The 64,707-nt window shown below is 36.8% G+C and overlaps 1 protein-coding gene across 1 annotated transcript; it reads left to right on the top strand.

Annotated features, from left to right (window-relative positions):
- Nucleotides 1–8,250: 8,250 nt before the first annotated feature.
- LOC100658397 (ovostatin homolog 2-like) lies at nt 8,251–54,101 on the top strand. The gene is made up of 35 exons (XM_064285178.1): nt 8,251–8,293; nt 9,118–9,326; nt 9,851–10,023; nt 10,193–10,254; nt 11,449–11,501; nt 11,935–11,955; nt 12,815–12,983; nt 13,523–13,607; nt 15,969–16,086; nt 20,515–20,626; nt 22,184–22,293; nt 22,631–22,789; nt 23,451–23,692; nt 25,598–25,799; nt 26,165–26,314; nt 27,990–28,160; nt 28,948–29,089; nt 32,408–32,510; nt 32,970–33,198; nt 34,640–34,769; nt 36,319–36,437; nt 37,138–37,189; nt 38,543–38,626; nt 39,373–39,549; nt 40,614–40,695; nt 41,502–41,658; nt 43,846–43,920; nt 44,771–44,936; nt 46,386–46,597; nt 47,601–47,810; nt 48,406–48,530; nt 49,710–49,800; nt 50,178–50,246; nt 52,660–52,762; nt 53,707–54,101. The coding sequence occupies exons 1-35, from the start codon at nt 8,251–8,253 to the stop codon at nt 53,757–53,759; spliced, it is 4,458 nt and encodes a 1,485-aa protein (XP_064141248.1). The 3' UTR covers nt 53,760–54,101.
- Nucleotides 54,102–64,707: the final 10,606 nt, after the last annotated feature.

A 64,707-nucleotide genomic window follows, 5' to 3' on the forward strand; every position in this document is an offset into this window, starting at 1 on the left:
CTGTCTTTCCCTTCACCTAAAGTAGTTCTTATCTACCATCTAATTAGTGAATGCCGCCTCCCACCCTCCCTCCCTCCCCCCTCTCGTACCCACACAAGAATGTTTTCTTCTCAGTTTAAACTATTTCTCAAGTTCTTATAATAGTGGTCTTATACAGTATTTGTCCTTTTGCAACTGACTAATTTCACCCAGCATAATGCCTTCCAGGTTCCTCCATGTTATGAAATGTTTCACAGATTCGTCACTGTTCTTTATCGATGTGTAGTATTCCATTGTGTGAATGTACCACACTTTATTTACCCATTCATCCATTGATGGACACCTTGGTTGCTTCCAGCTTTTTGCTATTGTAAACAGTGCTGCAATAAACATGGGTGTGCATATATCTGTTCGTGTAAAGGCTCTTATTTCTCTAGGATATATTTCAAGGAGTGAGATTGCTGGATCATATGGTAGTTCTATTTCTAGCTTTTTAAGGAAGTGCCAAATCGATTTCCAAAGTGGTTGTACCATTTGACATTCCCACCAGCAGTGTAGAAGTGTTCCAATCTCTCCACAGCCTCTCCAACATTTATTATTTTGTGTTTTTTGGATTAATGGCTGCCTTGTTGGAGTGAGATGAAATCTCATTGTAGTTTTGATCTGCATTTCTCTAATGGCTATTGATTGTGAACATTTCCTCATATATCTGTTAGCTACCTGAATGTCTTCTTTAGTAAAGTGTCTGTTCATACTTTTTGCCCACTTTTCAATTGGGTTGTCTTTTTGCAGTTGAGTTTTTGCAGTATCATATAGATTTTAGAGATCAGGCACTGATCAGAAATGTCATAGCCAAAATTTTTTTCCCAGTGTGTAGGTAGTTTTTGTACTCTTTTGGTGAAGTCTTTGGATGAGCATAGGTGATATTTGTTTTCTTTATGTTGAAGTGTAACCCATAGTGAAGGCTGTAGTCTTTGATCTTCATCAGCAAGTGTTTGAGGTCCTCTTCACTTACAGCAAGCAGGATTGTGTCATCTGCGTAATGTAGGTTGCTAATGAGTCTTCCTCCAATCCTGATGTCTCTTTCTTCTTCGTCTAGTCCTGCTTCTCAGATTATTTGATCAGCATACAAATTGAATAAGTATGGTGAAAGGATACAATGCTGATGAACACCCTTCCTGACTTTAAACCACTCAGTATCCCCTTGTTCTGTTTGAATGACTACTTCTTGATCCATGTACAGGTTCCTAATGAACACAATTCAGTGTTCTAGAATTCCCGTTCTTCTCAACGTTACCCGTAATTTGTTATGATTCACACAGTTGAATGCCTTTGCATAGTCAATATGTGTTTTATTGACTTTCTGGCATTCTCTGCCTTCAGCCAGGATCCATATGACATCAGCAATGATATCCCTTGTTCCACGTAGTCTTCTGGATCTGGCTTGAATTTCTGGCAGTTCCCTGTCAATGTACTGTTTCAACCACTTTTGAATGATCTTCAGCAAAATTTTACTTGTGTGTGATATTAATTATATTGTTTGATAATTTCCACATTCGGTTGGATCACCTTTCTTTGGAATAGGCATAAATACAGGCCTCTTCCAATTTAGTTGGCCAGGTACCTGTCTTCCAAATTTCTTGGTGTAGACCAGTGAGCATCTCCAAAGCTGCATCCGTTTGTTGAAACATTTCAGTTGGTATTCTGTCAATTCCTGGAGCCTTGTTTTTCACCAATGCCTTCAGTGCAGCTTGGACCTCTTCCTTCAGTACCATCGGTTCCTGATCATATGCTACCTCCTGAAATGGATGAAGGTCAACCAATTCTTTTTGGCATAATGACTCTGTGTATTCCTTCCATCTTCTATTGATGCTTCCTGCATTGTTTAATATTTTTCCCGTAGAATCCTTCAATATTGCAACTCAAGGTTTGAATTTTTTCTTTAGTTCTTTAAGCTTGAGAAATGTCAAGGGTGTTCTTCACTTTTAGTTGTCTAACTCTAGGTTGTCACAAATGTCATTATAATACTTCTGTTTTCTCTAGCTGCCTTTTGAAATCTGTTCATCCCTTTTCCTTTGTCATTTCTTCCTTTGGTTTAGCTACTGTACATTCAAGAGCAAGTTTCAGAGTCTCTTCTGTTATCCATTTTGGTCTTTTCTTTCTTCCTTGTCTTTGTAATGACCTCTTGCATTCTTCATGTATGATGTCCTTGATGTCATTTTGCAACTCACCTGGTCTTTGGAGATCAGTGTTCAACATGTCAAATCTATTCTTGAGATGGTCTCTAAATTCAGGTGCCATATACTCAAGGTTATACTGTGACTCTAGTGGAGTTTTTCTAATTTTTTCCAGCTTCAACTTGAACTTGCATATGAGCATTTGATAGTCTGTTCTGCAGTCTTGTTCTGACTCATGTTATTGAGCTTTTTCACCATCTCTTTCCACAGATGTAGTCAATAGTCACTGTTTATGTTGTTGAAAATGTGTTTGCAATGAAGAAGTCATTGGTCTTGCAAATTCTGTGATTTGATCTCTGGCATCATTTCTATCACCAAGGCCGTATTTTTCAACTATCCATGCTTTTTCTTTGTTTCCAACTTTCGCATTCCAATCACCAGTGATTATCAATGCATCCTGATTGCAAGTTCAATCAATTTCATACTGCAGATGTTGGTAAAAATCTTCACTTTCTTCATCTTTGGCCTTAATGGTTGGTGCATAAATTTGAATAAAAGTCATATTAACTGGTCTTCCTTGCAGGCATATGGATATTATCCTATCACTGACAGTGTTGTACTTCAGGATAGATCTTGAAATGTTCTTTTTGACGATGAGTGCAATGCTATTCCTCCTCAAGTTGTCTTTCCAGGGATAGCAGACCATATGATTGTCCAATTCAAAATGGCCAGTACCAGTCCATTTCAGCTCACTAATGCCTAGAATATCGAAGCTTATATGTTCCACTTCATTTTTGATGATGTCCAATTTTCCTAAATTCATACTTTGTACATTTCACGTCCTGATTATCAATGGATGTTTGCAGCTGTTTCTTCTCATTTTGAGTAGTGCCACATCAGGAAATTAATGTAGAGTCAAGGTCCTGAAAGCCTGACTGCATCCACATCTTTAAGATCGACCCTACTTTGAGGAGGGAGCTCTTTTTCAGTCGTCTTTTGAATGCCTTCCAACCTGAGGGGCCCATCATCCAGCACTATATCAGACAATGTTCTGCTGTTATTTATAAAGTTTTCGTTGGCTAATTCTTTTCAGAAGCAGACTACCAGGTCGTTCTTCCTAGTCCATCTTAGTCTGGAAGCTCAGCTTAAACCTGTCAGCCATGGGAAACCCTGCAGCTTTCGAATACTGGTACCATAGCTTCCAGCACCACAGCAACGTGACAAACTGACAGATTCATGGGGGCCACAAAGATTACAGTCATGGACACCCTATGAATTGGTTCCACTCTGTCCTATAGAGTCACTATGAGTCAGAATCCACTCAACAGCAATTGGTTTGGTTTTAGTAAAGCTATTTAAATGAAATCCATATAAAACAAAGAATGCCAGTTTCCTATAACTACAAATGCAGATCTTTATTTAGAATCTTGATTATTATCTAGCCATTTGGCCTACTGCAAGGTCAGCTTCTCCTAGTCAGCCCCATAAGCCTCAGATTTAATGCTGATAATATTTGTTAAGTAAATTAAAGTCAATGTTCCTAGGTATTGTAATACAGAAGAAAGTGAATGTAATTTTATTGAAATATTGAACCAGGAAGCATTTTTTCTTCTATTTTTTGCTTTTTGTTGTTCAACTGTATGTTGCAAAGGCATTATCAACACTGGAGATTCTTATAGATCTGATGATACAAAAACTCCCTGTTTCAAAACAGCTTATTTCAGTCATGGGCTAATTGTTTAAGGAGCAAGATTCCAAAAATTTTGATGTAATAGGATAAAGTCTTGGAAAACTAAAACGATTTGCAGGTGATGCTGAGAGACTTGCTGAGAGACCAGAATCTTATTCTACATTAATCTATGCGGCCATTATTTCTTTACAACTAGGCCATGATTAAAAGTAGGAATATATATTGTGTTATATACATTTTCAAAACAACAACAAAAAACCAGAAGTACCTTATTTTTGGTAAGGTTATCTTGAATAATAAAGATTTCACAAAAATGCTTCATTTCTTTCTTTCCTTATTTTATGTGTAATGATAGCATTCATAACTCCTCTCTTTACTGCTTTATGATACTTTAAAGATATCACAGGTCATTAGACAATAGGAAATACATGGTTCAAAGCTTTAAAGTGGTTTCAACAAAAGCTTTAATGTACTGTTGACTCTAGAATATTTTATAATCCCAAGGAAATGCTTTCTTATTTATACAATCTTTAGTTCGTAAAGGTAAATGCCTGGATTTATAAGAGCTTAGTTACACTGGGATTTTTTTTTTTTTTAATTCCCAGAGTAAAGAGTAGGTAAGGAACTAGTTTCCTCATATTTGTATTGGACTAAATTAACCAAATATTATTGAACTGATTTGCACATGCCAGACCATTAGGCAGATTTCACATCATAGCACACATTTGATGTTCCTTCCTCCTTCCTGGAGAGATGTAAATTAGTGCCCTGGCACCAAACAAATGCCAACTTGCTTTCTTAAACAATTGATGCTGTCTCTGGCTTGGAATATCAGTTAATCTAACCACAGATATACGATTTATAAACATGGAAAGAATCCCAGAGGATGTGTATTGTACAATGGCCACATTCTACAAAGCAGAAATAAGGCGAGGTCAAAAACTTTTACATTGCTTAGGCCCAGTCTCCAATTTCACATTCTGTGGTCTAATATTTGTCGAGCTTTTACTTTCTCCAAGCATAATTCTAAGCATTTTAGCACTTTATCTTTAATAACACATATAATCCTCGTAAGAACCCTATGAGGTAGTGTGGGGTAAAGGACCTAGTTTCATCCTAAGTAAGGTGGACTTCATCCTTGGCTCCACAGAAATGACCCTTGGAATAATTGGGGTGCTTTGGTCTGGGACCTCCAGAGCACTCCTGAGGGTTTGTGCTTATGAGTCAGGGCTGGCCAGACCAGAAAATACTCACCGTTGAGGCCAGTATGAACCAGGCAGAGGCATCATTTAGCCTATCCTGCCGGACTGGCCAATAAAGCCTGGAACACTAAGGCTCAGAGGGCTTCCTTGCTGGTAAAGGGAGGATGACATGCCCTCTCAGAGACACAGAGTTTTGCACTGAGGAATTTCCCTGACCTTACCCATGCATCTCTTCCTTGTGATGATCCTGATTTATGTTCTTTTGCTATAAAGTCATAAGTTTAATATCTTCTGTGAGTTGTTTCAGCAAGTTAACAAACCCAAGGGCAGTGTCCTCTTACACGTGAGATCTGCCCTAGATCTGGGTGGCTAGGGTCAGCAAGAGAGCATGAAGAATGGGCAGCTGGTGTCAGAAATAATGGATATCCCAGGAAGTCTCTCAGCATCATCTGTAAATCCTTTTATTTTTCCAAGACTTTATCCTATTACATCAATATCTTGGCAACTCTAATGATCTAGCAGTGCTTCAGGAGATACACATCTGTGAACAAAAAGTGAATTTTGCACACCAAGCAGGTCGTTCCTTCATGAAGAAACTATGTCTTGCAGCGTCAGGAAATTTTTTTAACATTATTAATTGCCCATATATTACTGGTTCTTGGGAAATACTTTTGTTTGTAGTGTTGACTTGAACATTTCATAAAGGTGATGTAGAAGTTCAAGATGTTCTCAGGAACTCTGAAGTTAGATTTCACTCTTGAAAAGGACTATCATGTATCATACAGCTGGGAAATCAAATTTTCTTACTGTTTTAAAAAAATCTATAAACTAAACAATGATTTAAAAAGAAAAAAACACTTTAAGGCAGTGCCTTACATTCTACTCAATGTTATTAGGGAAATGAACCAATATAGCCCCACCCCAAAAAATACCACCCAGCCGGAGTAGAAAAGTAGCCAGATTTTCACCTTTCTCTTACAATTGGCCATCTTCTTTTGTTTTGTTAATGTTTCTCCTGGATTATTTTTATCAATATTCATGATACTAAACACCATTTATATGGGGTAATAATTCTCAAATCTACATTCACATCTCTAACTTTTCCCAAAATACTAGATTTATTATTTTATCTATCTACTGTCTATCACCTCTTTATTGTACTGCAGACACCTCAGACTTAATATATCCCAAACATTAATCATCACTCTGTCTATATATTTATTTCGTACTCATTCTCTTATGGAATTATAACAACATTCATCAAAATCAGTCTCATTTTCTTCTTCTTCTTCATTTCATATCCAAAACAGTCTCAAGTCCTAAAAATTGGAGTGAAAATATGTCTTGAAGAGATTTTGCTGTTGTTCAGCCTCTCATCCCACCTGCTACTTAGGATAATATTTGAACAAATTCTGATATGGTTTCCTTACCACTATTCTTTTTTCTTTTTAATCTCTATGGAATACAAGAGTTACTATACACATTACTTTTCAGGATAACATTTATACTCATAAACCAACCACAGTCTTTTCAACAGGCTTATTGAATTTAATTTCACCCTACACAGTTTTCTCCAACAAAACAGAAACTATTATCCCAATCTTATGTTGTTGTTGTTAGGTGTCATTGAGTCAGTTCTGACTCACACAGACCCTATGTACAACAGAACGAAACACTGTCTGGTCTTGCGCCATCCTCACCATTTTTGCTATGCTTGAGCCCATTGTTGCAGCCACTATGTCAACCCATCTTGTTGAGGTTCTTCTTCTTTTTCACTGATCCTCTACTTTACCAAGCATGATGTCCTTCTCTAGGGACTGGTCCCTCCTGATAACTTGTCCAAAGTATGTGAGATGAATGCTCACCATCCTTGCTTCTGAGAAGCATTCTGGTTGTATTTCTTCCAAGATAGATATGTTTGTTCTTTTGGCAGTCCGTGGTATATTCAATATTCTTCGCCAAAACAACAATTCAAAGTCGTCAATTCTTCTCCGGTCTTCCTTATTCATCCTATGTATATACCCAAAAGAATTGAAAGCAGGAATGCAAAGAGAAAACTTGTACATCAGTGTTCATTGCAACACTATTCCCCAAAGCCAAAAGACAAAAACAACCTAAATGTCCATCAACAGAGGAATGGATGAGCAATACGTGGTATATACATACATTGGAATATTACTCAGCCATAGAGAGAAATAAAGTCCTGATACATGCCACAACATGGATGAACATTGAAAGCATTTCCTTCTTTTTCTTTCCTTTCTTGCTTCCTCTCTCCCTTCCTTCATTTCTCTACTAGAAAGCCAAATCCTTTAGAGAACTGAGTCTTATTCACCTTGGTATCTCTAGAACCAGTTCTCTTGCTGATACATAATAAGCACTCAATAAATATTTTTGGAACTAAACTATTTCTGAATTTCCTGGGATAAAGGCCCATTACCCTGCAGACCATGTTAATCAGATAAAATTACTTCAGGATATTCTATATTTGGAAAGAGAGAAATTATGAAAACACACTAGATCCCAAGATGACATAATCAGTTTTCATGAACACAGTTCTGCACTGGAATTCAAAATGTGGTCAACAAGAGAACCCTGTTCCCACATTTCTTAGACCTCATGGTAGCCTGTCTCTAACTACTTCCATTATACTTTCCCATCTATAATTAATGGTTTTGTTCTTTTCTTTGTATTTACTGTTACAAGACCACTTCTAAAAGACTGAAGCCAGTTCCTGCCTTTCCTTAACAAACATATCATTCTTCAGGCTGCATGCATTAGCTCCGTCAATACTTGAAATACAAGTGACAAGACAAATTGGGGAAGTAACACAGTGAGAATTCTGACGAGTTTGCTGGTTTCTTTGGGTTAGTTCATTTTCCTTGTAGAAATGTTTTGCAGTCAAAATGATGGTAAAGTCTTTTTTTTAACCAATAAGTATCTAGCTTATACATATTTTAACCTTTTCTTTTTTCTCACTATATTTATGTAGAAAAGAATATTGAACATCATAAAGCAAACCTCACTAATGGTAGTAAATGTTGAAGGCACATCAACATTTTTAATGTTGCATTCTGTATTATAATATTATAAGAGAATAACAATGGTTTCGATGATTTCTGAAGTGATCTCATATTGAGATATCTGTTCGCATTATCTTTTGGCAACACCTGAAATGCTACTATGCTCAGAAGCCTGAAAAATGTACTTACGGGAAATTGGAATGATAACAGCTCTTCACAGAGGTATTTTTCTTTCAACTGCTGATTGCCAGGTATTAATGCTTTTGATACGACCTTCAGCCCTGTGAGTGAGGTGATAAATTAAACAGAATAGATTGGTTAAATGAAATCTGAAGTGTCACACAACTACTTTTTGTTTTTCTCTTTTGCCTGTCCAATTTGTGCAGCTGATTCCAAAACACAGCGGTGCCCAGTGAACTTAAGTAGGAAGTTCTGTATAAAGTGACATCCCCTGCAGAGGTAATGGGGGTGGTGATGTAAATGTGATTGGCAGTTTCCGTAAGACTTGTTCCAAAAAGTAATTGATCCTCCACTGTGTATAACTATAAAAACAACAATATACAGAGAAAGGCAGAGCAAAATCAAGGAAAGAAAGCAGGGAGTTGAGACAGCTGACTTCTAAGAAGAGAAAGAGAAAGCATATTTGTCTTGAAGTTTTCATTGTTCAGGCATTGGGGTAAAATGGCGTTCACCGTTTTTCTGAGTACCTTTTTGCTTTTTTTCACTGCAGCTGTGGCTTCAGAACCGTAAGAGAATATTATTCTCTTTATTTATATTAAAGTATTAGCAAAATGACCTTATTTAATATGTTCTTTGTTACGGCTTGATTTTGTTTTACCATTTTATCTTCTGAGACTGAGTACTGATTTGCCTTACAACTTTTAAATAAGTGTATGAAGCGAATTGATATCTTTTTCTTAAGATGCCTCTGCATACCTAAGTTTCTTGTAAACTTGTCTATGAAAGAATGTGTATGTTTCAGAATATTTCAACAAAATAAAATATATTTTTCATAGATGTTCTCCATTTCTCCTGCACTTGTTTAGGGTGTTGGTTATTTTCTTTGTATAGGCAATATATCCTATGGATATCTTCTGTGATACAGAGTCATTCTACAGAAAAAGCTTGTGTCCACCTTTTAAACCTTAATGAATCTGTATCCTTGAGCGTTGTCTTAGAACATGATGGAGTCAATACCACTATTTTTGACCAGTCTGTGGAGGAAAATAATTTCCATGCTTGTGCAGATTTCAAGGTGAGATGCTGAATTTGTCATTTCAGAACTTCAGATGGGAAGATAAAATTACTATCTAAAATTTATTTTTAGAGAGATAATGAATCTCGACTTTTGATGATTTGTGGAAGCTGAGGAGGAAAATTGGAGAATCCCTGACAGTCAAGAAATAAATGGAAAATTTACACATGCAACAAAAATTATAAAATATTGCCATTCTTCCAGAATAGGGAGTGACAAAAGACATAATTACCACTTTTTAGGTAGTAGAAATGTTTCACAATGTGAGGAAAGAGAAACTGGTAAGGGGGTCAAGGATTGAGACACAGAGCAACAAAGAAAAAATAGAAAGCAAGAGGACATAAAAATAAATTTATTAGGAACTGCTCTCATGCTAAATAAAGGAATTGTAGCAAGTGATCACGTCTCTTAAGAAATAATGGGTTTACAAGGCTCTCTTCAGCTTGAGAAGATGAATTAAGATATTTTTCATCATGTTAACATCTAAAAATGATTTTTTCATTCTCTGTCTCCTACATTAATAGGTCTTTCAGAAATCCTCTGAAAAATTGGCTTTTGTGACATTGCTGGCTAAGGGAGATACACTTAAAATCTTTGAGAGGAGATCTGTAGCCATCGCTTCAGAAGAGACCGTAACCTTTGTGCAGACAGATAAACCCATCTATAAATACGGAGAGAAGGGTGAGTCAATATTGATGTTACCTTTATAAAGTTGACTATAGGAGCACATTCTCTGAATTGAGAGCAATCCAAACAGATCGATTGTAGCCTTAAATCTACCCTTAATCTTGTGGGATCATGGGTTCCCAGAATTGTTAACTGAATGCTTCTTAAAGTTTTGCATGCCGCTTTCACTGTTTCCAAAGTCTAGCAACAGGTTTACATAATACAATGGTTGCAAGCATAGGATGTGGAGTAAAACTGTGTGGTTTGCATCTGGATTAAGGCTGTTTGGCTTCATCATTTACCAGTTCAGCAAGTTAATTAAACCTCTTGCTTAGGTTCCATTTCCTCATCTGTAGAACGTGCATAATAAAAGTGTCTCATTTATAAGGATATTGTTAGAATAAAATAAGATAGTCAATGTAAAATAGTGCCCGGCACACAGTGAGGATCCCATAATGCTAACAATTATTACTATTATCGATATTCGTAATAGTAGACATAATCATAATTCTGACAACCTAGGCAGAGACCTTCTGTTTTGTTTATTATTGTTATAAATAGAAGAAGCCCTGTGGCACAGGGGTTAAAAGATCGGCTGCTAACCAAGTGTCGGCAGTTCCAATCCACCAGCCTCTCCTTGGAAACCCTAGGGGGCAGTTCTACTCTGTCCTAAAGGGTTGCTATGAGTCAGAATTGGCCCAACGGCAATGGTAAGTAGAAGGTAGCAGAAAGAATGCTGAGCTAGGATTCAGAAGTGTTTGGTGTTGGTCTTGGCTCTATTAATAAATAATAGACCTTCATCAAGTAAATTCTGATCTTTGGGATTTAGTTTCCTCATTTGTAAAATTAGAGGGTTAGATCAGAGCACCTCGACATTTTATTCTGACTTATATTTTGTTATTTTATAATTTATTGGAAGAAATATGACAACAAGAGTAGAATTCTTATACTAAGATCTTTACTACATTATATTCTCTCTCCTGGATGTATTAAAATGCTATGATGACAATTATGGACACAAAAGTATCTACAATGGTTTTATGAAATTCTGCTCAAATTAGATTACTGTTTGCTAACACCGAAATATTTGTCTAGGAATATTACGTTTATCTCCTACCATACATATTTCAATTTGTCCTTCTATGACTAACTCTGCCACCATTTCTTAAGATATTCCCCTGGGATATTAGAGTAAAAGTTTCGAGCACTGGGCACAGCCAGTGTCAGCTCTGGTAAAGACAGAGCATCATCAACAAAGAAATAATAACTGTTCAATAAGAAATCTCTCCAAATGGAATCCAAATCTCAAAGGGTCAAAATCAGAGCTAGAGGAAAAGGGAAGGCAGTATTCTCTGAGAGCAAGGCACTTAATTTCTATATCTGTTTACAAATAATCATATCTGAGGGACAGAAATAACAGTGAGAAATATTCCCCCTCCTCTTCTTTATTTTTTAGTTCAATTTCGTCTGGTGACATTGGATACTAAGTTCAAACCTGTTGCGGATTTGGTGAGCTCAATGGTTTCTACTAGTACAAGGAAATTTAAACAAATTAAGTAAACAAATCTATTGCTACACAAAGTACCTTCAGGAAGTTTCCACAAGTATGGAAATAGGTTCTACCAAGGAACACTCTATGGGTATAGCTCAGTGCTAAACCTCAAATTTAAATGCAAAATTTTCACTGACAGTGATAGGTCTTTTCATCATATGTGGAGAAAATGGGTTTCAAGGAACCTGCTTTCCACTTTCCAGAAGAGATTCTAGATGTCTGTCACATTTTGGGTTTTCTTGGTGTCTTTAGACATAGATACCTTGTCCTCTGAGAAAGTGAGAGCTAAGTTCCTGCGCTAAAGAAGCCATATAATCTTTGAATGTAATATTTGGAAAAAAGAATGTGCTATTACAGTATTAACCTGTGTTTTCTTTCACCCTTTTTCAGTATCCTTTAATCACACTTCAGGTAAGAGTTCTGCTTTTTCAAATCCATTATTTTAGTTTTTCAGATAAATGATGATGTGTGTCTAATTTTCATTATGCATAATTAGAATTTAAGATAATTGAAATAAGGGGACAGCTGGATGATAGCAATACTTTTTTCGAACCAGGGTCATTTAAGCTGCAATCCAATCCATTATGCTGAAATCAAAGAAGAAAACAAACCCACTGCTGTTGAGTCAATTACGATCCATAGCAACCCTAGAGCACAGAGGAGAACTGCCTCATAGGGTTTTCAGGGAGTGGCTGGTGGATTTGAACTGCCAAACTTTTGGTTAGCACCATATCACTCAACAACTGCACCACCAGGTCTCCCAAATAAAGGAGAGGGGATGCAATTGTCAACCCTTTCTTATCGTGGAATTTCCATTCAGCAGCTTTTGCATGCAGTATGTGACTCATGACCAACTTATACACTGGCCAAGTGAAAACCAGTGTCGATCTGTATAAGCGTTTGTTAGAATAAGTATCTCCAGTTCACCATTTAGCGTGTGTCCACCCCACTTTGGAGAGCACTATTCTAGAGCACATACACTGAGTTTTTGATTCTCTTATTATGCAACTCTGGTTCAAAGAGATGAAAATCAAAATATTAGTTACAAATTATTTTTTCTTATCCTTTAGGCTTAAGGAAGATATGCTATAAAATTGAATTTGCATACCTTGAGGAAGTTATGCTGTTTTTCCAATTTGAGACAATTGGTTCAATAAAACGCTAAGACCTTTTTTAATTCCATTAATTACAGGAAGGACCTACAATAAGAAGGAAAGGATACTATTCTTCATGCAACCTCTGATTGTTTTTTTATATCTTTATTTTCTAGGATCCTCAAAACAATAGGATTTTTCAATGGCAAAATGTGACTTCTTTCCAAAATATTACCCAGCTTTCATTCCAGTTGGCTTCAGAACCAATGTTGGGAGAATACTCGATTGTTGTGCAAAGAAAATCAGGAAAGACAATGAGACACCAATTTAATGTTAATAGATGGGGTAACCAACTGCTTTTTATGCTATTTATGGCTGTCCTATCAAAAAAATTTTTTTTTTTTTTATATAAATAAAGAGTTCAAAGGACTGAACAAACAGCTAAACTTAGGCAAAAGTAGGTGAGGATGGATTTGGTTCTCCATCATCTTCCTTTCTTGGCCTCTTATGCTTTACCATCTCTGCTTTTCTGCTCCTGATTCCTTGCAGGTACCTTTATTCTGGTCCCTGCCTTTTCTCCTTAAGAAATATTCCATTTTCTAGAGTCTAGACAATCTTCTAGGACGGATCTGAGGGATTACAACAAATAAAATGTGAAGTTTTGAGAATAGGAAAGAGAAAGGAAAGGGGGAAAATTTAATCTTTAATGAAAAACCATTAGGTGCTGTGGTGGATTGGTGTGGCAGAGAATTTTAGGTAATTGAAACTCGGACTATACAGGTATATATATAGGAAAACATTGTACCTACCTACATGAGTGTAACTAAACTTTGTTCACCAGTAACTGTGGGGGCCAAAGTGAGCATATTTTTCTTTGTTTCCAGTGTTGCCCAAGTTTGAAGTTAAGGTCGATGTACCAAAAACAATAACTATTTCAGATGATGAATTCCAAGTGGCTACATGTGCTAAGTAAGTATTTCTTAGGGAGCTTTGTCCCACAGGTCAATACAAAGGTCAGATAAAATGAGAAACGAGATTAATCATGTAACTTTATTTATATACTTACACACACTATGTAGGTACATGTTACTACAGTGAGAAGTAATGAGTTCTCATTGTAGAATATTTGAAAAACATAAAGAAAAACATAAAAAATATGATTTTATCAACTGCCATTAACATTGTGATTAATTTTCCTCTTATCTTTTGATAGCACATGACAACAACAACAACAATCTTTTATGACTATTTTCCAATCATAGAATATCTATGTTAAAAATGATGGGATGATCACTGTAGGCTTGAAGAAATCCAGTATCCTAAAGTGGCTTCACTGGAAAAACCCTACACGAAGCCAGGAACTTTCACTGCAATTAACTTCTCTAATTAATGTACCTGCCCAAGGGCACTTTAGAAAGTACAACACATGGATCAGGAAAGTCAAAGTGTTTATATATAAGGCTTTTATAAAAGCCTTGCTATGCTAAATGCTAACATGGAATTGATTGTGCCTTAACATCACTTGGAATTATAATCCATTATTTTGACTTCTTGAAAGTTTTTTACCATTACATTCAGATTTTGACATTAAGTCAGTATCAGCAATAATAAAGTCTTGCATCATGACCAGACAACTAAAACAGGAGCAATCTTTGCTACAAGATAATTTCTAAGCATGAAAACCAGTACGTCTAGATGTTAACATCAATGAATGAGTTGCTTACTTCAAGTTGTATAGTACTGTCTCCCTGCTTTATATATTTTGTATTCTTTGGGATTTAGCATGGAACACCTTAAGAAAACAATAGAAAACTAGATCATTTTAGCAAACAACTTCAGAAATGAATTAGGCTATTAAGAAGGAAGAAAAGTTGTCTATAAGCAAAGAGATTTTAATAAACTATGTTAGTCGCCACCAATAGTTTTTGAAATCAAAAACAAAGGAAGAATGTTTACTCTGCCTTGTATGAACATTTGAGCCACATGTTTCATGGGCATGTATTAACCTGTGTAGATAACATTATGGATAAGTGTTTTAAATTACAAATAAATGACAGAGAAAATAATAAGAAGAGTCTGATCATAATATACGTAACCTAATTGAAGTCTTGCCTCTCTTTTACTTGTAATTGACGTTCTGAGCTGACAGACTATTTTAGTGGTTTGGCTTGAGTCAAAATCTCAAAACCACAAAGAATTTTTAAATAGAGAAATTATTTAGTAGAATGGAAAAAAGCATGACTGTGGAATCAGATACGAATTTGAATTTTAGTTCTACACCAATTACAATGGAGAGAAGTGAGTGACTTGATCACAGTTGACTAATCTGTAAAATGATGTAACATACTGAAATTTCAGGGTCACTGAGAAAAACAAGTGAGATAATGTAGGTAAACACCTAACATATATCAATGTTCAATAAATAGAAAAATATATCACAATTAGTAAAGTTAATGATATTCAATTTTACTATATTCTAGTTTTACATTTCTTGTCTGTTTCTTCAAAATCTTAGTAGAAAGAACCCTCAATAATTAAAACTAATAGTAAATAAATCATCTGGATTTGCCTTTGGTAGCATTTTTTTCTTAAAGTTATGTGTTTAGGAAAAAATTAGATATTTATTTAAACTCCTCCCCCTGCCCCGATGTATCATACCTTTGGTTGATGCATATTCAGTTTACACCAATCCCTACCTTTTATATTTTTTGAGTGGTAAAATAAGAATTTTTATAAATATGTTAACCCAGAGGAGACTCTGGTGGTATAGTGGTTAAGTGCTGTGGTTGCTAGCCAAAAGGTCGGCAGCTCGAATCCGCCAGATGCTCCTTGGAAACCTCATGGGGCAGGTCTACTCTGTCCCATAGGGTCGCTATGAGTCACAATTGATTTGACAGCAACAGCTTTGGGTTTTTTTGGGTATATTAACCCAGAAGTACTTCAAGATTCTGAATTATCCAATTTTTATTTATATATGTATGTATTTCTGTTAAGAAAGTGCAGCAACCAATTTTTGAAATACTTCTATAAGAAGGTTTAAGTATAATCTCAAAAGCCCAATTTAACTATTTTTTATCTTATTCACTGAGGTCCTAGGCTATTTTAGATTCCACATCACTTTGAATTTCATTTAAAAAAAAAAAAAAAACAGATCAAATACCCAATTTAACCTAAATTCTGTGGGGTGATAGTACCAATAGATGAGGGTTTTTAATTAAATTTGGTTGCAGTACTTACGGCCTAGGGATTTCAAACACATTTTCTGAAGAAGACTGAAATATTACTATTTTATTGACCATCTGTAATCACAAATACGCTCTCTCCTACTAGGTACACCTATGGCCAACCTGTGCAAGGGAAAGCCCAAATCCAGGTGTGCAGAAAATTTTATGCCTCTCAGAACTGTGAGGAAGACAACAATGAAATCTGTGAACAGTTTCTTGCACAGGTACAGACCTTCACCCTGAATAAAAAACAAAAAACCCAAACCCGTTGCCGTCCAGTCAATTCCAGCTCTTAGCGACCTTATAGAAGATCTCTCTGTATTTTTCGTTATTATTCTTTCTTTGATTCCATTTTTCAAAGAGACTTAACAATACTGTTGTTTTCACTTGGTGAATAATGGAGGTTGCAGTCTGATAAGGTGAAGAATGAGGAGAAAGTACTGTGTTTACCATCAATTTCTTTTTCCTCATAGGCCATGTAAATTGTTATGTACGTATAGAGTCACATGTAAATTGTTATGTACCTATAGAAAAAGTCACATGTAAATTGTTATGTAGGTATAGAGTCACATGTAAATTGTTAGGTACCTATAGAGTCACAGGATTTTTAAAATTTGAAAGATTTTTTTGGCCTTCGAGTTTTATGCACTGATTAAGTGGCTTTTCTGCTGTTGGAACCTGGTGGCACAGTGGTTAAGAGCTCAGCTGCTAACCAAAAAACTGGCACTTAGAATCCACCAGCCGCTCCTTGGAAAAGATATGGGGCAGTTCTACTATCTATAGGGTTTCTCTGAGTCGGAATAGACTCCACGGCCAATTTTTTTTTTTTTTTTAAGGTGGCTTTTTTGCTGTTGCTTTGAGGAGCATTAGTCATCCTGAAAATAAATGACTTCCTGATACTACTAATCATGCACCTAGAATTGCCCTTGTGAAACCAGCGTATTTGCAAACATTTGCAATTCGCGGCACCTACTTTTATTTCTTTAAATTTGCATTGCTCTTTGAAGCCACTATTGGTTTTCTCCATCTGCAGCATCATTGTTATTATTAGTTGCCATGAGCTGATTTTTTTTGCTCCATAGTGTTTTCAGGGCTGTGACTTTTCAGAAGCAGATCCCCAGGCCTGTCTTGTAACCTGCCTCTGGGTGGGTTTGATCTGCCAACCTGTAGTGGAGTGCTTAACCGTTACACTACCTAGGGACTCCTGCAATACCTTAATATTATACTTTAGCTCTCAATCAATGAACAACTATACCTTTCTCTTGGAGGATAGCCTTTGACATTCGAACATGGAATTTAGGTACACCGCGTGGTTTATAGTTTAAGTCTGATAGTACTGAAGTTACCAATTTTGTGCACATCCTTTAAATCAATAGCACAGTATTTGGTAAAGATAGCCATAAACTTATTTTTAGATAAAAAATACAAGCTCAGAAATGTTGAGTGGAAATCTTCCACAGCAGTAGTGTATTATTCCATTGAGTGGTTATGATATAATCTAGTCAACCATATTACCCAATGATGGGTGTAAATCTACACACAGCTAATGTTTTATTTTTTCCCCTGGGGGTAAACAATGCAGTAATAATCAAACTGATAAAACTATCTTCATATATGAGAATTTTATTTATTTGAAATAGAGTTCTTAGAGTGGGTTTCTTGAGCCAAAGGAAAGATAGATGATAGATAGATTGATAGATACAATCATTTATAACTTTAACAACTACTAGCATATCACCATCCAAAAAGTTTATAAAGATTCAAATTTCTCTTAGAAATATATAAGAATACTCTATTTCCCAAGTTACTGCCAGCAATATATTAAAATATATTAGGAGTCTAAAATTTTTGCCATTTGGTTTGGAAACAAATTTATTTGCTTTATTAGTAATTACCTAATTACTAGTGAGTTTGAGCATATTTTCATATTTTTATTACCAAATTGGATTTGTTCTCTCGAAAACTCTTAATTACTCCTTGCCTATTTTTCATTTCCTTTAAAAACAAAGTCCAGTTTGATTAATATGACTTCCCAACCTTTGCATATGTTTTTCTAAATTTTTATCTCGCTGTAAAATAGACTCTCTCTCCAATTCCTCAAATCCTTCTCTTCTGATTAGTATACCTCATCAAAAGGAAAGTGTTGAGTTTTTCGAGGAGTTTTTGGTTTTGTTTTTTTCGTGATGAAATCGTTTGACTGTCCTGAGCAAATTATGTAATCATCCTTCTCTTGTGAACACCTGAGCTAGTCCTGTTTTCTTTATTATGACCCTGAGCCTTTAAGCTAACTCATCCATGTTTGATGATTTGCATGGCCCATCAATGTGAGGCTCACGTGTGAGGCCTTAGATATACCCCTTTGATCTCTGCCAATTTTCTGGTATATAGTTTTTCTGTTCCAATTGAAACTTTCGTATATAATCAACATTACTCTCTATCAGAATCTGTGAGTGGTACAAATGGTTGACATCCTCAGCTGCTAACCAAAAGAATTCTTGGCAGTTCAAGCCTAACCAGAAGCACCTTGGAAGAAAGGCCTGGTGAAATACTTCCCAAAAATCTGGCTTTGAAAACCCTGTGGAGCACAGTTCTGCTCTGACGCACACAGAGTCATTATGAATCAGAATCAGCTCCATGGCAACTGGTTTTTTTTTTTTTTTTTAAATCTTTTTGGCAAATATTTAATATCTCGTACTTTTGATGTACGAAAATCCCTAATGTCTATGGATTTCCAGCCTTAGAAAAAGGTTTTACCTGCCCCTGTGGTGTACATATAGCCGTCTACATATACGTTGATTATTTATTTTGTTTTTGGTATTTCTCTGAACCATGAACAACTTATTTTTTATTGTGGTCTAAAACAAGGAATCATCTTCCCGACAGATACTTAGTTGTATCAGCACCTAATTGTGTACAAGTTCACTCTCCCTATTTGTTCTAAATCATGCTCATGAAAGATTTATCTATTTTATGGGCCTTTATTCTGATTTTTGGTTTATATTTTATTTCTAGTATTTTTTCGTTACTAAATAATTTATTTTAACTTTATCTTATTAATCCCTTTTCCCAATATTTTTTGTTTATTTTATTGGTGTTTTTAATGTGTTCGCTACTCTTTGGTAACAAACACATTTTGAGTTTTATGTCTTCCTTTAAGCACAGCTTAACATCATCGGTTTTGATGCAAGGCATTTTTTCCTTTATGCTAATATTGTAATCGTTATTAATTTTTCTTGTATTTTCTCTTTGATTTAAGGATTGTTGAAAAATGTTTTCTTTAATTAATTCCAAAGTAATTAAGCCCTGGTGGCACAGTGGTTAAGAGCTCAGGATGCTAACCAAGAGGTCACCAATTTGAATCTACCAGCTGCTCCTTGGAAACCGTATGGGGCAGTTATACTCTGTCCTATAGGGTGGCTATGAATCGGAATCAACTGGACAGCAATGGGTTTTGTTTGTTTTTGTCTTGTCACTTTTTATACTTGTTTTTAATTCGACTGCATTATAATTAGTATATATACCCTGCAGTCAGAATGCCTGCTTAATTCCAGCACCTTTTAATTGTGTGACCTTGGGCAGGTTATATAAACTGTCTGCACTTCAGTTTATTCATCCATATAATGGGGATAATAATAGTGCCTAGCTCATATAGTAGTCTTGAGGATAAGATGAATGAATATATCCTTCTAACATTTTAAGTTTGGAATTAATAATCGCTTTTTATTTTAAAATATAACTGAATTCATATTTCTCTAATTATTGATGTTACTGATGAAAGATTATCTATAGATTTTTTTCCCATATTTAGAATGAACAACTTACCTGAAAAATTCAGTGATACATATTCGAAGAGTGCTTCTGTTCCATTTGTTCTTCTGTCTTTCACGGGAATTAAAAATATACATAGACATAACAGGAGCCCTGGTGGTGCAGTGGTTAAGAGCTCAGCTGCTAACCAAAAGGTCAGCAGTTCGGAATCCACCAGCCACGCCTTGGAAACCCTATGGGATAGTTCTACTCTGTCCTATACACTATGAGTTGGAATCGACTCAATGGCAATGGGTTTTATAGACACAACTCTCATTTGTCTTCCGTAATCATTCTCTTGTCTTCCATATTTTTAAGTCTTGATACTTTTCCCCTCATTTTTAGTAAGGGATGAAATTCTTGAACTTGGATTCCATAGGACAGATCTAATTTTTCACATGGTTGATGTGCCTTGTTAGTGCCTTTCAAGATGATTTTAATCTTTTACTCCTTTAAAATATCATTCAGCTCCATTGACATCCTTTGATCTAGTCCCATATACATTGTTTCCAGAGAATTTCCTTGAAATCTTGAAATCTGTGACATATAGATTACTTCCTTACCTTATTTTAAATAGTGATGTAAATAATAATAATTTCGCCTCTTCCCCCTCCTCCCTCTTCCTGTTTCCTCCTCCTTCTTCTCTTAAGTCCTCCTCTGTCCTCCTCCTTCTCCTGCTTCTTCTTCAATTCTTTAGTCATTTTAACAAGTTTGTGAGGTGGAGTCGTGGGGCAGGGGATGGGGAGGAGTTGGAGTTGGGGGTTATAAATCTGTGAGAAAGCTCCTATCATTTCTAAAGATTCTTAGAATGATAATTTTTTCATTATACCTTCTCTATTTTTCAGTTGAGAAATGGTTGTGTTTCTCAAACTGTAAATACAAAAGTCTTCCAACTCTACCGTTCTGGATTTTTTATGTCCTTTGATATCACGGCAGTTGTTACAGAAATCGGAACAGGTAAGGATCTTATTTTATGGGAAATTTGAGAATATATAGCAGTTTACTGGGAAGAAGTTTGTTAAGTCAGTAATATGCACCAAGTACAGATCAATTTATTGCTCAAAATAGCAAAATTAAGTACATGTGCCAATAAGTCAACTCGAGGATTGTTCTTGAATAAAATTATCGTTATATTTAAAATCATTTTATCATATTCACATTACGCATTTATATGTGCTTCTGTGCCTGTATCAATCAGACAAATTGAGAAACTTCCCTCTGAAGTAGTCGAGCTGAGCTGCTAAATTAGCTGCACATGGAATGTCTCTTTTTAACTCAGTGTTAATCAGTTGATAAGCAATTACCCTGCAATTGATAAGAAAATACCCTATCAGTTGCTGTCGAGTTGACTCTAACTCATGACAACCCCAAGTCTGTCAGACTACTGTGCCCCATAGATTTTTTAATAGCTGATTTTTCAGAAGTACGTCTCCAGGCATTTTTTCTGAAGAGCTTCTGGATAGGCTCTAGCCCCCAACCTTTCTGTTAGTAGCTGGACACGTTAAACGTTTATACCACACAGGGATTTCAGTGTCCATAAACTACAACTCGAGAGCCAGATATGACCCCCTGCCTGTACACGTAAATAGGCTTTATTGGAACACAACCACAATCTTTTGTCTAACTGGCTTTATGGATAAAACAGCAGAGTTGTGTAGTCGCAACAGAAATCATATGACCCACAAGCTTAGAATATTAGCTTTAGACACTTTACAGAAAAAGTTTGCCAACCTCTGCTTTAATTTGACTGGGGGCCCTTGCAAGTGAAAATGTTACTAGTGAGAAATTTGCAAGATAGCACATAATAGGTGTTTAATAAATATTTGTTAAAAGAATGAAAAACCAAAAAAAGAAAGAAAGGAGTGATTTACTTGGGGTGAGGACACCAGGTTCAATTATTAATTATTTCTAGTTACCTAAAAAAGGATTTGGGATTATATTTACAAAATGCTTTATGCAAATATTCTTGATCAATATTGTAATGGCATTCCTAATGGATAAGACTGTGGCATTTATATTGTTATTGATAGCAATTTAGCTGATATGTTTGAATCTGCTTATTTACTTGCTTTGTTGGTACCAGAAAATATTTCTGTTTACCCCGTGGTCAGATATTTTTGAAATCTAGTTATCTTGCAGCCTTGAGAAAGATTCAGAAAGGGAAAGACTTATATTTGAGATGCCTTTTACACTTTTTTTTTTACACACACAAAAAAATGGCGTTCTCCATCATAAAGAGTCTCACAAGCTAGGCCTGAGTAGACTGGCAGGAGCAAGGAAATTAAGAACTTTTCTTCTGCTTCTAATCCAAATATTTTCGTTTTGCTTGCATTGTTCAGTTTGATGTAAATGACTATAACCAGATGTTTCAAAGCATCCAGGCCTTCCTTTCAGTGTAGAACAAGAATATGATTGTGTAGAAGTTTGTGCACGTATCCTAAGCTATCTGTTCTTTTGAAATCTTTGATCGAACAATTGCATCCCTCCCTGACAGTTTTTCATCATTTCTTACAGGCGTGCAGATCAGTGAAAAGACCTCTATTTCCATCACTCACTTGCTCGGAAGTGTGAGATTTGAGAACACGGACCCTTTCTATAGAAGAGGAATTACTTACTTTGGAACTGTAGGTTTGGTTAAAGAAATACATGTTCCCATTTCATTGTTTTTGATCATAGATTGCCCTTTGAGAATTTCTAGACACTTTTTTTTTCATGTGTAAAAATAATACGTATTTAGCATTATTGTGTCTGATCTTTTGGGCAAAGACCTAGGATGAAAGGAGGTGATAGATAAACTTGTAGCTGTTTTCATATTACGTATTTATTTAATACAGCATCTTTCTCCCTACTGGAATTTCAGGAAACTACAAACAAGGGATCAGGTTTATGAACAGAAAATTCTCGGCAGGGAAGTGAAAAGTTCTGTATTTTAGGAATATTAACGCTTCCTTTTTCATACAGCTTAAATTTTCTGGCCCCAATGATGTACCTATGGTGAGCAAGTTACTGCAATTGGAGCTCAATGACAAATTTATAGGAAATTACACCACAGATGAGAATGGTGAAGCCCAGTTTTCCGTTGATACCTCAGACATTTTTGATCCTGAATTCAGCCTGAAAGTAAGTCGTCAAAGATGAAGACAGTAAGAAATCCCACAGAGAATCCGAACATTAGGCGTTTGTATCACTAGGAATCTCTTAAGAAATAACTTCCACGGAGGATGCATTTTAACAAAGTTTTTTTTTTTTTTTTAATTTAGGGCATTTTATATGAATTGCTATTCATTAAATACTTTATGAGAATACTTACTCAAGAGGGTGAGAAGCTAATATTGTATTATAATTATTATGAATTCTCTAACAACTAATAGTCCCCTCGGAGAAAACAGAAGTGCCTCATGGAGATGTTTTGGCTGTTTTCCTTAGATCATTTTATGCACAGTTTAGGAAAGATACTGTGCTTTGTTTTTCTACCCCTTAGACAGAATTTTGCAGTTAAACAATTTGTCAATGTTCAAATGTAGCTAAGAGAAGTGATGCTTAAGTTCAATTAGAAAATAAGAATAAACAATTCATTGTAAGTCTAGTGAAATCTTTATATAATTATGGTCATGTTTTATATATATTTTAAAAAATGAACGTGCTATCACTTCATGAAACAGCAAACCCAAGCTAAGACTCCTCTCGCTTTGAGGAGATAAGAATTCTTCTGTTCTGTAATAATTACTGTCTTCAGGTCTTTATGAATCTGAAGATTCTTGGTTTTCCTTTATTACATCAGGCCACATACGTTCAGCCGAAGAGCTGCTATGGTTCCAGCTGGTTGACGCCTAACTATGCAGACGCTCATTTGTCAGTCTCCCGCTTTTACTCCCGAACTAGCAGCTTTCTGAAGATCATGCCAGAACCAAAGCAGCTTGAGTGCAATCAGGAGCAGATTGTTACCGTGCATTATTCCCTAAACGGTGAAGCATATACAGAGAATTCGAACATAAACTTCTTCTATTTGGTGAGTCTCAACAAGTCCCTTCTTGGAATCTGTCCATTTCAATGCACACTTAGCACACAGTTCAGTCTACAAACTGGTACATCCCTCATGCCGTGGTAATCTGAGTGAGCCCAACCTTCTTACCTTGCTGATGAATACCATTGGGCCCATTAAAAGCAAACACACACCAAAAAAATCTAAGGGAACTTCAGTTTTCCTAAGGTTGAAAAAAATTGCTAGTCAAAGTCTGCTCTTTTTGGCATCCAATTTTAACTCATATCAAATATTTATGTCCCTTCGTGACAGTAAAATATCAAACAGATGTCAGAGAATGCAGTGAAAGGCTAACTTTGATGACAAAAAAAAAAAGTATTAGCCTTTTAATTTTTTCCCCATATTTATCATTCTGTGTATAGACACAGACTTGGAAATTACAATCCTTCCCTATCCTATTTATCTGGCAAGCTAGTTGATCTTGGGCTAATTGTTTAAACTCTCTAAACTTTAGCTTCCTTGGCTCTATATTTGTATTTGGAAATTATAAGGTTTATCTCCTACGGTAGGTATTATGAGTCAACTACTGTTATAAGGGCTTTGTATGTATTTAATTCATTTAATCCTCACAACCAAAACCAAAAAACCTGTTCCTGCGGAGTCGATTCTGACTGTAATGACCCTGTAGGACAGAGTACGAGGCTGTAATCTTTACAAGAAGCAGACCACCACGTCTTTCTGCCACAGAACAGCTAGTGGGTTCGGACCACTAAGGTAAGAAGCCAAGTACTTAATTACTGCACCACCAGGGCTCCTAACAACAGTCCCCATTTTACAAATAATAGAAGAGATGCAAAGTGAAACAAAGTGTCTGAGGTCACAAAGATAACGAGTAGGCGAAGGCAGGTTTGAAACCAGGCAGTCTTACGCACCTACACAGTACATTGCACATTGTTCACAAAGCTTCTAGCACCTAATGTTGTTGTTGTTGTTAGCGGCTTTTGAGTCAGCCCAATTCATGGCAACCCCATGCGTAATGGTGGGAAATACTGCCCAGTCCTGCATCATCCCCAGGACGGGTTGTGGGTCAGACAATGTTTCTTTGTGATCTATAGGGTTTTCATTGGCTGATTTTTGGAAGTAGGTTGCCAGGCCTTTCTTCCTAGTCTGTCTTAGTCTAGAAGCCCCACTGAAACCTGTTCAGTATCATAACAACACGCAACCTGCCACTGACAGATGGGTGGTGGCTGCACATGAGGTGCGTTGGCTGAGAATCAAACCCAATTCTCCCTCAGGGAAGGCGAGAATTCTACCACTGACCCACCAATGCCTCATTCTAGCAGATAACAGGCTCCCAGTAAACTGTAGTCACTTTTTCTGCCCTCTTCTAAGTTTTGCAAAGTTTATTTTTAATATTTACTTATGCAAATTCCCTTATCTTATAGAGTAGAATTATCATTAGAAATATCACATATTGTGTTTTCTTTGTTCTGCACAGATGATGGTAAAAGGAACTATCCTCCTCAGTGGACACAAGGAAGTCAGAAACAATGGTGAGTACAATACATTCATTTTGTACTCTATCTTCACGTTTTTTCGTTTTGTTTTGTTTTTCTTTTTAGGGAAATATTATAGAGATAGAGTCAAGAGGTTAAAAAGAGTATTTAACATTTTGATTTGTAGATGGAGGGCAATAGTTAACATGGCCAAGGTAAGTTACTAAGTATTTTGATGAAGGAGATTTCCAACTGCTTCTATTATTTCCAGGTCATCAAGTACATTATAGGAAAGTGGTGGCCAAAACCCAAATATTGTTATTGCTTAAATTTTATGCCAGCTTCCTTATTTGTACATATAGTTCCCATTATTTGCTTCATTTGACTTTAAAACAGTGGCCCTTCTTCTTTTTATTCATAAGTCATTTCCCCTTATCTAAGTTTGCCCAGTGATCCAGGACATTTTTGGCATTGTTATCAGTTGATGACTTTTCTTATTTACACAGCCTGGAATGGAAACTTCTCATTCACCATCAACATCAGTGCTGAGCTGGCTCCTGTGGCCATCATGTTCGTGTACACCCTTCACCCCAGTGGGGAAATTGTGGCTGACAGTGTTAGATTCCAGGTTGACAAGTGCTTTAAAAATAAGGTGATTCTTCTTCTATTTGTGACCTGTTCCCAATGAGAGGGGTAAGCCTTTTGCTCCCTATTGTCTCTGTCTTAGACGACTAGTATATCAACTTTTACTCTCTCAGTCAACGTTCGCATAGTTAGATAATAAGGGGACGAGAGAATCGCCAAACAGAACGAATAACCTTTGGTGGCAATGCCAATCTTGGGATGATGAGACCGTTGTGAAGGAGTTGTCTCTGCAAGGAGAGTAAAGCTGAGAGCGGGCAGGAGAAATATAGGCACAAACATTTAGACAGATTTACTTGGAAATGATTAAATATGTTCCAATTATCTTCATATAAAATAATCTCTGCTTCCATTCCTTTTCTTTCTTCATGTCAGGTTAACATAAAGTTCTCTAAGGAGCAGGGGCTACCTGGCTCCAATGTTAATCTCTACCTTCAAGCAGCCACTGATTCGTTCTGTGCCCTGCGGGCTGTGGATAAAAGTGTTCTTCTACTGAAATTGGAGCAACAGCTGTCGGCTGAAAGTGTAAGCTCTCTGATTACTTCATTTTCCTCATTTTTGTCTGGATCCTTGTTAAGTCTCACTCTTCAAATGATGTTTTTATTTGAAATGGAACATGCTGAAATTATCAAATGTTTTCTTCCTTTGTTCCTTCATGAGTTTTATACTTAATTATTTTTCTTGGCTGACCCAGTGCTTAAAACAACGTAGAATTCTATGAGTAATTACAATGGGTTAGGAATTAGACAACAATGTGATTTTTTAATCATAGGTGTGACCATAGATATGGAAACCTAGAGTAGTGTCTATAGTTATTATCTACTAATACCCATTGCCAATGAGTGGATTCTGACTCCTAACAACAATAGGACAGAGTAGGAATTCATAGGATATTCAAGGCTGTAGTCTTTAGGGGAAACACTAGTGGTGTAGTGGTTAAAAGTTTCACTGCTAATCAAAAGGCCGGCAGTTCAAATCCAACAGAAGCTCCTTGGAAACCCTACAGGGCAGTTCTACTCTGTCCTACAGGATCACTATGAGGCGGAATCAATTGATGTCAGTGGGTTTGGTTAATCTCTACAGAAGTGGCTCCTTGGAAACCCTACGGGGTAGTTCTACTCTGTGCTATAGGGTCCCTATGAGTTGGAATTGACTTGATGGCAACCAGTAATCTTTACAGAAACAGACTGCCATGTCCTCTCCCATGGAGCAGCTAGTGGGTTCCAACTGCCAGCCTTTCAGTTAACAGCTAGTGGCTTTAACCACTGTGCCACCTGGGTGACTGATTGTCTATTAATAGATCTTGTGTTTTCATAAGCATTACTAGACCATCAGTTCTAGAATTTCACATCAAAATTATTTCAGTAAATAACTCTGATATTTTTTCTTTGTTATTGATGCAAATACATAGAAAAACCTCTTGTAGTAGAGTCAGTTCTGACTCACAGTGGCCCCATAGGACACAATAGAACTGCCCCATAGGTTTCCAAGGAGCAGCTGGTGGATTCAAGCTGCCAGCCTTTTGGTTAGCAGCCATAGCTCTTAACCACTACGCCACCAGGGCTCCAAATACGTGGAAATAACTATTGAAATGTATGACTGTATTTAAATCTAGGGTTAATAATTAGAACATTTTTCTTTTTATTAAAATGATAGCTGTGTGTTGTAGAAAATGTTCCAAATACACAGAGGCATAAACAAAAATTTTTTTTTTAATCACCTAATCTAAGCACTTAGATATCTTTACATTTTTAAGTGTAATTCTTTTAAGTCTATATTCAGAAGAGAGATAGAGGTTATAAAGTTGAGATCTTAGAAACAAATTTGGTTTTCTATTCTGCTTTTAAAAAGTAACACTCAGTAGTAAGCCTAGTTTTAAATACACAGCTGGAAAATTAATTAACTTGATGGCCAGGAAACATAATCCTCAGACTTTTTAAAATTTTGCTTGCATGCTCTCCTAAACCCTGCACCAAAGCTGAAAAATTTTGTGAACATGACATTGGCTGCATAGAACAAAATGGAAGTCTTCCTCTTTTGGAAGTATAAAATGACTCGAAAGTTTTGGATCAAATATTGTGGCCATACTTGTAAAGAAAAGAATAAGAACAGATGGTTATAGTACAACATTTGCCAAATTTTTCTTATTATAAAAAGAGTGCTTAGAATAATTAGGAATTATGTGTTTTTTTTTCCATAGGTGTACAATCTGCTTCCATATGTAGAATCATATGGTTATTTCTATCATGGTCTCAATCTTGATGATGAAAAGCTCAACCCTTGCATTCCTCAGAAGGATATGTTTTACAATGGTTTGTATTATATGCCTGTAAGCAATTATGGGGATGGTGACATCTATAATATCGTCAGGGTAAGTTCACTAAGATTTTAGAAAATATCTCAAATTTATTTTAGTGTTGTACAATGCATAAGTGTTTTATTAATTATGTAGTTTTCTTCTTAATCTTTGAGTATATGGTCTGTAATTTCCTAATAAAGCACTCAGAAATTATATTATGAATAGGAGATGTTATTTTTTCTTTTTTCAGTTGGAAATAAGTTATGTAGCTGGAATAATAAAACATGGTAAAAGTAGAGATTGTCTCAAATTTGTTGTGATATGTCTTGTGCAGAAATAGTCAAATCAAAAGATCGAAATAGAGTTCTGGGCTATTAGTTATGTATGTTGAGACCTCCGTGAAAGGATCTTTATAATTACAGGCACAGGTGTATAAAGGCCTTAGAGTCAGACAGACTTTAGCTCAATTCCCAGCCCTCTAGTTTACTAGATATGCATTTTATATGCGTGCATATGTGTGTGTGTATTTGATGTTAATTAGAGTAATGATAATGTTTATCTCTACTTACCTAAATAATGATCAGTATTTTTTTCTCTCAGGGTTAACTAGGGCATTGTGTAAAATATTTAGCAAAATGCTAGCACATAGTAAGTGCTAGGTAAATTGCAGTAATTTTCATTTTTACTCTAGAGATTTTTTTCCCCATAAATCAAATAGAGGTGACTCATCTTCTAGGATCCCAGAACTCTTGCTAGCACAGATGTGTGTATTTATGACCTATTTTATAGCTGATAAGCCTTTTTTAGTTCTCATATGAAGGGAAAGTGCAACTTTTTTTTATGTTTGGTTTCTTTGAAGGATATGGGTCTGAAAGTCTTTACCAATCTTCACTACCAGAAACCAGAAGTGTGTTCAGTGGATATAAGGCTGCCATTCCCTAGACCATTACGTTATGAAGCAGGATATGCATCTATGTCTAGCGACTCATCCAGATTTGCAAGTGGGTAATCTAGAATTCTGTGGCTGGGGGATGGGCAAAAAGATTCATGGAATCAGGTGCATTTAGGATAAAACTATACAAAATGAAGATTTTATATGTGAATTATGTCATTTTTTTTACTACACCCAGACATTCTGCAGTTGAATAAAGCAGCATAAGGTAGGCTCGAAACAATTTTAACTAAAAGGAAGAGTTAGCTTGATATATAAGAGGAAGTTTATTTTTATTGGCAGAATACAATATCAGAAGTGTGTGGGAGCAGACAGTGTGTGGTGATGTGAGAGGACTGACCTTCTGTTGAAGTGAATCTGATGCAAGACAATGAGGTGTGCTTATTGTCCCTTATGCCCTTATGGCTATGAGTCAGAATAAACTCCATGGCACATAACAACAATGACGTGTCCTTATTATGTGTAAACCAGAATACATGGATTCCAAGACAGAGGTTATTGTGACACCTAGACAGCCAGACAGCTGTCATCATACAAGTGTGTCCAAATACTAATCCATCCCATATTGGGAAGATTGTAATTATAAAACTGGGCCATAGTCTTAGATGAATAAGATAGGTAGGCAAATTTCCAGTTTGGACATTCTGTCAAGGTCATCAGAACAGAACCAGAATCAAAGCTGGATTCCAAATGTATCTGAGAGTGCTTGAAGAACATTCTTTAAAACCTCCTGGTCTCACATTCACATTAGTCCAATGATCAAAATGGGGCTGGTCTTGGAGATAGATGTCAGAAGTTCCATTTAAGGGAAATGAAAGGTCTAACAACTTTGTGCAAGGATAGACTCAGTGAGTATTCAGGAGGCCCCGTAAAGTCCAGAAGTCAAAACTTCTTTGAGGTGCTAGTTATAAGGTTGAAGCTACCTATTTTTTTTTTTTTTTTTTTTTTTTGCCATTACATTAACCCATATTTAGTGAGTTTTATGGGAAACATTTAAGCTTTCTAGTATTTTTTTAGTATTGTTGAATAAAATGTATTGAAAGCCAAAGTAATTCACTTTAAACAATTCTTTCTTCAGTCACTCATTTATTAGTTCACTCAACAAATATTTACTGAGGCCAGGAGTTATGTGTTATAAATCCAGTGACTTAATCCCTGCCATGCTGGAGATTTTAGTGTAAGAGAGAAGCATTATAGTGAAACGGGTAATTCCAGGAACATGTGACAAGTGCATTAAGTGGAAAATAAGAAACAATGGGAGCGTCTAGAGGAGGCTTACATTTCTCAAGGGCCTGTATGTTCTTCTGGAGGAAATAGCATTTATGCTGAAACCTGAAAGGTAAGTGATAACACAGAATTAGAAGGCCGTTGCAAGCAAAGAGGGAAACACCATGAAAGATGAGGTAAGAAACTAAAAGCGTTTCAGAATGGCAGACATGTACGGTTCAAAGGCAAGAGTTAAGATAGCTAAAGCAAGAGAGAGATAGACAGACAGATCATGAAAGACCTTGAGGGCATATAAAGAGTTTGGAATTAATCCCAATGCAAAAATACACTACTAACAAGTTTTTAGCAAAGAATCTAAGGTGTGTTTTTAGAAGATCTCTTCAGCTGCTCTGTGGAAAAAGGGACTGGGTTTTGGGCTGTTTAAAGCTGTATGTATGAAATGTTAAAAATATTAGTAAACCAACTGAGAGTGGGCAGTGTCTTGGGCTACTAGAAAAAAGGCAGTGGAGATGGAGAAACATGGATAGATTTGAGAGCCGTTCTCAAGTTATTGTTGTTGTTATTACGTGCTGTCGAATCGGTTCTGACTCATAGCAATCCTATGTACATCAGAACGAAACACTGTCCTGTCCTGTGCCATCCTAACAATCATTATGTCTTAGCCCATTGTTGCAGCCACTGTGCTGATCCATCTCCTTGAGGGTCTTCCTCTTTTTTGCTGACCCTCTACTTTACCAAGCATGATGTCCTTCTCCATGGACTGGTCTCTTCTGATAACATGTCCAAAGTACGTTATAATAGCATTTGTTGATTGGCTAGTTATGGGAGATGCAGGCATTTCCCTTATTCTTCAAGATAATTCTTAGGTTTCTGACTTGGGTACGTGGATGAATTTTGGTACCGTTCATGGAGATGGAAGATATTAGAAAGGAGCAAGTGAGGGGATCTGAGTTTACTTTTGGAACGGTGACATTTGAAATGTCTGTAAAGCATCCAAAAATAAATATCCAAAAATGCATAAATCTGGAGCTCAGGAAAGAGATCCAGGTGGAAGACGCCTATTTAGGAGACATCAGAGTAAGTATTATAATTGAAGCCATGTGCAAAGATATCAACGAGGGAGACAGTGCATAGTAAAAAGAAAAGAGGACCCAATTCGGAGCTCTTGGGAACAAGTCAAGAATGAAGAGATTACCAAGAAGACTCAGGAGTGGCGGAAGAGGGAGAAGAAAACTGCAAGGATGTCGTGTTATGAAAGTTAACAAGAATGACTATTTTGCAAAGGACACAGTAATGAATAGTGTCAAATGCAACCTACAAGCCAAGCAAATGAAAGAAACTATTCATAAGACTTAGCAATATGAATGTCATAGGCAACTTTAGCAAAAGCAATATTGTCTTTGTTGTTGTTAGTTGCTGTTAAGTCAGCTCTGACTCATGGTGAACACATGTTCAACAGAACAAAACGCTGGTCCTGCACCGTTGTCAAGATTGCCAACATGCTTGAGTCCATTGTTGCCTTCCAACATAGGAGGCTCATCCTCCAGCACTATGTTGGTTGATCTTCTGATCCATAGGTTTTTCTTGGATAATTTCTGAAAGTAGAGGCTAGGCCTTTCTTCCTAGTCTGTTTTAGTCTGAAAGTTCCACTGAAACCTGTTCATCATAGGTAACCCTGCTGATGTTTGAAATACCAGTGGCATAGCTTCTAGCATCATGGCAACACACAAGTCACTACAGCATAACAAACTGACAGAAGGGTGATAGAAAGGTAATATTAGCATAGTAGAATTGGTAGACACCAGATTGCATTCTGACAGACACCAGAATGTCAGATGAGAAACTGGAGTAAATAGACATAAGTTTGTCTAATTTTGGCTGTGGAGGAACAATGTAGGTTGAATATTTTTGTTTTGTCTGTTTGCTTTTTGTGTTTTGTTTTATAATGGGGGAGATTTGAGCACTGAAATGCTAATAATTAGGTTGAGATGTACACTGATTGACAATGAGCCCTGGGGATAAATCCCTATATCGGTTCACACTAAGCAGGTATAGTTAAAGACCTAACATATAGGTGTGTGTGGTTGAGCAATGTATTATTATCCTCTCCAAATAAATCATTTTTCTTTTCTTTTAGTAGGTAAGACCCTGGAGGAGAATTCTGGATATGTAGAACAGGCTATAATGGAAACAGTAAGAACAAACTTTCCAGAAACATGGATCTGGGACCTCGTCAGCGTTAAGTGAGCCTTTAACATGCTTCTCTCCCCTATGTGTCTTTATTTATGTTTTCTTCTTGTTTTTATTCCCTAACTTTTAATCCTGGATAAATGAAACAGTACCATATTTGTAAAATAAGTAATAGCAATCATTTGCATGTAATGATCACACTTTGAATTTTATTATTTTTCCTCTATGTTTTCAACAGGTACTATTCATCTATTAATTTTGTGCAAATAGATGTAAGCTGCCTCAATTTTTTAAAAAAAATACGATGTTTGAAAAATTGTGAAAATTAAATGTGGCCTTTTTTAAAGTAAAATTTTATAGAAATTCAGCTATCAAGATTTTTATCTAATGCCCTGTCCACACTATAACTCTTTTTTAACCTGCAGTTAATACTTTTTCTTGTTTGCCGTGGAGTAAATACAGATTGTTGGTTTAGAGAAGGAATGTATCTTACCAGTAATCTTTCCTTGTAGTTCCTCAGGTTCAGCAAATCTTTCATTCCTCGTTCCTGATACTATAACCAAATGGGAGGCAAATGGCTTCTGTGTGAATGGTGATGTTGGATTTGGCATTTCATCAACAGTTACTCTGAAAGTCTTTCAGTCTTTCTTTGTTGAAACTACTTTACCCTTTTCAATGGTTCGAAATGAACAATCTGATTTGATTGTCACTGTCTTCAGCTACCTGGATACATGTGCAGAGGTAAGTTGTTCCCTTTGATCTGAGGACAAAATCTAACAAAGTGAAAATATTTAATATCTCTTTGCACATTGCTATATTCTCTTGTATTCCCAAATACAAAACTGGACTATAAAGCAGTTATACGTGTTCCCATATTCCTCAAACAAAAACAATTGTTTTAATTCTCAGCAGTGATTTACGTACTACTTCGACACAGAATCCCCACGTGGTGCAAACAGATAATGCAGTTAGTGTGTTCACTGCTAAGAGTCCACCCAGAGGTTCCTCAGAAAAAAGGTGTGGCATTTACTTCAGAAAAATCTGCCATTGAAAACTCTACGGAGCACTGTTCTACTCTGACACACGTGGGGTCACCATGAGAAGAAATCAACTCCATGGCAACCATTTTTGTTGTTGCTGTTGGCGTTTTCGTTTTGAGAATAGCATCTCACAATGATGTGCATTCTACCATGTATATCTTCTTGTGTGAAGAGTCATGTAAAATGATGTGGAGGAGGCATTTGACCTCCTCTAACTTCACAAGGGGGAAGGAGAATAAAGATCAACAGCTCAAGGCTGATTCCCATGAGACAGAGGTCAGACATGCCTTCTCTCTTTGACATCTTTACCAATTCTGATACCAACTGTCCCTCCCATGGCACGCTCTACTTCTGTGCTGGGTTCAATAATTCATTGCAACGGCCATACAACTTATGGGCAATACCCACAATTATGGTGTTTATTAGGGAAGTAAACAGGTTACAGTTCAGGTTTGGGGACACTTAGAATACAGTTCTTTCACCTGGACAGCCTCTTCCCAGCCATGCCACAGGCATGCTTCTCTCTGACCTCTGGGCCTCTGTCCTGCTCAGGCAAGTATTATAAAGCTCTTCTAGCTCTGCCAATAAGTGCCCAGAGGCACCTCACTCCACCAGTAAGCCTCAGCCCAAAGACACTCAGCTTTCTTGCTCCGTGGGCCAGGAAGCCCACTGCAAGGTCTCCTGTTGCTGTTTCTCTGCAACCATTTTTCACTACCTTCAGTGTTACATCTAGCTGTCTGTCTCTCTCTCTCTACGTGTCTCCTGCTTCCAGGAGCTTCTCAGCGCAGGGATCCCAGGTTCAAAAGAAATGCTTCACTGCCAGCTGTTCTTTCTTAGTGATGGTGAGATCCTCTCCTTCCTGCCTCTAGAATGGCTCATTTCAAGCCCAGTGGGATGAAAAATTGACCAATGCCCTTGATAGGCCACAGTTACCCTATTTGCACAGTTCCACCCAATCACTTGGTTGAAAGTTACAAGACCAAGGCGAGAAAAGCCACACAAAAGCGATCCATCACACTGCAAGTCATTTGGTACCTTTCAATTTTGCCAACTTAAAATAGATAAAGCAGATTATTCTCGAGAAGGGAGGAATAGTAACAGCAAAATAAAGTGCTATCCACATTGCCTGATTGTTCCTTCAGATTTCTGTTCATTTGGAAGCATCTGAGAATTATGAGGCAAGTAGTAACACCCTGCAAAGCAACGGTAGTGAGATTATTCAAGCTGGAGAGAAGAAAACGTACGTGTGGACTATTATTCCTAAGAAACTGGGTAAGCAGCTGTGTGTTTACTCCTATCTTTCATAGAAAACCAGCCCATTTTTTATTGTCTCTATTTATTTGCCTTATATCCTCTATATCAACTTAATTTTCTCCCTCACATTTTTAGCTCTATTTTTTCCTTTATTCTCCATTTTAAAAAGTCTTGTTTTTATCATCTAATTAAAATTTGTTGTTAAAATTTTCTTTATTTTATTCCCATTTTCATTGTTTTAGCAAGAAAATAGTGTATTTATGAAATCGTTTTAGTTCACCTGTGAGATTGGTCTGCCTCAGCCTTTTTTTCCTATTAGATATTTTTTGCTGTAAAAATATAGATAAAATACATTTGCCAATTCATCATTTTTCACGTATACAATTCATTGACACCAATCACATCAATCAAGTTGTTGTGCCACCATCACAAATATCCATTGCCAAAATTTCCATCACCATAAACGGAAGCTCAATGCTTCCTGCACAGTGATTCCTCTTTCCCCTTCCTACTGTCCTTAGTAACCACTATTAAACTTTGGTTTCTATACATTTGCCTGTTCCAAGTATTACATATAAGTGGGATCATGAAATTATTTGTCCCTTTGTGATCAACTTTCTTCACTCAGCATAATGTTTTCAAGATTCATCCTACTAAGATTTTAAGTTTCTCAAATTTCCTACTACATGAGGTTTTCAAAAAATGTTACCCTGGCAATTGAGAGAGGATGCTGTACCGACTTGCATAGTTTTCTGCAATTAAGTGGAGGACACAAGCAACAAATGAGGCAAAACAAACAAATGAAAAAACTACAGTATATTGGTAAAGTATATGGGTATATAAGTAATATTAAACCTAAAGAATTATCTTTTGGTATCCTAATTTTCATAAGAAAGGAGACAAAAGATTGGCTTCGATTATATAGCATATGATATCACAGGAAATTAAGAACAACTGATTTTTTGTTGGAGCCCTGGAGGTGCAGTGGTTAATAGCTCAGGCTCCTAACCAAAAGGTCAACAATTTAAATCAACCAGGTGCTCCTTGGAAACCCTATGGGGCAGTTCTACTCTGTCCTGTAGGGTCACTATGAGTCAGAATTGACTCAATGGCAACGGGTTTCCAGTTTTTTGCTAGCACTTGATTTCAGTCCAGTGTCCTTTCCACTGTATCATAATTTACTATTTTTGTTTGAGCTTGAACAAAGCTAGGACCCCTAGTTACCTGATGCTACCTGACTATATTGTCATATGCACTCTGTACAAACAAGCAATATCAAGGAATTGCCTTAGATGACTTTCTAGAAAGTTATTTTTTTCCTTAAGATTTCTTATATTCTAATTAAATAAAATGATCACTTATTTAATATATGAAATCTTGAAATAGGTAAAGCAGAACATACCAAATTATCTCTAGGAAGTGAAGAAATAAGTTATTTTTGTCTAGGCATCAATATGATGATAGGACATAGTTCGACAAATTCAAGAAATGGCTCACTGATTCTAATAATTTCCTGTTACAAAAAGGGCAAAAGTCAATTTAACCTATATTTGGGGATGTTTTCCAGGTAAAGTGAACATCACTGTAGTTGGTGAATCCAAACAAAGTAGTGCTTGCCCGGATCAAGCAACTGAGCAGCAAAATCTAAGATGGAAAGACACCGTGGTCAAAAGTTTGCTGGTAGAGGTACGTATGTGCAAAGCTATTAAGCTCTTCCTGATAAGAAATAAACAGTATACGAGAGGTTAGACATTAAAAGACATTCTTGTTGAAAAGGATTAGCTAATTGGCCATGATTACTTTTGACACAAGACAAGCCATTTTAAATGAATTAAAACAGCAATGAAATTCACAGTTTCTGAAATTAATAACTGACCCAAGATAATGCAACTTAATACTTGGAACAAGACTTGATAATTTTTCATTTGCACCTGGATCAAGATATTTCCTGTACACTTATTTCTTTCCCTCCCTTTTTTGTAATTGATTCCCAAATCCAAGAGATAATGTGTGCAGTCTCCATCATCTTCAAAAAAAGCATCAACGATTATCAAAGGAACGCTCTTCTCTGGGCTTTCACGCCTTCCTACTATACAAAACACTTTTATTTGTTTCTGAGCTAAGATTCTACAAAGAATTGGAGGAGTTGAGAGTGTCCCACAGTAACACAGGGGACACCCTTGTCCTACCACTAAAATGGGTGCTGATAAAGTACGGCAATGTGTAGATATAAACAGAAGGGGGCAATGAATAGATCTTCCCCCAGGCACAAACACATACCAGCGCTGCCTATGTGAGCTGATGCTGCACTGTCATAACCTTTATGGAATCATGACCTATTGTCATTATTTTATGCTTTTTTGTTTGTTTGTTTTCTTGTTGACAGCCTGAAGGTATTGAAAAAGAAATGACTCAAAGTCTCCTTATCTGTACAGAAGGTAAGAGGATTATTTAGGGGGTCAAATTAGTTCCAAAGGAAATATATCAACAGAGTCAGTTTATTTCCTCTTCTTGAGTATTAGTCCACTTAGCATACCATCTACCTCAGCAATTTTATTCTATATTCCTCATGGGGGATTACTTTATTTCATGCCCTATTTTCATTGTATAATTTTAGCAAACAGAAAGTATATTTATGCGACCTTTTCAATTCACCTGTGACTTTGGTCTCTTTCAGCCTATTTTTCCTGTCTATATTCTAGGCTTCTCTTGTCACACAGTGTTGGATAGTGAGAAATCAGGATTATACGTAATAATGTACAACATGATCTTTATTTTTGTACTCTTAAGGCACCTGGGTGACACAATTTGTGCTCGACTACTAACCTAAAGGTTGGCAGCTCGAACTCACCCAAAGTGCTGAGTAAGAAAGGCTGGTGATCTGCTTCCATAAAGATTACCAAAAAAACAAACCAAACCTGTCACCAACGAGTCAATTCTGACTCATAGGGGCCATACAGGACAGAGTAGAATTGCCCCATAGGGTTTCCAAGCAGCAGCTGGTAGATTTGAACTGCTGACCTTTTGATTAGCAGCCAAGCTCTTAATCACTGTGCCAGCAGGGCTCCTCCATAAAGATTTCAGCCAAGGAAACCCTGTGGAGCAGTTCTACTCCGTAACTTAAGGGCAAGGGGCTTGGTTTATTTTTATTTATTTATTCACTTTTTGTACTCTTAGGGTGAGACAGCCCATGGGCAAATCACTGCCTCTCAGTCTCCTGCTTTATGACCATCAAGAGTATTGTCGTAATGGTGATCTGATTTTCATGCTTAATAGGAGCCTTCAAAATTCATCTTGTGTGTGTGCTATTTTATATGTTATAGTCAGTAGTTTTTACACTTTATTTCACATATGAAATAAGTTTAAAAAACCAGTTGCCATCAAGTCAATTCCCACTCATGGTGGCCCCATGTGTATCAGTAGAATTGTGCTCCATAGGGTTTTCTATGGGTGATTTTTTGGAAGTAGATCACTAGGCCTTTATTCTGAGCTGCCTCTGGATGAAACTCAAACCTCTGACCTTTTGATTAACAGCTGAACCGTCAACAATTTACACCATAAATTAATTGAGAATGGGGCCATGATCTAACATATCATTTACATATTATTTTTTAAATATATGGTTATTCTGAACTAGCTCAAAACCTCAATTTTATGTTTTCTAACAAGCAACTTGTAAAATAAAAATAAATAATGGAACCTGAATGCTAATATGTTTGTCCTACAGACCTGCTGTTATTGTTTATGGAAGGAAGTTGCCACGTTATTTTCGGTCTATATTTTCTTTCCAGGTACCAAAGCTACCAACGAGGTAGTTTTGGACTTGCCCAACAATGTAGTAGAAGGATCAGCCAGGGCCTTTTTCACTGTTGTGGGTAAGTTGATTAAATTTTGTGTTTCAAAACGATTTGAAAATCTTGGTGGAGGTGATCTCAAAAAAACAAAATCCTCAAAATAGCAGGAGGGGGAGATTCTGTGCAGCTACCATCTGGAGGAACTTATTGTTCAGGACCATCCTTTATGTTTGTTTCTGTACAGGACCTAAAGGGATTTTAATACTGTTTCCAAGCGTGTGTCCCTGTGAAACATAAGCTCTGGTAGATGATAAATGGTGTTCAGAAAACAGAGTGTTCTCTTACAGCCCAGTAACCTGAAATACTGAATTCCTCTCTTAGAGAATCAGAATAAACTTTGCCTGTTCAAGACATTGGGAATTTCCTTAGTAAAAGGAGAAATCTCTTTTACAAAAGGCAAACTTCATCTTTGTCTAAGATTAACATTAACACCTTTTGGGAAGGCGTGGAATACAACTTTTAAGGAACCCATTCGTAAGGTTTCTGAAAAGCAAGCAAGCAAGCAAATAAGCAAACACCTCCCTAACTACTGCCTCACCCTAGTAATGAGAATCTGAGCTTTTCAGAAGTATTTTTCCTACCAGAAATCCCTTTAATTCACCCTTTATGGCTACCTTCTCTTTAGAATTTTGAATTAAGTCATGAAAACTGTTTTTGGACTCAATTTCAAATGTTCTTTACTCCCATTAATGCCTCTTTATCTGCGGTTATAAATGCTGAGATGACAAATTGGAAGCAATTCTGATTATCACTTTTTCTAATTTCAGGGGATATTCTTGGCCTTGCAATGCAGAACCTGGAGAATCTTCTCCAAATGCCCTATGGATGTGGAGAGCAGAACATCGCCCTACTAGCATCTGACACCCATGTCCTTGACTATCTGAAATCTACTGAACAGTTGACGGAGGAAGTTAAATCTAAAGCTGCCTTTTTCTTATCTAGTGGTGAGAAGATTTAAGTGGTTTCTGCATAAATAGATGAAATTAGTTATTACTATCACCAAGATGTAATTATAAGGTAGTCTGATGAAAAACTGGATCTTAACTGAGGTGCTCTGAGTCCACGCTACGTTTTCTTTTTGACTTCAATGCTTTCAAAACTTATGTGATCACTGTCCAAATATTTAACTTCATTACTTAGAACTGTGAAGCTTAAAATTATGAACTCAGTTCTTTTTTAAACACCTAATATTTTGCATTGGAAGAAGTACAGCCAGAATGCTCCTTAGAAGCAAGGATGGCGAGACTATGTATCACATACTTTGGACATGTTATTAGGAGACATCAGTCCCTGGAGAAGGACATCGTGCTTGGCAAAGTAGAGGGTCAGCAAAAAAAAAAAAAGGAAGACCCTCAACAAGCTGGATTGACACAGTGGCTGCAGACATGGGCTCAAGCATAGCAACAGTTGTGAGAATGGCTCAGGACCGGGCAATGTTTCGCTCTGTTGTACGTAGGGTCGCTAAGAGTTGGAACCGGCTCGATGGCACCTAACAACACCAACAACAATATTTTGCCAAAATACCTTGTTTGTCACTGTTGTTGTTGTTGATAATAGTTGTATATGGCTCGTTTTTCAATTTCTGTATTTGTCTACTTGATCGTGTTCCATTGAATTGAAATGATCTGATTTATATGTAGAGGGAGAACATATAAATCTTGTAAAATGTGGTCTTAAAGACAAAGTTTGCAGATAAAATTTTATTGGGCTTTCTTTGGAGAAAGGTAACAATGAAGTAAAATAACCTTAAGGGAAAGAGTACTAAGCAATTAACAGTTGCCACTTATGAACCAGTTATTGAGCTAGACATATTCACATATGATATCTTATTTGTCATCAAAAACCAATAATGTTGGACTTACTTTTTCACATTTATGGGTAGAAAACCTAAGTTTCAGAAATTTGAATGATCATCCTAGTAACTTATGCCCAGGTCATTCATTACACCATTTTTTTTCTTTTAACTTTCTTGGGTTAAAAAGTAATTTACTTCAATATTGTATTTTAGGTTACCAAAAGCAATTGGCTTTCAAAAACTCTGATGGTTCATATAGTGTGTTTTGGCAGAGGAGTCAGCAAGGAAACATATGGTGAGAGACGAAAATTTTGTTTTAAATAATGGGAGAAATTCCCTGGGAAAGATTTGGCAGGATGTGAGGAAGCTTGAGGTCAATGGGGATTTGGAAGCAAAGTGGGTTTTAAAGTAAATCTGCAAAGAAGAATCAGATAAAACTAAAAGACTTAATTATTCTAATTCAAGTGCAACAATATACCTACAGTGTCTTGACAATTTACTTAGCAACCTGATCATTTAATGACAACCCCCTATGCTCGTGCAACTGGTGAACACCATAGAAAATGGCACATATTAATTTGTGCTTCTTGGGTCCCACGTAGGCTCTGGTAGCACAGCAGTTAAGAGATACAGCTGCTAATCAAAAGGTTGGCAGTTTGAATCTACCAGCCGCTCCTTGGAAACCACGTGGAGCAGTTCTGCTCTGTCCTGTAGGGTCGCTGTGAGTGGGAATATACTTGACAGCAATGGGTTTGGCTTTTTTTTTTTTTTTTTTTGGTTTGGTCCTATGTAGATTCAAGTAAGCCAGACTAGACGGCCCCATAACACCTAACTGCACTTAATCTGTCTCCACGCATGGATAATCTAATGGGCTATACAACAAAAACTTAAACATATTGGCTATTACCTAGTCTAACTCTCACTATTCATAACATTTATTGACCCAAAGGAAAGAAATACTATCAATAAAGACTGGTTCCAGCCTACATTAGACAAGTTGGATTCATCCATTACCTAAAGGGAACAATGGTGGTGAACTTGTTGTATAGCTTTCTTTTTTTTTTTTTTACCTACCTTTTGTTTTGGTGCTTTGCATTATAGGCTCACTACCCTTACTTTTAAGACATTCGAGGGAATGAAGAAATATGTTTACATTGATGAAGAAGTTCAAAAACAAACCTTGATCTGGCTTTCAAGCAGGCAGGAAAGTAATGGCTGCTTTAAAAGTGATGGCAAGCTTTTCAACAACGCCTGGGAGGTAGGAGACTAACAGACGTCTGTGCTTTCCTTGCTTTTTTGCCTTGCCTACCTTCCCTGTCTCTGGTTTTCATAATCTGAGTATTCTGTAGCATAGGCCTGTGGTGTATTAGTCAATAGCATCATTCCTGCTGTATGTGTGTTTAACCACAGCTGACATATAACTCTTCATGAATCTTCTATTTACTTGCCTTAGTCATTAGTCCTTCCATAGAATCTGTCCATTGCAGTAGAAAAGCTAGAAGTAGGGGAGAGAGGAGAGATAGGGAACCTAGAGAGAAAACCTACCTTTGGAATCACACAGTATATTAAGAGAGGGGAACTTGAGAAAGTAATTTATAAGTGTTCTTGGATAGCAAGAAAGTTTGGGAGGAGTATTTAGTAACCGATGTTTCAATGAAGCAAGCTCTTCCAATACTCTCTCAAAGAAGGGCATAAAGGCCAAGCCTGCCCTAAGCCAAAATGCAAACGAGGTGAAATGTGGCTATACCAATCCTCTTTCCTTTCCCTGTCTATATTTATATAAATCACTGTACATTCTCCCTTTCTGCTGACTTCTTTTCATTGCAGATAAGAAAGTGGTCTTCAAAGTAAATTTACAGAGAAAAATCAGATGTAACTAAAAGATGCAGCTAGGCCATCCACCTCCATCCCACCTTCTGTGTACTTTATTTTCGTAACCTTTGTGTTTCCTTCTGGATGCTCAAAATCCCCTACCATAATATTTAATATGCTCTGGTATACCCTGAAATATCCTGGGCTTGTCCTCTATGTTCTCCTTCATAATCACCACTCCTGTTCTTGGATTTTGGAATATAAAACTGATGAAACTGATTCACTTCAAAATATGGATGAATAGCAACTCCTTATGGTATTTATTTAATGCAGATTGTTTCAAATTGCTTCACTCTTATGTGGTGTGGGAAAATGTCTTTAAATTATTCAAAGCGTGTCCTTCACAATGGGAGGAGCCTGATGGACAAGAGCTCTTGTTCCTGCCTAGGAGAATCACAGGCTTTTCCATGTGCTCTTCTAAAAGATCTCCACATCTTTCCTCTTGTTGGATTCAATATAAATGCTTTTTTGGTTTGTTAAGCTTATCCAATCCTTTTTCCATAATGAAATATGTGTGTGTTGTGTTGTGTGAGACAAAGAAGCAAGAGGAAAATGGAAATTTACAAGAAAGAGGAATGCCAATACAACTTGCTAGAATTTAAGTGTGCTTTGGGCCCCCTACCTTATTTTAGGTTCTACCATCTGTAGTTGTTTGCACCTTAAAAATGAAACTTCCCAGAAATATTTCTTTTCTGAGGAAGAAAGAAACTCCTTTTTGCTTAAATAGAGAAAATTAGAGGTTTGGACTAGATCAGTGGATCCCAAATGCCAATATGAATGCTGTTTGCATTAGAATTACTAGAAACCACAAACCCACTGCCCTCAAGTCAATTCCGACTCATAGTGACCCTACAGGACAGAGTAGAATTGCCCCATAGAGTATCCAAAGAGTGCCTGGTGGATTTGAACTGCTGACCTCTTGGTTAGCAGCTGTAGCACTTAACCACTGCACCACCAGGGTTTCCAATTACTAGAGCCTTGACTGAAATTCACTTCCTTGTATCTTCTTCCCGCTTTCTGAATCAGAATCTCTTGTGTGGATTCTGGTATTTTATTTTTTTAATTCCTTAGGGAATTTTGATACACAGTCAATTTATAAAACAAATGATTTATTCTAATTTTACACTGTAAAAGCCCATTAGGCTTGACTTGTAACTTCCTAGGGTACCTTTCCAGGGATGTTCAGGAAGCTTCCCATCAACTACCTGTCCCACCCCATCAGAAATTCTTTGCTTTTTTTAAGTCAATATCAAATAGAGTCAAAAGGTCGTATGAATATCTTGGAATGCACATTTAATACTGGGTCATATAAGTATGACTATATATGTCATTATATGTCATTAAGTATACTTGGGATTAATTTTATTATGTTTTATTTCATTATAGTACTGAATCTTGATGAATTACTGCAAACACAACTCAATCATCTAATTAAAAAATTACACATTTTCTAGTGTTTTATGAGTAATTATATTCATGCCAGTATTTCTTGTATGCCTAGTTTCACTTCAGAGCAATGGCTATTATTTTGTGCTCTGCTCTCCTATATGACTCATTATTACTCTGTTTTTAGGGTGGAGATGAAGAGGACATTTTACTGACCGCATATATTGTTGGAGCATTTCTTGAAGCTGGGCTCAGTCTCACTGTATGTATTCCCCTCATCTTTTGATTCCAGTCAGCTAAATGCACATTCAAGAGTCAATGAGTTCAGAGCCATTTGAAATTCTTAGACTGGGTGAAACATCAAGAGAACATTTTGATCATTCTCACCCTTTGAATTAATGCAATTCAAACTTTTTGATTCTTAGATATCTATGAGGACTACTATTAGCTTTTTCCCTAGAGGTAATATATACTTGCACACATAAACAGATTTTTCATGCATTTATTTCCATATCTCCTGAAGTTCAGCCATAAATTCAAGTTAAGAACCCCTGCTCTAGATATAGCCACAGCTTAGTGTTCTGTTTCTGTTATAAATTATGTGTGTAAACATTTTCTGCTTGAGTGGAGTTCATCCTAGCTACGTCTCCAATACATAGGTCAGATTATCTGATTTCAAACTCTCCTCCTAAACTAAGATACTAGGAATTTTCAGGATTATTAGTATATCTCAAAAATCATCTTTAGGGATGTAAACCTCTATTTTAGGTATCAGAGTAAAATGTCTTAGGTCTAATAATAAACACATACGCTTTGCCACATGGAAGAAACTTGTATTATGAACTAAAATATTACTAAATCAGATATAGAACCTTTCATTTTCTTACTACTTAAATTTTATTTCGAGCTTACTAATAGTGCCATTTCAAATTTATTATGATAATATTTCTGAACTTTAATATGTATGTGTGTGTATGAACAGGCTTATGTGTGAAATAGACTTCAAGAATATATTACTATATACATTACAGAGAATGAATATTTTAGATATTCAGCAAATTTACAAAATGTTCAAGTATTATTTTAAAATATCTGATTCTTCTCCTGACTAGTTTCCTATTCTACGAAACGGGCTCTTTTGCCTAGAGGAGGCGTTGGAAAGTGGTGTCACCAACAGCTATAATCATGCAATTCTAGCTTACGCTTTTGCATTAGCTGGAAAAGAGGAGCAAGTGGACTCTTTACTCCAGATCCTGGATCAATCGGCAACAAAAATAAGTAAGTATTATTATCTACTTTTGCTGAAGAGAAAAAGTGATGAAACTTTCTTAGCAATCGTATAGGAACCCTTTCTTCAGCAGTTTGTTTCTATTTATCTTAGAGAATTTCTCAGTGGCTCTTGTCTTGTTACCTAGTGCTGCCATTACAAAAAAAAGTTCACAAGCGGGTGACTTTAAAGAATAAGTGTTCATTGTCTCACAGTTTTCTAGGCTAGAAGTGCAAACCGGGGCATCGGCTCTATGGAAGGGTAGGTCATTCATGGTAGCTGTCATGGATTGAATTGTGTCCTCCAAAAATATGTGTCAACTTGGTTAGGCCATGATTCCCAGTATTGTGTGGTTGTCCTCCATTTTGTGGTTTTCCTATGTGTTATAAATCATAATCTCTGCCCGTGGTTAAAAAGGATTAGAGTGAGATGTAACACCCTTGTTCAAGTCACATCCTTGGTCCAATGTAAAGGGAGTTTCTGTGGGGGTGCGGTCTGTACCACCTTCTGTCTTGCAATAGATAAAAGGAAAGGGAAGCAAGTAGAGAGTTGGGGACCGCATACTACCGAGAAAGCAGTGCCGGGAGCAGAGCGCATCCTTTGGACCCAGGGTTCCTGCATGGAGAAGCTCTTAGTCCAGGGAAGATTGATGACAAGGACCTTTCTCTAGAGCCAGCAGAGAGAGAAAGCCTTCCCCTGGAGCTGACGCCCTGAATTTGGACTTTTAGCATACTAGACTGTGAGAAAATAAACGTGTCTTTATTAAAACCGTCCACTTGTAGTATTATAAAAAAACTAAATGGCTAAGAGAAACCCTGGTGGCATAGTGGTTAAGTGCTACGGCTGCTAACCAAAGGGTCAGCAGTTCGAATCCACCAGGCGTTCCTCGGAAACTCTATGGGGCAGTTCTACTCTGTCCTACAGGGTCGCTATGAGTTGGAATCGACTTGGCGGCACTGGGTTTGTGAGTAGATGACAAAGACAGTAGCCCTGGGTGTTCCTTGGTATGACATCTGTCTTCCTCCTGTGTGTGTATCTCTCTGGGTCTGTTTTCCCTTTTTATAAGACACCACTTAGAAGATATTAAGTTGGACACACCCTACTCTGGTATAAACTCGTTAACATAAAAGAAAACGCTATTTCCAAACAGGATACTACTTATAGGTACAGAGGTTAGGACTTCCCGATTTCATTTTAATCCATAAAATCCTTTTATTTTTAGAGATCATTATATATTTTCTATTTCCCTGTTTCTATTTTCTGCTAGTTTCTTCTCAAATGAAGTAAAGGAAATTAAGTATGGGTACTATGCCATAAGCAAAAATAATGCTTGCAAAACTCAAGTAATATTTTGGACCCTAGAAAGTTGTTATTTGGGGCCAAGAATGGAATTTGCCTCCTTCTTGTTTGTAATCAGTACTGTTAAGAGGGATTGTGTAAAAATTCTCTCTTTTTCTCAGATAATGTGGTATATTGGGAAAGAGCAAAGAAGCCTAAGACAGAAGAATCCCCCTCTTTCCTTCCTCGGGCCCCTTCTGCTGAGACTGAGAAGACCTGCTATGTGCTCCTGGCTGTCATTTCCAGGAAAACTCCTGACCTCACCTATGCTAGTAAGATTGTGCAATGGCTTGCCCAGCAGATGAATTCCCATGGAGGCTTCTCCTCCACCCAGGTGATTGATGTGGGCTTAATAATAACAGTATGTGTAATGTAGAAGCAGCTACTCTATAATAATCTAGACCACAAAGATAATCACTGAGAGGTAAAATATTCGATATTATAAATCCTGTTTTATTTAGTCATTAATTATTTATTGGGTGGTTATTTTTTTTTTATTGTCTATCAAGCGCTCTACTAGAATGTCTCTGTATGCAAATAAATAAAATAAGGCCCCCTTTTCAAGGAATATATACCCTCTTTTTTTCTATATTTGCAGTTACCCAGTAAAAAAAAGAATCTAAGTCTAGTGAGATTGTAGTCATAAGCAAGAGAGTTGATGGTAAGTTAGATACCTGATGACACTATTGTCAAACTGCATGTCAACAAAGAATTCATTTTTGCTGATGAGGTATACTTCAAAACTGAAAGATTTTTCTCTATATTTGTGGTCTATACATTGGGAAAAGCAGATGAATGGACTGTGTAGCGAAGAAATGGGTATGATTTATGTCTTTCCTTATAGGAAAAAAATGAAAATGCAAGGAAAGGCAGTTTCATTCCCATGAAGAAAGTCTGCACTCTCAGCCCCTCATCCCCCCTTTTATTTTCAGGCTTAGTTTCTGAGTAAAACCATGTTAGTAAATCTCCCAGCATCCTTTCCTTCTTCTGACTTCCCTTCCTTGAAGATGATTGAGTATGAGCATTACCCAAGGAAGCTGTGAGATCATTGAATTATATAACACCTTAACTTTTAGAAAAGATTTGACACTATTTTCAACAGCAGAGCTTATTTTCGATAAAATCCTCTAGAAAACTAAAAGCTAATTAAGACTTATTGAATTAAAATTCATTTAAATTTTAAGCGCATGCAAATATATTTTTCTGTTGTTCAGAATATTGCTTCTTGGTGCCCTGTTGATCTGTCTTAAGAATATGTCTGTGAATTGACTTAGAGTTAATACTCAAATGACGACTAATAACAGAGCTAGGATCATGGCTTGTACTGGTCTGTGCAGGACACTGCCGTCTGTCTTCTCGCTGTAACTCGTTACATGAAGCTCACCTTCTCTAATGGCCAAAACACTGTCACCTGTAGAAGCGAAGAATCCAGTGAGATTTTCCAGGTTAACAGTGACAACCGCTTGCTGGTCCAGCGTTCAGAACTAACAAAAGCACATGGACAATACACAGTAGATGTGGAAGGACAAGGTTGTACATTTATCCAGGTAATATAAATCTACCCAAGAGGGAAATGAATGTTTCCTATAAGGTTAAGGCTATCCATTCAGTTATTTATGAAGTGTTATCTTGCCACTTTTCATATTTTCATGAATATCTTTCCTCATTGATAATTTCTAATTGGTTGCTGAAAAGTCTAGTTATTTTATGAAGAAAAAAAAAAACCAAATGCATTGCCATCGAGTCAATTCTGACTCATAGTGACCCTATAGGACAGAGTAGAACTGCCTCACAGAGTTTCCAAGGAGTGCATGCTGGATTCAAACTGCCACCTTTTGGTTAGCAGCCATAGCACTTAACCACTGCACCACCAGGGTTTCCTATTTTATGAAGAGGTACTCCCTAAATTATAGCTTAGTAATTGGGAAGTTTCTTGAGGAATATCACTGCTAGAAAGCATTCTGATGTCTTCATTAAGTTATGTTGTTAAAGATTCTTGTGTCTCCTGAAAACTAAGCAAATTCATTTTAGCCTTATTCCCTGATGGTAAACATGTGAACTAAAGTATATTAATAATAGGTCCTTAAGTTTTTACTATAGGATAAATGGATAGGTTTTCTTATTATTTTCTATCCTTTCTAGGCCACCCTTAGGTATAATGTGCTAGTACCTAAGAAGGCATCTGGATTTTCCCTTTCCTTGGAAATAGTAAAGAAAAACTCTTCAGATACACTTCAGAATAATTATGACCTAACAGTGACTTTCAGGTAAGCGCCACGTTTTGATTTCAGCTCCCAGGTTAGAGATGGTAATATATCAAAAAGAGATTTTAAACAGTGGTAAAATAACAATTAAGAATACCAGTAACTATGACAGAAGCCCCGGTGGCACAGTGGGTAAAGCAATCAACTGCTAACCGAAAGGCTGGCTGTTCAAAACCACCAGTTGCTCTGCTGGAAAAAGATATGGTAGTCTGCTTCCATACATTTACAGCCTTGGAAACCCTACGGGATCTCTATGAGTCAGGATCGACTTGATGGCAGTGAGTTTTATGGGTTTGGTAACTGTGACAATGGGCACCACAATTCAGTACACCTTAAGCTAGATCAGAGCTAGCTTTATGCAAATATAACTTGAAACATTCTTCCCCACCAATACTCCAGCAATATTTAGACTTTGTTGAACAGAAGCACTGGCAGTTTTGGACAATGGAGATACTATTTTTCTTCCTAAAGACAAGCACATGTGGGCCTATGGTATAAAGCTCACAAATTTTTATTTTATAACCTCTATAACTAGATTTTTATTTTTCAGAGTAGAATAATAAAATAATCCCCTCAAATTGAAGTTTATTTACAGATTCCCAAAGGTTTTAGGCTTAGTTGATATATGGGGAAACTCTGAGTGAAAGTAATTTGGGAAATTTTTCTTAGAATTTCTAAATGAAAATAGACTGAACACCAGAGATGAGATAGCAACTAAATAGATTGTGGAATTCTTCACTTCGAGTCCCAGCAACCCTACCCAGAGGCAGGGGCATAACCAAGAAGATCTCTTGGGAACGTCCCCACTCTGTGATTCTTTTAACTTCCTGCTTTTTAAACAAAGATCTCTTTTAAGTGTTGTGCAAATCTAAAGCTAACATAAGTTATTATAATAAAAATTCATAAGCTTTGTTTATAAGTCCTAACTTTGAGGCTTCAGATAAGCTTAAGAACAGGGGTTTGGGGAGATAGATTCTAGTTTCAGATAATTATCATTTGCTCTAACCATGTTACTTTGTGTCATTTCATCCACCATCACTCTGGATGCGACTATCTTTAGTTGTTTGAGAATGGCTTTCTTCAGCTCCTTCCTTTTTAGCTTTTGCCTTTCAATTAGTACCTGCTGACATACTATCTCCACCAAGAAAACTAGTGGGGTTCTTGTGTTTTGTTTAATTTCAGCTACACTGGAATTCGCAATAACTCCAATATGATCATTGCTGATGTAAAAATGCTATCAGGATTTACTCCAGTCATGTCATCCCTTGAGGAGGTAAATAATAGCTCAATCTTTCAGGACAAAAAAATAATATAATATATAGATAAAACAATTGGTTAGAAAAACTGAACTCTTCATTTAAAAAAAACTTAGGGTTCACTTTTATATTTTTGCTGTAATACTGGAGGGATGGTGTTCTTAACTTGTAGCAAGTAACATTCATTTCCTTCATAATCCTTCATAGTGCATAATATATCCCTTTATCTAGTTCCTACTTGTGCTTATCAAAATATTCCAACACTATGGGATCATTCCATAAAATATAGTCCTGAAAATTGGTTAAATAAAAAGCATGAATCATTCAATTCTGGAATAGTACTATTATTAGTTCTAATATCTATCCCTATCATTCCCTGTCAATTTCTTCAAAGCTTGAAAACAATGGCCGAGTGATGAAGACTGAAGTCAAGAGTGGCCATGTTCTTTTCTACTTGGATAATGTAAGTTCAAAAATAATTTTTGCTTTTGTGTTTTTCTTTTTTTCCTCTGAGGGTAAATGGATGCTTCTATTTCTTATAGATATACCTGTTAGGATTTGTCAAAAATTGATGATGTTAACACAATCATAAAATGAGCGAAGGACTTGAATAGACGTTTCACCAAAAAGGACGTTCAAATGGCCACCAAACACATAAAAAGATGTTCAGCGTCATTAGCCATCAGACAGATGCAAATCAACACCACAATGACATGCCATTTTACTCCCACTAGGATGGCTGGTAGTGTAGAAGTTAAGCATTCAGCTGCTAACCAAAAGGTCAGCAGTTCGAATCCACCAGCTGCTCCTTGGAAACTCTATGGGACAGTTCTACCCAGTCCTATAGGGTCACTATGGGTTGGAATCGACTCGATGACAATGGGTAAGGTAGCTAAGATTAAGAAAAAGAAAATAACAAATGTTAGGAAGAATGTGGGGAAATTGCAATCCTTATCCATTGCTGATAGGAATGCAAAATGGCACAGTCATTGTGAAAAAAAGTGTGGCGGTTCCTCAAAAAACTAAAAATAGAACTACCATATGACCCAGCAATTCCACTCTTACATATAGAGTCAAAAGACTTGAAAGCAGAGACCCAGTGACTTGTGCACCAAGGTTCATTGCAGTATTATTCGCAATAACAAAAAGGTGGAAACAACTTAAATGCCCATCAACAGATGAACGGATAAACAAAACGTGGTACATGCATACAATGAAATACTACTCAGCCAGTAGGAGAAATGACATTTTGATACATGTGTGCTACAATATGGAGGGAGCTGGAAAACATTATACTGAGTAAAATAAGTCAATCACAAAAAGACAAATTTGCATGACCTCACTTATATAAGAAAACAAGAAAAGGCAAATCTGTAGACACCAAAGTTTATTAGTGGTTACCAGGAGCAGGAGGGAGGGGAAACAGGGGGTTAATGTTGATGGAAAAATTGCAGTGATTAAGGATAGAGTTGCACAGCCGATTATTGTAATTGCTTTCAATAAATTGTACACCTGTAAAGAGTTGTATTAGCAAAAGTTGTGTGATAAATACATTCTTACAACAATGACAAAAAAAAAAAAGCATTTCTGCTGAGGCTCTTTATGTACAACCAAAAACCTCATGGGATTTGGTTCCTTGGTTTGGAGGTTTAGGGTCATGGTTTCATGGGATATCCCAGTTAAGTGGCCTAATAACATGTTTAGTGCTTCTGTTCTACCTCCTAATTCATCATGTAGTGCCTGGGATCTTAAAAGCTTGCAAGCTGCCATCCAAGGCGTAACTGGTCTCTATTCACCTGGAGCAACAGAAGAAGAGTCAGGAATAGAAGGAGGATATGGAATGTGTGGCTACCTTGCTCAATGAACAACCACCTCCTTTGCCATGAGACCAGAAAAACTGGTTTTGATCAAACATTTTATATAAGAATCTCCTTTGAAAGGGAGAAAATGAACAGAATTTCAAATTCTCATGGACTCCAGATTTTCTGGAGCCATAAAGGTCGGATGAACCCCTGAAACTCTTGCCCTGAGATAATCTTTAAAACTGAATTAAAAAATATTCCCTAAAGTCTTCTTAAAACCAAACAATAGCTTAACTAGCAAAAAATGTCTGCTTGAGCATTATGATATTTTAAGAACTATCTGTATAGGATCGAATTGACAACAGCAACTCAAAAGATTAGATAGAAACCTTAGGGAGCAGTGAGTTTATGTTTATGGAGGGGGAGAACTCAGAAAAGGAGGGTAAGAATTGCTGCACAACTTGAAGAATGCAGTCAATGTAGTTAATTGGTAATGTAGAAACTGTTGAATTAGCGTATGTTTTGGTGCGTATATCCTCAATGACAAAATAAATATGTATTTTTTAATTAAGTAGTATTAAAAATTGACCATGCTCCGCTCCACTGATTATCTTCTCCTTCTTAACTCTCAAGTTATTTCATATATGCCATGGCTCCCTGACTGGGTGCTTCCTAAGTTTAGGAACATCGTCTCTGTTTTTCATTCCTCGTAGCATCTAACATAGTCAGGTTACAGAGTAGATGTATAAGTCTTTTATAGTTTGACCTGAACTCCAAAGAAGGGTGAGCGACATGAGTTTTAGAACCATCGTTTCTATCTGTGCATCATTATCACACACACAAATGCCTACATTTGACGTTAATTCTTACAACTGAATGCCTTGCACCTCAATATAAGCACTATAACTTAACAGTGTGTATAATTTAATACTAACTCATTATTATTTTGCCATTATATAAGATAATGGTACCCTAGATTCATTTATTGGGTAAATCATGAGTTTTCTTGGAAATAATTTGTTCAGTGAATTTCTTTTTGCAGACCTGATGTATTTGTAATTCATGTCTTTACAGGTTTTTGGTACAGCAAAGAGTTTCACTTTCTCTGTTGAGCAAAGCAACCTTGTGTCCAACATTCGGCCAGCTTCAGTGATGGTCTATGATTATTATGAAAAGGGTAGGCAAGCAACAACCATGTCCTAAGGCTATTGAACACGATAACTATATCTGAGAGTCCCTGAGCTATGCAATTTTCCAAAATCATCCTTGGTCTACAAAGACTAAACAGTATATGTTTTTATTTTGTATATTGAATGTTTTCCTTCCATAATTTATCTTCTGATTGGGCTATTTTCTAATTACTAGAGTTTTTCAACACCTAACATTCTTTTCATACAACATGGAAGAGCTCCCCTTCACCTTGAAATATGAACCATGCTAAACTGCCAGGTCATTTTGTTTTTGTTATTAATGCCAAGATTTACAATTTCATGCCATTTCTGTGGAATTTCATTTAAGGAGAGTACTCAATATTCTGGAATGTTATGGAAAATTTTGATAGATTTCTTGTATCTTGGATTCCAAAGCAATTACTAAAATGTTATAGAGACCATAGAGTCCCTGGGTGGTGGAAACAGTTCACACTCTTGGCTGCTAACCAAAAGTTTGGAGCTTTGAGTCCACCCACCATAGGTGCCTTGGAAGAAAGGCCTGGAGATCTGCTGAAAAATCAATCATTGAAAACCCAATGGGGCACAATTCTACCCTGACACGCATGAAGTTCCCATGAATAGGCATCAACTCGATGACAACTAGTTTTGGTGGAAATGATGAAAAAATTTTCTCTGGAAGGTTAATACTATTAATTCCTTATTGAATGTCATGGAGTTCGTCAAGAAATATTTGAATTCTGGATCTGTTGTTTACTATTTGAACTTATTTCTTCAAGTGCCTTAAACTTTGAGAATATATATCTGAATTAGTAAAATGGGAGAAGGGGGAATGAGTGACTATTGCAAAATTATTGGGAAGAACAGATCTAATGTGTGCATATTTCCTGACATAACCTTAGAATAGAAAATTGGAGACTTAATAAGAGTGCACTTTCTCTTTATTTTCCAGATGAATATGCTCTTGTTTCTTACAACATCACTAGTGTTTTAGTTTCCCAGTGAGACAAAACAATGCACAGGAAAAGGTAAGACAATTACATATTATAGACCTTTGAAAACACAGCTGGTAAGAAAAAGAAAACCTAAAAAAGATAGAAGAATGGATAAAACAAAGAGACGTCTGGCACTTGACATGGTTCATAGAGCTATGTGCACTATATGAGTATTTGATAACCCTTATGATTTAGTAAATTTCTTTAAACTAGCTTTAAAGAATTTACAGCTATATGTACCTTTTATCACTTTTTCATCTTTGTTTTATAAGTTGATAGGTCATTAAATGTATATGTACATGTATTTATACCTATGGGCTCAAATATAGCAATGATTGTAGGATGGTGCAGGACTAGCAATGTTTCATTTGGTTATACATAAGTATGCACCTAACAACACAAATTTATACCTATACATATATAGGTTTTATGTTTGTATGTGTGTATTTGTGAATGTGTGTGTGTATATATATATATTTATGTTTGTATACCTTTATTTATACCTATCATACACACTACTTATTGTTTATGTTATTTGTTAAATCTCATCTCAGGTGAAAAGCTGTTCGCTTTGAGCAAACTCATTCTTCTATATCAAACCTGGGAATTATGAACCACATCACATCTGGAACAGTCTGCAATCTGTTATAACTTCCTGTCAGATTTTATTTCTTTTTATTTCATTAAATGCTGTGACTTTGTATCTGAGTCTATGATTTTCTTCCACTACTTCACTCATCATTTCTTATTCTAGAAAACTCAGGGCCTCATTTTATAACAACCTAGATACTTTGCTTTATTATTGTTAACTCTGAGTTCAAGTTGTTAGACATTACAGCGTACAGAATTTGTAATCCTCCAATATTTGGAGAGAGTGAGTGAGAGCCAGATTAAGTGTAAATTGAGAGGAAGGAAAAAAGAAAAGGAAACAAGAACAATTTATTAAAAAAAAACAAAAACAGACTCTTCTCAGTGAGCGCTCATCAAAGGGTAGGACAAAAAAATACATAGTCATTAATTAAGTGCTCATGAACAACATCAAGAGAATAATAGTTTTATGAATTAATCCCATTAAACTTTTAGTTGCAATAAACATGAACTTGAGTATACCATACAAAAATCCTTAATAAACTTTTAAGGATTGACAAATAACTTGTCTTTGTTATATATTTCTTAACAGCATAATCCTTAAGTGGTAACTACGTTCGTTATTAGACTTAACTACACATACATACATATTTTTCTGTGGCATGTTTAGTCTTACTTCTTTAGTATGTTTAACCTTCTTTTTCATGTTCTCTTGACTTTCAATCATTTTCTATATTCATCAACAATTTCTTTTCTCTTTCTCATTTTAGAATAGCCAGTCTCTTTCTGTTTAACAAAATATATCCTATATATTCAATTCAGCTTAAGTTACTTCAAAAGATATTGGAGCCTAATTTAAGTTGACGTATTATAAAGCAGTAAAAACTTTACCAGAATGAATTTATCTTATTAGTTCCTAGGAATACTAGGACTATTTTGAGTAAATTCTCTGAAGAAATATAATAATTTAATTAAATAATACCATCCAGGGGTAGGAGGCTATTATTATACTTTCCTAATTTTATTTTTGGAAACCCTGGTGGCGTAGTGGTTAAGTGCTATGGCTGGTAACCAAAGGGTCGGCAGTTCTAATCTGCCAGGCACTCTTTGGAAACCCTATGGGGCAGTTCTACTCTGTACTATAGGGTCGCTATGAGTCGGAATTGACTCGACTTCACTGGTTTTGTGGGTTAATTTTATTTTTGACATATTTATAAGATTATTTTTGGTTTTTTTTGAAATATACCAACTTACATTAAAGTTTTTAAAGTAACTGTTAGAAGCTTGGGTACACTAAGCAGTTTCACTAAGACTTAAAAGACTTGATAAGGAAAAAAAACTAACGACTGCTGGTCAAAGCTTCTGAGACAAGACACAGAAAAACTTAAACATGAAACAAGACAAACAACTACATAAATTTACTATTCTGTGCCACCACGTGTCTGCCAGCTTTTCCTACTGTGGTGGCTTGCAAGTTAATGTGATACTGGAAGGTTTGCCACCCATATTTCAAATACCAGGAGGGTCACCCAAGGTGGACAGGTTTCAGCAGAGCTCCCAGACTAAGATAGATTAGGAAGAAGAATCTGACAGTCTACTTCTTAAAAATTGGCTAGTGAAAACCCTATGAATATCATCAGAACATTGTCTCATATAGTCCCAGGAGATGAGTCCCTCAGCTTAGAAGACACTCAAAAGACTACTGGGGAGGACCTGCCTCCTCAAAGTAGAGTTAACCATAACGGATGGATCAGAGTCAAGCTTTCAGGACCTTCATTTGCTGATGTGGCATGACTCAAAATGAGAAGACAAGTCTGCAAACATCCATTAACAATTGGAAGATGAAATACAAAAAGTATGAATCTAGAAAAATTGGAACTCATCAAAAGTTAAATGGAACACATAAACATCAGTATCCTAGGGATTAGTGAGTTATGGTACTGCCCATTTTGATCTGGACAGTCATATGGTCTACTATGCCAGGAATGACAAACTGAAGAGGAATGTCTTTGCATTCATCATCAAAAAGAACATGTCAAGATCAATCCTGAAGTACAATGCTGTCAGTGATAAGATAATAACCATATGTCAATGAGGAAGACCAGTAAATACAACTATTGTTCAAATTTATGCACCAACCACTAAAGCCAAAGACGAAGAAATTAAAGATTCTTACCAACATCTGCAATCTGAAATTGATCAAATCTGCAATAGAGATGCATTGATAATTACTGGTGATTGGAATGTGGAAGTTAGAAACAAAGAAGGATTGGTAATTGGAAAATATGGCTTTGATGATAGACAGGATGCTGGAAATCACATGATAGAATTTTGCAAGACCAACAACTTCTTGCAAATACCTTTTTTTCAACAACATAAGTGGTGACTATACACATGGACCTTGCCAGATAGAATACCCAGGAAATCAAATCAACCACATCTGTTGAAAGAGACAATGGAAAAACTCAATATCATCAGTTAGAACAAGGCCAGGGGCCAGCTGTGAAACAGACCATTAATTGCTCCTATGCAAGTGCAAGTTGAAGAAAATTAGAACAATTCCATAAGAGCCAAAGTACAGCCTTGAGTATATTCCACCTGAATATAGAGACAATCTCAAGAATAGATTTGACACACTGAACACTAATGACCAAAGACCAAATAAGTTGTGGAATGACATCAAGGAAAGTAAGAAAGAAAGAAAGAGAGAGAGAGAGAAAGAAAGAGAGAAAGTGAAGGAAGGAAGAGGTCATTAAAAAGACAGGAAAGAAAGAAAAGACCGAAACTGATGTCAGAAAAGACTCCGAAGTTTGCTCTTGGCCGTTGAGTAGCTAAAGCAAACAGAAGAAATGATGAAGGAAAAGAACTGAACAGGAGATTCCAAAGGGCAGCTCGAGAAGACAAAGCAAAGTATTATAATGACATGTGCAAAGACCTGGAGTTAGAAATGAAAAGGCAGAAACATGCTTGGCATTTCTCAAGCTGAAAGAAGTGAAGAAAAAATTCGAAGCTCAAGTTGCAATATTGAAGGATTCTACCAGGAAAACATTAAATGATGCAGGAAGCACCAAGAGAAGATGAAAGGAATACACAGAGTTGCTGTGCCAAAAAGAATTGGTCGAGGTTCAGCTATTTCAAGAGGTAGCATATGATCAAGAACGGATGGCACTGAAGAAAGGTCCAAGCTGCACTGAAGGCATTGGCAAAAAACAAGGCTCCAGGAATTGACGGAATACCAATTGAAATGTTTCAACAGTGCCAGATGTGCTCACTTGTCAATGCCAAGAAATCTGGAAGATAGCTACCTGGCCAACTGACTGGAAGAGATCCAAATTCTACCCATTCCAAAGAAAGGAGAGCCAACAAAATGTGAAAATTATTGAATAATATCATTAATAACACATGCAAGGAAAATTTTGCTGAAGATCATATAAAAGCAGTTTCAGCAGTACATTGACAGGGAATGGCCAGGACTTCAAGGCAAATTCAGAAGAGGACGTGGAACCAGGGATATCATTGCTGATGTCAGATGGATCCTGGCTGAAACCTGAGAATACCAGAAAGATATTTATCTGTGTTTTATTGATTATGCAAAGATATTCCACTGTGTGTATCATAACAAATTACGGATAACATTGCAAAGAATGGGAATTCCAGAACATTTAATTGTGCTTATGAGGAACCTGTACATAGACCAACAGGCAGGACACGGGGATAGTGCATGGTTTAAAGTCAAGAAAGATGTGTATCAGGGTTGTATCCTTTCACCATATTTATTCAGTCTGTATGCTGAGCAAATAATTTGAGAAGCTGGACTATCTGAAGAAGAATGGGGCATCAGGAGTAGAGGAGGTCTCATTAACAAACTGATATGCAGAAGACACAAGCTTGCTTGCTGAAGGTAAAGAGCACTTGAAGCACTTATAAGACAGAGGTCTCCATTCTGCAGAGAATTCCACTGCTTCAAGCCGCTTGCTTAGCACTTCCTGTAGTTTTACATTCAAATCCTGGCTCCTTTGCTTGGCCAACCCCATAGCTTTACATTAAAATTCTGGTTCCCCTCTCTGTAACTGCCACTACAAAACTAGAGGAATTTGGTGGAAGCCAGTTTAGACACCATGTTGACATTCAGGATAACCTTTTAGCTCATTAAATGTCTCATGCATAGTAACCTCCCCACCTCTGGTGGGAGTTTAACTGCCATTTTCTGAACATGCAATGCATGAAGTTATATGTAAATCCCATTGCACCTGTGTAGTATGATTAAGAATGTTTCTGATGTAACTTGTATAACTTCCTACTTGTAAACCCCTTAAAAGTAACCTTTCTACTCGCTGTCAATGAGCAATCTTAGTGGCAGCAGCCCCAACTGTTTCCATTCCTTGAGCAATGAAATAAAGATGCCTTTCTACTCTCCTACCTCAGTCTCTCATTTATTGGCTGGAGTTTCAAAGGCCACAGCCTTCAGTATGGATTACACCTCAACATTAAAAAAAAAAAAAAAAAAAGTCCTCACAACTGGACCAATAAGCAACATCATGATAAACGGAGAAAAGATTGAAGTTGTCAAGCATTTCATTTTACTTGGATCCACAATCAACGCCCATGGAAGCAGCAGTCAAGAAATGAAACGATGCATTGCCTTTTGCAAATGTGCTGCAAAAGATCTCTTTAAAGTGTTAAAAACAAGGATGTCATTTTAAGGGCTAAGGTGCACCTGATCCAAGCCTTGGTGTTTTCAGTTGCCTTATATGCATGCAAAAGCTGGAAATGAATCAGGAAGACCAAAGAAGAATTGTTGCAAGCTAAGGCTTCCCAGCTCAGGACCAAGCCCCGCCTAGGTTCTTGACTTCTTCTGACCAAGAATGACCAGGAAAGGCTCAGAGATTCCACACAAACAAAGGTTTATTAGCAGCAGAAAGTGAAGGCTCATGAGCAGAGAACAGAGAGGGACCGAGCAACACTAGCCTCTGCTCCCCCAAGCAAAGGTTTTTCTAGTGCTTATATGGGTTTGATGAGGATAATAGGGTAATAAATATTTAGTAGGTTTCTTTCCAGGGGCGGGTACTTCTCAGAACGGCAATGCCTACTAAACTAGGCTGCGCACAAATCTGCAATCAAAGATGGAACCCATAGAAAAGGATCCTGGGACTGGGTGACCAGACTTATTATGGGGTGTCATGCCTGCAGAGTCCCCCTGTGGCGCAGGTTCAATTCCTGTCACGGGTACTTGCATCAGGTGGGAGGTCATCTTCAGTCACCTAGTGGATAGCTGCGCATGCTCCAGGGACCAGATTGGGCCAGTCCTTCAGAAAAACAACTTACAAGGAAGTACATTGTTCTTTCCTTATCACACATTCCAGGATGGGAGTTTTATGTCATCAGCCAACCACATAATTTTTGTAACTAATTTGCAAGTGTTGCAGAGTTCCTTGCCTAGGGACTCAGTCCCCTTTCTTCCCTATCTCAGAATTGACACCTTTAAATTATGGTGTTGTTGAAGAATATTGAATATACAATGGACTGCCAAAAGAACAAACAAATCTGTCTTGGAGGAAGTATAGCCAGAATGCTCCTTGGAAGCAAGGATGGCAAGACTTCATCTCCCATACTTCAGACATGTTATCAGGAGGAACCAGTCCCTGGAGAAGGACATCATGCTTGGTAAAGTAGAGGGTCAGCGAAAAAGAGGAAGACCCTAAACAAGATGGATTGACACAGTGGCTGCAACAATGGGCTCAAACATAACAATCGTGAGGGTAGCACAGGACCTGGCAATGTTTCATTCTGTTGTATGAGTCAGAATCAAGTCTAGGGCATCAACAGCACCATTCTGTAAGGCTAGCTCAAATAATATACAAGACAGCATATGGGGCATTCCTTTTGAACTTAATTTATTTTGCCCTTTAGAGGCCTAGTCTATTATTTTAAGTATATTAGTTTCTTTAACTGGAAAGTGCTTAAAGGTGTTCAATATGTTTGAGGAAACAAACAGGAAATAAAAAATGGTGCACCACGGTTTAAAAGAAAAATTAACTTAGTTTTCTCTCAGATAATTCTTATGCCAGTAGATGGTGCCCTTCACTCAAAAATCAGGAACTTCTCTATCTGCTCAGAAAAATAACTTAGGTTTTCTTTTAGCCAATTCTTATTCCAGTACATGGCAGTGTTGATCTAAAAATTGAGTTGCAAGGAGAAACTTTTCAAACTGACTTAACTAAGGTAGTTTAGAGGCTCTTCGATTCTAATTTTCTGCACAGAAAATTCTAAAATGAGTGCATACCAGTGATGAATTGGTATTCATACTGATTAAGACAAAACCATACCTGTGAAAACCGATTAACCTTTGCTCCAGTGCCTTTTCGTCAAAAATGCACCTGAAGAAACCATAACAGGCATTTAGAGAAACACAGTAGGATACACAAGGCTAAACCAAACCACAATTTAATAGTGACAAACCTACCAGACAGACTTGACAACAAACCAAAAGTAAAGAGATAAGAAAGCCGTTAACAAACCTCAGGGGCACTTCAACCTGAAGGCCAAAGTCCTTGGTCCAGGAATGTTTGTCTAGGAGTAATCCCTTGAGAATCGAGACTCTGGAATTGAGGAAGCAGATTCCGATTAAGCACAAAGGGCTTGTATAAGCACCTGTGCCCTGGGTCCATGGGCCCCCAGGGTTGTCACTGACAAGATGATCCAGATCCCACTTCTGACACCAAAATGTAGAGGAAATTTGAATACTGTTTCAGAGTAAAACAGAGAAGTTTACTAAGTGTTTAAAAAACAGTTTGAATTGAGAACTGCATGGCCCATTGAAATGAAACCACAAAGTCCAAGGCACAATAACTACACAAACGTTTTTATAGGACTTAGACAAAGAACAGAATTTACAACATTTGGAAGTTAGAGGCTAGCTTTCTCACAGCAGGGCTCAGTGATTGGATTAAAGTTGGGTCAGCAGTCCAATGACAGGACAACGTCAGGATAGAGCCTGTTCCCATAGCCAGATAGCAAACAGATTTTGCTAGGTGTTGATTAGTTATCATAAGACATAGCTTTTCAGAGATGTACAGGGCAAGCATTTCTTAAAGGACATTACACACAAATCATATTGCATTGTTTTAACATGGTAAGCAAGATAAGTTGAAAATAACTTGCTTATGACAACATATTTTCTGAGAATACCCTTCATAAGGGGATTTCAGATGACTATATTTGTCCTGATCCCATCTGGGAACAAGATGTGACATCCTGCATCTGCATGACTATAGGCTTTCAGGTACATTTCTTCCACATCTTGACATGGCCATAGAGGAAGAGCATTTTTCTGAACCCTTATGTTTTTTTTTTTTTTATGGTAGCTTAGCAAGATAAGGAGCCAAAAAAGTTAAGCATTTTTTAGAAGTCAATTTTGATTTTGCTGAATTTAGCAGGGGTCTAGGTTAGTTCAGTCATTTTTTACTTTGGTGAAAATTTCAATAAAATTTTCTTTGCCATTACCAAAACATGGCACATCACAGATGAGACACTAGGATCTATATATTTTAAAAACGCCTCGGGCTCCTTGGATGTTCAAGGAAATTCCAGCCGAGGAAAACATGACTTTTCTGGTACACGGTGCTAAAGGTTCAAGAAGAACAAGGGGAATTTACTTTGAGGTATATGGTGTTCCCTTGTGGGTAACATTTTTTCTGCCTAAGTAAATGGCCAGTTCTGAGTCCTCATTTTATTCGACATGTATTCAATAGTTAATCTGATTTCATAACAAAATTTTTCCTCAAATTGTAAGCAAGTGAAGAGGGCATGATGAAGACAGCTAGTTGCTGTACCTAAGGTCAAAAGGAAAGTCTAGGATTTAATGTTTACATTTGCAATATTGCCAGGTGTTACAATGAGCGTGGGAGGTAACTGAGATTAAAATGTCATCTAAGAATAGAAGGGCCTAAGTGTGGAACAATACACCTCTGTTACTTGTCCTTTCATTGGAAATTCTCACTACTTTCTTTTTTTTTTTAATGTTTTATTTAGTTTTTGGTGAAAGTTTAGACAGCAAATTAGGTTCCTATTTAACAATTTCTACACATATTGTTCAGTTACATTGGTTTCATTTTCCACATTGTGTCAACATTCTCATTATTTCCATTCTGATTGTTCCGTTTCCATTATTCTTGTTTCCCTGACCACCCTGACCTTCTCATTTTTGCTTTAGGGTAAATGTTGACTATTTGGTCTTATATATATGACCGGAATTTTGTATGTTTGTTTATTTGTTTTTTTATAAAAGGAGCACAGTACTCACTCATGGGTAATATTGTTTATTTTATAAGCCAATCTATTATTTAGCTGAAAGTGATCTCCAGGAGTGGTTTCAGTTCAAAGTTTAAAGGGTGTCTCAGGGGGGTAGTCTCAATAGTAAGTATAGCCTCTGCCAGTCTAGTAAGAATTTGCCAGTCAAATTGAAGAATTTGAGCTTTTTCTGCAATATTCTCCCATTCATTCAGGACCATTTATTTTGGCCCTAGTCAGAATGGTTCATAGAGGTAGCTGGACACCATCTAATTATTCTGGACTTTGGATAGGCGAGGCCATGGTTGGTGTAGGCAATTGGTCCTGTAGGCTAGTTTCTTCTTTGAGCCTATGATTTCCTTTTTCTCTTTTGCTCCAGACAAGTAGAGACCAATAGTTGTATCCTAGATTGCCACTTGCAAGCTTTTAAGACTCCAAACGCTACTAACCAAACCAGGATGTAGAACATAAACTTTATAGACAATGTTATGCCAATTGACCAAGATGTCCCACAAGACTATGGTCCTAAGCCTTCAAACCTAGTAAACTAATCCTGTGAGGTGTTTGTTTATGTCTAGGAAGTATACATGACTGTGCCTCTTATGTACTTTATTATATATATGAACACATGTACAGTATACACAAACTTGTACATAGATATGCCTACAGATACACCTATATATACTCACGTATATGCACACATGTTCTTTCCTACATATATTGAATAAACCAAACCCAAACCCATTTCCATGGAGCCAATTCTGATTCATAGTCACACTACAAGACACAGTAGAACTGTCCCATGTGGTTTCCAAGGAGCAGCTGGTGGATTTGAATGTTGCCCTTTCGGTTAGCAGCCATCATAGCTCTTAACCACTCCGCCACCAGGGCTCCACATACTGAATAGAATATCAAATATACCATGGACTGCCAGAAGACCAAGCAAATCTGTCTTGTAAGAAGTACAGCTAGAATACTACTTAGAAGGGAAGATGGCAAGACTTTGTCATAAGTACTTTGGATACATTATTAGGAGGGACAAGTCCCTGGAGAAGGACATCATGCTTGGTGAAGCAGAGGGTCAATGAAAAAGAGGAAGACCATCAATGAGATGGATTAATGCAGTGGCTGCTACAATGGGCTTAAACATTTGTGAGGATGGTGCTGGACTGGGCAGTGTTTTGTTCTCTTGTACATAGGGTTGCAACAAGTTAAAACCTAATCAACAGCACATAACAACAACAGCCACCTTCCTATACACATGTATGCATACATATCTACTTATGTAACCACTCATATATTTTTTGGTTATTATTGCTGTTGTTGCCAACTTGTATATGTTATAGCATTTACTCTTAATGTCCCTTATTCTTGTGTCCCTTATTTCTTAGTGTCATCATTTACCTTTGTTAAGTTGTGCTTGTTTCACTGACATTTGGTGTTGCCTTTCCCATCACACAAACTGACAAATGTGTACTGTCTAGAGACACTACCTTCTTTTTGGACAGAGAACCAAAGTTTTTTCCCTGATCCAAATTTTAGTAGAAACAAGATTTAATGAATATTCCAATTTAGGAGAATTGAATGTGAGAAGGGGAGTAGCCGACCACCTGTCACCCCATGAGCAAGTGCTGCCCTCGGTATGTAAAATAACATAAACCAGTGGCTAACACAGTGTTACCAAGTAAACGTCTTGCTCTGTGAGTTTTCATGAAGAAATAAGATGCGATAATTAACCTGATATTTGAAAATATATCACCACATGATTTCCAAAATTTTTCCAACTTTGTATCTTGTTTACACTAGCTATTAGCTTTTTTTATTAGCTTAGAAAGCCAGTCTCACTGCTGTTGTTATGTCTTTAGAAACACAAAGGGAAGTCTAAGACCTGGCCTTGCCCACAAATTCCAAATCCATGGATGCAAAAGAACGTGCTTTTTCTCCCCTGTAAATGCCTGTGGGTTTGCAGGGCGGGAAGTGAGAGGCTTGCAATGGTGGGACTAAATCTTGATTTTCAATAACCCCTTACCACTCCCCAGCTGCCTGGCAAACATCAAGACCACTTTTTCATTTTAGTCATC

This window comes from Loxodonta africana, chromosome 4 (assembly GCF_030014295.1).
Source record: "Loxodonta africana isolate mLoxAfr1 chromosome 4, mLoxAfr1.hap2, whole genome shotgun sequence".
In the NCBI taxonomy this organism is placed as follows: domain Eukaryota; kingdom Metazoa; phylum Chordata; class Mammalia; order Proboscidea; family Elephantidae; genus Loxodonta; species Loxodonta africana.

Excerpts from the sequence above, each read along its gene's own strand:
- LOC100658397 (XM_064285178.1), top strand. The coding sequence starts at position 8,251 with ATGTACTTACGGGAAATTGGAATGATAACAGCTCTTCACAGAG. Across the intron at positions 8,294-9,117 it reads GATAACAGCTCTTCACAGAG|GGTGTTGGTTATTTTCTTTG; the intron begins GTATTTTTCTTT and ends GCACTTGTTTAG. Across the intron at positions 29,090-32,407 it reads CGACTCATCCAGATTTGCAA|GTAAGACCCTGGAGGAGAAT; the intron begins GTGGGTAATCTA and ends TTCTTTTAGTAG.